The sequence below is a fragment of the Humulus lupulus genome, chromosome 2, assembly GCF_963169125.1.
Source record: "Humulus lupulus chromosome 2, drHumLupu1.1, whole genome shotgun sequence".
Taxonomy (NCBI): domain Eukaryota; kingdom Viridiplantae; phylum Streptophyta; class Magnoliopsida; order Rosales; family Cannabaceae; genus Humulus; species Humulus lupulus.
Window position 1 is genome coordinate 256432950 of NC_084794.1, and position 72089 is coordinate 256505038.

Sequence of the window (72089 nt, forward strand, 5' to 3'; positions counted from 1 at the left end):
CCATGGATCAATATGTCCTAATTTTTTGGAGATATGCCTTTTGTAGTTTCAAATTTGAAAGAATTATGGGAAGCTCTAGATAATGAGGATAACTTACCTGTAGCCATTAGATGTTATTTTCTTATACTTAGGTTTACCTATAGGTTTGAGATTCAATTCACCAATGAACAAAAGAATAATATCCTAATAAATATTCCCTGTAGTAGATTTGAGGCTTATGATATTGATGATTATGAGGAAATAACTAATGATATTCTAGATGAAGGGTCAGATGTAGAAGATCCCTATTTTTAGAAATTTTACCCTAGTTATTATTAGTATTATTTCTTTATTTATTTTGAATTATTATTGTAATAAGTGAAATTTTTTCCAAAGGACAAAGTTATTATTATTCTTGAATTGTATGTATGAAATTTGAATTATTTTTCATAATTAATTTACAATAATTCAATAAATAATGGTTGAGTTCAGTGAGGGTGGATACAAATCAATGGTTAACTTCGGTATAGTGACAAGTTTCGAGCCTAAGAATTAAGTCATATAAGGTGGTTAGAAACAAACTTAGAAAATAATAAAGATGGCCTAATAGTCTAAGTATAGAAACACACCCTATTTTATAAAGATGACTTACCTAAATTTTCATAAGAAATCATAACTAGTATGTTCGAGTTATGTTTGCTTAGGCTAAGTTTTTTCCTTAGAAACTATTAGGGTAAGATCTAACATGTTTCTCTAGACTGTTAGAACTCTACCGAAGATGTCGTACGAAGGTCTGCAAGGACTAACGACAATGCCCCCAATAACACCAACATGTCGCTCGATTGACAACAACGTTGAAGTTATCGGCTTACAATGCCACTATTGCACTACCGCTGCTAATAGAAATGCACTACTGCTGCCAAAGAAGGGGAAGACTTGCTGCCATTACTGCTGCTAATAGAAATGCACCACCTTCGATTGACAACAATGTTGAAGTTATCCGGTTACGATGACAAGTTAAAGTACTACAGCGACGGCAACAACAATCTCAGTCGCAGCCTCAGCCAGCGACTCAAGTACCCCAGCCAGAGCAGAAGGAAGGATATCCAAATGGAGGCTATCCGAATGGGGGATGGCCGATGGAAAATTTCGTACCCTATCCAATTCAGTACATGGAGCCAGTCTACAAGCGTTTCGGGAGCAACACACTCGTATATCTCGTTAGGAATGATGGAGAAACTAGACAAACATTGTGAAATATTTAGAAATAGGTTTGTTATGAAACTTCCTTCAATTGAAATTGTTCTATCATCACGGATAGTATGAGGAGTACCGATCAAAGTCGAGGGCACGGAGCTAAAAGAAGATTTGATAGAGCTAGAGATCAAGGATTTTGATGTAATACTGGGCATGGTCTAGCTAGCAAGACATGACGCAACCATCGACTGTCGACACAAGCAAGTGACATTCGAAATCCCCGAGGGTCAGAAACTGTGTCTTATTGGCAAGGTTTCAGGTCTACAGACACTGCTTATCTCATCTCTCAAGGCCCAAAGGATGATAGAGAAAGGATGTTACACACTTTTAGCAAGCGTTACAGATATTGCACAAGAAACACCATTAAAGGTTGGAGATATCCACATTATAAAGGAATTTCCAGAGATATTTAATGATGACTTACCAGGGTTACCCCCCAACATGGAAATTAACTTCACAATCGAACAAGTACTGGGAACTGAGCCTATCCCAAGGGAACCATACTAGATGGCACCTACCAAACTCAAGGAGTTATAAACACAGTTATAGGAGCTCTTAGACTTGGGATTTATCATACCAAGCCATTCGCCAAGGGGGACACTAGTTCTATTTGTGAAGAAGAAGGTGTTGGGAATTGTGCCCTAAAAGCAATTGTAGTTAACAATGGTTTTAATGAAATAAATGAATGAATTGAATTATTGTATATATGCAGCTTATGTACTATATTATTGTTAATAATATTAGGTAAATATCATAAAATTCCCAAGTTCATCTATGTGGTCTCATTCTCATATTGGTATGAGATGATCGAGATTGAGATAATGGACTTAAATAGTTCGCAGTAAAATAATGTTATGGAATCTTTAGATTAATTACTGCTAGTACGCTCCACTAGTATTATGAATACATGTGACCTAGATCCGGGTTACTAATGTAGTAGGACACTTAAGTGGAGGTACTTTGCATATTGAGAGTATGTAGAACTGGACCAGATGTGATTTAATAATACTTGTTTAAATATCCTTTCGTAGTATTATAAAACACATCAACTGATGATCATATACAAATTGATCTTAATCCTAAAGATACTATGAACTCCTATATATGTCATTTGATCCTTTAATTCATGCGTTACGGTTTGTCAGAATGATGAGGCTAAGAACTAATGTTTTGGGGACTCAATAATGTATATGACTAGAAACATAGCTTAACAAATATGGAATCTATACCTTCTTATAGATTGAATGATGGTTCCCTATTGGCTTTGCTTTTGGAATTGAAAAGGTTATTGACATCAAATTAATAATCAGATTATGAATTAACCTTCACTAGTAAAGTCAATGGTAAAGTAGGAATCAAGATATGATTAAAAGGGTAAAACAATAATTTTATTCCCTTTTAATTATGAATCATAAATAGAGGATTAATTTGTATGTAATGATTATAACAATGGACAATTTATGGTTGCAATAAAGTACTCAGTAAATATATGTCTTTAATTCTCAAGAGTGCAGTCTCATATTTATAGTGGAGTAATCATGAGATTAATAAATATGATTATTGAACCAAAGAGTTTTGGTTAATAACTTTTTATTTATTGGAGCTTGGAATTATTGGTCCAAAGGTGTCCAAGGCGGCTCTATCAACACTATTCAAGGTAAGAGTTGATACAATGGTCAAACTGTGAATGAGCCATTTCAGAGAATATTTATTCTTTGGAATAAATATGCAATTATGTGATAATTGAAGTTGCACAATTGATTATTGAAGTAATTTAATTTTTGAAATTGTGTAGAAATAAAAGAAATTTATTTTAATCAATTATTTTTATTTAAGTGAGAAAGGATAAATATGGATAGTTAAAATTGGTTTTGATTATTATATTTATTTAATTAATAATAAGATGATAATGGAAATTTAAATTTTGAATTTTGAAATTTAAGTTGGTATCTTTTCCTTAAAAAGATGATACCTTATTTGAATTTCTAATTATTAATTAATTAAAATAAAAATACATGAAAAGTCAAATCCCCTTATTTTAGGGAGGTGTTAAACGCATAGGGCTTCTTGGACTGCCCTATGTGTGTACCACTACTGATAGTGATCAGTGTTGACGGTGAGAACTCGCCAACGATGTTAGGTCGGAAAACTCAAAGCTTAGTAAGAAGATAACTAAGTAAGATCCTAGAATAGACTTCAAGAGAAATAAGTGCAGATTAACCATGGAGTAAACATTCGTATATTGTTTAATAGCTTGATTTTCCAACCACTTTCAATGATAAAATGAGGCTCTATTTATAGTGAGATCTAATGGCTACTGATACATTATGGTCCCAGGGGACAAAATTATACATAAGTACATTGTCAGGGCAGTGGCACCAGGCGTAGTGGTACAAAATGTTATGGTGTCGACTTTGATATATGGTCAGAAGCGTGCACGTCATGCTTCCACATCTCGTACTAATTCGTACCACCACTACTTGTGGGATATGGATGTCAGAGTCACGCCTCTGTTTTCCTCAGGGTCGTACATCATGAGGCAAGGCGCCTTTCACGAGTCTTCATCCTTGTAAGAAGTGGGGTTTCGCATGGACCTTTGAGCGCAAGGCATGGCGCCTCACATAGTGAGGCTTATGGGCCTTCGGCGTGGCATGCCTTTTGTAACGCCCTGGTTAACCCAGAACAGTTACGGTGAACCAGAAATTTGACCTGCTACCCGAGTCCTTTGGTTAAAAATGTGCTCTAGGTGTAATTAACAGGTTAAGGTATAAAACCAATAAAAAGGAAATGATATATTTTATTATAAACTGCTCATGAGATATTCAAAACATTTATAAGTTCTTTACAGTACAAAAAGGTCACTACTGTTTCAAATTTACCATCCCGCCGACCTAAGCGGCCAAAATAGGGTAAACCCCCTAATTCCTCTGAGAACTCCTTGGCCGTGGTGCTTAAGCGGTCGCATATGTACACATCACCACCTAAGCTCTCCACTCAAGGCTGGGTGAGCTTTTCTTTCCCTTTACCTGCACCACATAGCACTCATGAGCCAAGGCCCAGCAAGAAAACACAATAAAGCATGATATAATATTAACAACGATCATAATAATCATTCAGAACTTTCAGTCCAAAACAGATAGGTGACAGTCACAAAAGTCACTAAGATGGGAACAACTCCCTTTAGCCATGTGATAATAGGATCACCAGGGCTTAACAGATAAGTGAACCTTTCACTAGCTTAAACAGGATAGGTGCATGGTGATTAGTCACCAACAGAACCTCCCTCATGACCATAGAGTCATAACCTTGGAACAGCGTTCCCTAGCCATGTGACAACAGTCACCGGGGCCTCATGCCCTGGCTCTGAGTAACTAGTTTTAGACTAGCCAAGCGCTTATAAGTTCATCGACCTTAGGGTCGGTCCAGTATTAATGCTTTAGAGCCATTCAACACTGATATCGATTAGATCTAATCTTCATTTGGCCCTGCGTTCAGGATGCTTATGCCGGTTCTGACTCTTAGGTCAGTATCCCTGACTAGTCAGTGCCATCCATGTCCACAATATTCACTAGCATTTAATGTGCAATCCATGTCCACATTTCTCAACCAGCATGCCTCAACAACTTTCATACATATCATATACATAGGGTGCAGCTTTCTTACCTTAGGTTCGAGCGAGAAATATAATAAGGACGACCCTTGAGAACGATCGATCTTTTGGTTCCTTAGCGATGACCTAATCACAACCAATTATAACCTCCATTAATGAAAATCCACAATAAAAGGGTCTTAACCTAAGCACCCCTCTTGGGACCTCGAAACATGCCCACACAGTGAGTAGATTTGATCCCGGGCCTTATGGATTGAAACCCCAAGTAAAAAACCCTACAAAACACTCAAAACGGGACTTTGAAGGAACAGGGAAGCGCTACAGCGCTGACCCCTAGCGCCCTAGCGCTTTACTCAGAACCTCCAACATGCCCAAAAGCCTCCTGAGTAGCGTTGTAGCGCCCTAGGGGGGGCGCTATAGCGCTACCTCCAGACTAGAAATCCCCTGAAACCTCCTTCCTCATCTTCTTCGATTCCCACCTGATTCCAAAGCTTCCAAAACCTATTCTTGATGCCAAATGAACCCAAAAATCATCTCAACATACCCCAAACATCCCAACCAATAGAACCCTAGCCAAAACTCCCAACAAAACCAAGATCTCAAACTAGAAATCACAACTGCAATACAGAGTTAAAACAGGGCAAACCAAGGAATTCTATGGTTAGAAACTTACCCAAAGCTCAGCTTATGATGCTCTTCAATGGAGGAAGACTCTCCTAAACTCCCAAGGCTTGCTTCCCAAGCTTGAATCCTCAAGAATGATTCAAAAATCTCAAAGAAAGATGAAGGAAAGAAGGTATGGGAGAAACTTAGAAACTTGCTTTGTTTTTCTAACTCTTTCTCAGCCAACACTGGTTATATCTATCCTAGGGGTAAAATGACCATTATACCCCTAGGTCAATTTAAAGTTTCTAAAGGATCCCAAGGGAAAAATTGGTACTTTCCACTTATCTCGTTAATGATAATTAATGCTCTCCAATTCCCGTTATTCTCAATAATCTCAAACACCAATAATTCATATCCCGTTACCCTATAACTCCTGGTAACGTTCTAATCATTAAAATCACCCCGAGACTCATCCCGAGCCCCGAACTTAAACCTGTTGTGACCAAACCGCTAATCAATAATCTAAGATCGTCTCATGCCGAATAGCTCGAACAAACCCACATTATAATGTGGTCTCAACACATATCATCGACAATTATACAATTATACCCTTAACGGGCCAAATTGCCATCACACCCCTATAATTAAAATGTGGACTCACATGCATGCATTTAACATCATATTATAATATAATTCACATATACATGCATAATATCATTTAATGGCATAATTAAACAAGTATGGCCCTCTCGGCCCACTATTCCCGCCATTAAACCACATCGGAGAAATCGAGGAATTACACCTTTGGCTATGGACGCTTAGAAAATGGCATATGGCCGTATGCGTGAGCGACATCACGACACATAGGCAGGATGGGTGAGATGGGTAAGGCCGGTGTGCAAGGCGCCTCCCGAGTGGCTGATTCACGATGGCATCGCGAGGCACCTATGGAATGCGAGGTGCTATCGTGTGGTCGAGTGGGGTGCGAGGCACCGCTGCGCGACCGAGGTGGTGTCCATGAGACCCATGTGTGAGACACAAGGCACGGCCGAGGTGATGTCTGCGAGATCCATGCGCGAGACACAGGGTGCGGCCGAGGTGGTTTCTGTGAGACCCTTGCGCGAGACGCAGGGCGTGGCCGAGGTGGCCTCCATGAGCCACAAGGAGAGGTGCGACACAACTGGGTGTTGCGCGAGATGGAGGCGTCTCCCAAGGTTGGGGCCTTGACTCTACGCGAGGTGCGACGGAGCTGGGTGCTGGGTGAGATGGAGGTGTCTCACGAGAGGCTTGGCTAGGGGCCATGCACGCGAGACAGAGGCATCCTGTGAGGGGATGCAGCTTGGAGGCATGGAATGACCTCGTGAGGCCAAGGGCCTCGCAAATGTGTGACCTCTTTTGCCTCTTCACATAATTGACGCCTTCGGTGCCCCTTAGGCGTTTACTTCACTAAGGGGCCAGACCTTTCTTCCTTGGTGGATTTTTTTGTCATCCACAATCAGTTATTGGTTTTATATTTTATTTAATTAATTAATAAAACATTTTGAAAAGGGTTTTAAAATGGAATGTTAGAAGGTGTCTTTAATTATAATTTATTTATTACTATTAAGATGATCAATTTTGTTATTATTATTATTATAATGTCTATATATTCTATATAATAGAAAATAAGGATATAACAGTTTTATACGAGAAATCAGAAAAAACTTATCATCTTTTTCACACAAAAGATAAACATTTCTCTCTAGCCTATAATCAAGAGTCTCATGCATTGAGAATAATTTTGATTCACAAATTTGATTCTTGTTCTCTAAGTGCCCACCCACATCTTGAGATGTAGAGAACGTCTTGGAAGATCTTGGTTTGGGTACTCTAGCGAGGATAGGAAGATCGAAATATATATGAAAAGCTTTAAGGATTCTTGATAGGCTCCAAGAGGTAAATCATTTCGTATTATTTTTACATATACATATTATGTTTATTAACATATTGCATATTAAAGAATCCTCATATAAAGTTCTTGATATGATTTTTTTTTTTTTTTTTTTGTGTACGATACTACCATTACCGCAATTTCTGCTACGCACTAGGAACTGTTCCTAACAATTGGTACCGGAGCCAAGTTTAATCCCTACGTATGTTAATTACTATGTGGGTATCATATGCATTTTTTATATTATGTGTAATATATGAATGGATGGATGTTTACATATGAATTGTTTATGTTCTTAAGGGTTGGTTTTCATGGTGTTTTTTGGTTAGGAAAAGTTCTTAAATTTTCTAGATATACAATAATTGTAAGCCATTTTAGGGCATAGGAATTTTCTAATTTATTTTTTTAATTCTGAATAAAATTTTTTTATGGACCGAGCCCCGAGCTCAAACTCCAAGGCCCGAGCTCGCGCCCCCGTGCCGTGCCTGCCCTGTGCCCTACACCAACACCATGCCAGCGAGCCCCACGCCATCCCGTGCCCAGCTGCACCCCTGCCAGTCGCCGCCCACCATGACACACCCATTAGGGTTTGTGTCATGAAAACCCTAATGGATGTGTGATTGTCCATTTGGGATATTTTGAGCCCAATATAATTAAAAGTGTTTTAATTATAATTTTTGAATTAATTATGGTGAGTCCAAATTCCAATTGGGCCTCAATAACTTGTCGGGTATTAAAACCCAAAGTTTAATTGTTTTAAAGTTGTTTAAAATGATTAAAAGATTATTTAATTCATAATGGATAATTAAAATGGTAATGGCCCAAAGACTAAAAGACAAGGTCCAGGGTCAAAGGATTTGCTCTTCATTAGGCCTTAGTTAGTTTAATTATTTTTGTGTATTTTTGGCAAGTGTTGTAATTTTCTAGAAATACCCAAAGCACCTAACTCGCATTTATTTATTTATTTGCTTGAACATGATTAAATTGTTTAATATTTTATCATGCATTATAACATGCCATACATATTACCCACACAGTACATATTAAGCATGCATTTTTTAGAACACATGCTTATGACTAATTATATGTTTTTATTTGATAACTCATATAATTAATTTAGTCTTAATTAGTTAAGTTGGTGAAAAGAATTTAAAGTTGTTTATTTTCTTATTTCATAAAATTATTTTATTAAATTAAATGGTATTCTATTTAAAAAGGAAAAATAAAATCTAGGGCACGATAATTTATTTTGCATAATTGGATTAATATTTATTAGAATATTACTTGGTAAAATTAATTTAATTAGTTTTACAACCAAATTAAAAGAAAAATTGATTTTGAGACAAACACATTTTTTTTTTAAAATAGTGAGTGGGAGAGGGAATTATGACAATAAGTCTCGTGGTCTACATTATTGGTTGAACACCAAGTGGCATAGGGAGGGCCTCATGTCGCCTCCATTTCCGACCTCCCTATAAGAAGACTTCTGAATATGTTTATTTTATCTCAAGGTTGACTTCTCATAAGAGAATAAGATTAGTGATGTATTTCAAGTTTGACTGACCCTAAGGCACACTCTTGAGTTAAGTCATTGATAAAAAAAAATAATGGGTTACACTCCGAAGATGTAGCTAGGCTTTCGAGCACGACTAGTACATATTGACCAAACTAACGGTAATTCATAAGTCAAGAGATAAAAATGAGTTTTTAATTTTTCACTTATGGAGTTGAGATCTTGTCTCAAGATTAATTTATGATTAGTCTGACCTACCCCGAGGCTGGTCCATTAATTTTCAAATTAATCTATCGTGGACTAGTAACTATTTTGTGTGTGTTATTTTATGTGTTGCATTAATGTATCATGTTTACTATCCCAAATATAAACTGATATTTATTATATGCATTAATTCATTATATTTTATTTATTTAATTTTATGCAGTATGTCTAATCCAAACCATATAACTACTTTACTTGCTAATGAGAAATTGACTGGTGGTAACTACATGAAATGGAAATCAAACATGAACATTGTTTTGATATGTGAAAACCACAAGTTTTTCCTAAATGAGGAATGTCCTGAGATTCCTGCTCTCACTGCTGCCAAAACTGCTAGAGAAAAGTATGACAATTGGATCTTATCTAACAATAAGGCTAAATGTTATATACTTACTAGTATGAGCGATGTGCTCAGAAAGAAGTTTGAAACTATTGAAACAACTTATGAGATTTGGGAATCTCTACTAGGCATGTCTGGTCAGCAATCTTATAAGTGCAGACATGATGCTACTAGAAGCTTCATGAATATGAAAATGAAGAAAAAATATTTTGTTAGAGAACATGTCCTAAGCTTGATCAAGATATTGCATGATGCAGAAATCCATGTTCTGACCATTGATGAGAGAACTCAAGTAAGTGTGATACTTGAATCTCTCACACCAGCTTTTTCGGCATTCACTACCAACTATGTTATGAACAAGTTGGAGTACAACATGACCCAACTGTTGAATGAGTTGCAAACTTTTGAGTCTCTAAACAAAAGTTCCATTAAGGTTGAGGAGGCAAATGTGTTGAAACCAAGCCTTCCACTTCAAATGGTAATTCGAAGAAAAGGAAGGGTGGCCAAGGAAAGGACAAGAAAAAGGACAAAAAAAACTAGAGAAGACCAACAAGTCTTCCAAGAAGAATGATTCTGCAAAGAACTTCCAAAAGAAGGCACCGAAAGGATCATGCTTTCATTGTGGAGTTGATGGTCATTGGAAAAGGAATTGTCCTAAGTACTTGGTTGAATTGAAAGACAAAAAGAAGGGTAAATTTGATTTGCTTGTGTTTAGAATCTTGTTTAGTGGAAGGTAATTTTTCATCTTGGATAGTTGATTCCGGAGCCACTAATCATGTTTGTTTTTCTTCGCATAGTCTTCGTACTTTGAGGAAGCTGGCTCATGGAGAGGTGACCATGAGTGTTGGTAGTGGACAGGAGATCTCGGCAGCTGAAGTTGGAAAAGTTCGCCTAGATTTTGATAATAATAAATTTATTGTGTTGGACAATGTTTATTTTATTCATGGATTTTCTAAAAATTTAATTTCCTTATCAAAATTCCATGAACAAGGTTTTAATATTTCTAATAATAATAATTCGATTGTTATTTCGAAATATAGTTTTGACTAGGGGTGAGCATCTAAACCGACAAACCGCTGTGACCGACCGCACCGCACCATACTACACCGTAAACCGCGGTGTCAAAAGTATAATGGTTCGGTATGGTTTGTATTTTAGCTAAACCGCGCGGTGCGGTGCGCGGTTTGGCGGTGTAAAATTTTGGTTTACACCGCACCACACCGCACCGCATACTTACAAATATATTAAAAAAAATAAACTTTACATATATACCATTTTTTATAGTTACCCAATATGAGAGACTTGTATATTTTTTTTTTGTGTTTCACTGAACTTAATTGATAACTTGTGATGTTGTTTAGAACTTATTAAGGATTTGTTATGAACTAAGGATTTAATATTTTTTTAAATTTTAAATTTTGTTATGACATATTTTTTAACACAAACCGTGGAAAACCGCCCAAACCACACCGCATAAAATGGTTTGGTTTGGTCGGTTTGGTGCAACCAAATCACACCGCATGGTGTGTTCTAGTTACTAAACCGCACTTGTGGCGTGGTGTATTAAAAAGTGTTCAAACCGCCCAAACCACACCGTGCTCACCTCTAGTTTTGACATTTTTCCTGCAAAGTATGAAGATGGACTTTACAAGTTAGAGTCCAATATTGAGCATGTTTATAATTCTAAATTATTTAAAACTGCAAATTCCAGATCTATTAATAGACAAAAGACAGATTACAATAGTGAAACGTATCTATGGAATTTGAGATTGGGACATATTGGTCTAGAAAGAATTAACAGACTAACAAAGGATGGTCCTTTAAGAAAACTATCTATTGGTTCTCTCTTAGTTTGTGAATCCTGCCTAGAAGGTAAAATGACCAAGAGACATTTCTCTGCTAAAGGTTCAAGAGCCACAGAACTACTTCAACTTGTACATACGGACGTTTGTGGTCCACTAAATGTCTAAGATAGAGGAGGTTATGAATATTTTGTCACTTTCATTAACGATTATTCAAGATATGGTTACATATACTTAATGCAAAGGAAATTTGAAACTTTTGGTAAGTTTAAAGAATTCTGAGAAGAAGCTGGAAACTAATTAGGTAAATCACTAAAAGTACTTCGATCAGATCGAGGTGGAGAGTACTTAAATTATGAAATTGAGGACCATTTGCGTGAGCATGGAATTCAATCCCAACTCACTGCACCTGGAACATAACAACAAAATGGTGTTTCAGAAAGGAAAAACAAAACCTTATTGGACATGGTTAGATCGATGATTAGTTTCTCATCATTGCCTTTGACATTCTAGGGTTATGCAATAAAATGTGCTCTATACATACTCAATGTTGTTCCATCTAAGTCTATTAAGAAAGCACCATTGGAATTATGGAATGGTACTAAACCTAGTTTGCACGATTTCCGTATATTGGGTTGTCCTGCACACGTGCCTAAAGGAAAGACTGGGAAGCTGGAATCATGCATTGAAGTGTGCATGTTTGTAGGATAATCCAAAGAAACAAAAGGTGGTATATTTTATAGTTCTAAAGATAACAAAACGTTTGTATCTAAACATGCTAATTTTATGGAGCATGACTATATAAATAACCACAAACCTCAAAGTAAAGTCGTACTTGAAGAAATGGTCTCAAATAAACAAGTCCATTCACCATTAGTGGAAAATGAAAAACGGCCAGAGGATATCGCTAGTTCTAGTCAGAACAATGGAGAGCTTCGCCGGAGTGGGAGGGTTGGTAAACAACCAGTTCGCTATGAACATGAAGTTTAGATGCTTGTGTCTAACACAAACAAAGATGTTCCATTGACATATAGAGATGCAATGGAAAATCCTAACAAAGAAAAATGGCTAAGCGCCATGGACCTTGAAATGGAATCGATGTATTCCAATTCTTTCTGGACTCTTGAAGATCCACCTGAAAATGTTAAACCTATTAGTTGCAAATGGATATTCAAGAAAAAGAGAGGAGCAGATGGGAAAGTAGAGACTTTCAAAGCCAGGCTTGTGGAAAAAGGCTACACACAGAAAGAATGAGTTGGTTATGAAGAAACTTTTTCCCCTGTCCCTGTGGCCATGCTTAAATCTATCTACATACTCTTATCCATAGCTACTTGCATGGATTATGAGATTTGGCAAATGGACGTTAAAACAAATTTTCTGAATGGCTATCTTGACGAAACCATTTACATGTCTCAACCATAAGGGTTCGAAGTTAAAGGTCAGGAGAAAAATGTTTGCAAGCTTCTTAAGTCTATTTATGGACTTAAACAAGCTTCGAGATCTCAGAATCCTAGATTTGATGAAACAATCAAAACATTTGGTTTTGAACAAAACGTTAATGAACCCTGTGTTTACAAACAAATCAAAGATAAGATTGTGGTATTCCTCGTTCCTTACGTTGATGATATTCTACTCATTGGGAATGACATAGAAACATTATCAAAAGTAAAGAAATGGTTAGCTGAGCAATTCCAAATGAAGGATTTGGGAGAAGCTAAATATGTTATGGGAATTCAGATCTGTAGAGATTGAAAGAACAAAGTTTTAGCATTATCTCAAGCAACTTATATTGATAAAGTGTTAGAATGCTTTGGCATGCAAAGCTCCAAGAAAGGCATTATGCCTAGCCAGTCTGGAGTTAAATTGTCTAAAGAACAATGTCAACAAACACCTCAAGAAGAGGAGGAAATGAGACAGTATCCCTATGCCTCTGCGGTAGGTAGTCTAATGTATGCAATGTTATGCACTATACCTGACATCTGTTATGCAGTAGGGATAGTGAGCTGTTATCAATCCAATCCTGAATTGAGCCATTGGATAACAATACAGAATATTCTCAAGTATGTCAGACATACTAGAGATTACATGCTTATGTATTCAAGTGGAAACCTAAACCCCATTGGATATACTGATTATGATTTTCAATCAGATAAAGATAGTCGAAAGTCGACATCTGGATCAGTTTTCACACTTGGAGGAGGTGCTATAGTTTGGAGAAGTATTGAACAATCTAGTATTATAGACTCCACAATGGAAGCCGAATACATAGCAGCTTGTGAAGCAGCTAAAGAGGCTATGTGGCTCAAGAAGTTCTATATTGATCTGGAAGTTATTCCAGACATGGAACGACCACTTGTTCTGTATTGTGATAACAGTGGGGCAGTAGATAATTCAAAGGAACCGAGAAGTCACAAGAAGGGAAAGCACATCGAGAGGAAATATCATTTGATTCGAGAGATTGTCAACCGATGAGATGTTACTGTCTTGAAGATTGCCTATGAAGATAATCTTGCAGATTTGTTCACAAATACTTTATCTATTAAATCTTTTCAAGGTCATGTAAGAAGCATGGGGTTAAAGGAAATGCCTCATTTGCTTTAGGGCAAGTGGGAGATTGTTGGGAATTGTGCCCCTAAAGCAATTGTAGTTGAAAATGGTTTTAATGAAATGAATGAATGAATTGAATTATAGTATATATGTAGCTTATGTACTATATTATAGTTAATAGTATTAAGTAAATATCATAAAATTCCCAAGTTCATCTATGTGGTCTTAATCTCATATTGGTATGAGAGGATCGAGATTGAGATAATGGACTTAAATAGTTCGCAGTAAAATAAAGTTATAAAATCTTTAGATTAATTACTGCTAGTACGCTCCACTATTATTATGAATACATGTGACCTAGATTCGGGTTACTAGTGTGGTATGAAACTTTACTGGAGGTACTTGGCATACTGAGAGTATGTAGAACTATACCAGATGTGATTTTATAATACTTATTTAAATACCATTTCATAGTATTATAAAACACATCAACTGATGATCATATTCAAATTGATCTTAATCCTGAAGTTACTATGAACTCTTATATATGACATTTGATCCTTTGATTCATGCGTTACAGCTTGTCAGAATGACCAGGCTAAGAACTATTGTTTTGAGGACTCAATGATGTATATGGTTGGGGACATAGCTTAAAAGATATGAAATCTATAGCTTCTTATAGATTGAGTGATGGTTCCCTATTGGGTTGGATTTGGAACTGAAAAGGCTATTGACGGCAAATTCATAATCAGATTATGAATTAACCTTCACTAGAAAAGTCAATGGTACACTAGAAATCAAGATATAATTAAAAGGGTAAAACGATAATTTTATTCCCACTTAATTATGAATCATCAATATAGGATTAATTTGTATGTAATGATTATATCAATGGACACTTTATGGTTACAATAAAGTACTCAGTAGATGTATGTTTTTAATTCTCAAGAGTGCAATTATAACGCCATATTTCCTTAGAGTCGTTACCAAGTGAGTTTAAAATGTGCATATAACTCGCTAATCGAGGTTTTAAGACAAAAGTGTAAATAAACCATAAATAGAGTCATAAACTTCGAAAATAATTCAATTTACTGAAAATCATAAAGCGCTTAACATTTGGGATCCCGGAATACTGTTTAGAAATATTTACAACTCAAAAGTATAATTAAAGTCGGCTAAATGACAAAATCTAGGTTTAGTACAACCATCTCCCAAAAACACCCCAGGCCGTGGCAACTACGCAGGCCAAACATGTACGCGCCGCTTCACGCTCTCCGTACTCATGGTTGGTCTACTATCCCCTTGCCCTTACCTGCACCACAGAGCACCCGTGAGCCGAAGCCCAGCAAGAAAACCCTCAGAGGCAGATAACATATGCATACCAAAAACTTAACACATAAACAAGTCATCACCAGGCGAAACACATATGGCCATGCCGTCGTAGGTGCTTTACCAGGCCCTGGGTTCGCGGTCCACACCATGAGGATAACCCACGTATCCTTTAGGGTCTCGCCCTGTAAACTCGCACTCCGCGTGCTAAACGTTGCTCCCGGCCCCTTGCCGTTCTCGGCTTTGCCGCCCTCGGCCTTCCCCGTTCCCAGCCCTTGCCGTTCCCGGCTCTTCCCGTTCATTCACATATATCCACACGTAACATAATTAAACATATACTTAAACATGAATAAACTAAATCAAAGGGCTACGCCCTGCAACAAAATCAAATAGGGTCATGCCCTGCAACACAATATCTACGGGAACGACATTTTTCTTACCTGTGTCCCGAGCTTTCCAAGCACCGATGTTCCGAGCACAGTCCCCTAGTCTGAGCCTTGCTGAAACCCTAGTCACAACGCACCAACAATATCCATCCATCAAGTTCTAATCCATTAAATAACTTTGGGTCATAATTCTAGTCTTCGGGACCTTGAATTCTATCAATCCGGGTGATAAAATCCATCCCGAGCCTTAACCTTTGAATTCCCAAGCCTAAAACCTCTTAAAAGCCCAAAAATGCACTAAGAGTCGCGGCCCCAAGAAGCCATGCCACGGCTCGCCCCCAACCAGAGACCAACCCCAAAATAGGGTAGGCGTGCTGCGGCTCAAGCAAGGGCATGCTGCGGCCCGCCCTTCTTCCTGGCCACCAAAATGCTTCAAAGGGTCGCGACTTAGCAAGAACAATGCTGCGACCCGACCCTTCAAACCCAAAAAAATCCTCCATTTTTGCCAGGAATACCCATCCAATTAACCCCAAAATCAACCCAACAACTCAAGCTAACCATCGCAGAAGTTATACCATGAACTCAGCAACAAAACCTAACAAGAATTCTAGCTCAAAACCTCATCAAACTCAAAGATGATTCTTCATCCAACTCACATGCAATACTCTAAAATATCAGCAGAAAACCAATATAATTCATCAAAGTAAAGGCTTACTTTTGCTTAATTAAGTCTCTGAGCTAATCTTCTAAGTTCCAAGCTTTAATCCCTCCAAGCTCTAGTCTAGAATTCTGAGTTTCCTAGTTTAATATCCTCAAAGTTTCCCTTTGTATGGTTTAGAGAAAAAGAGAGAAAAAATAAGAAGTTTGGGTCGGTTTATCCAAATTTCTAAGTGTTTCTTGAATTCTGTTTTATTTAACTTAGGTCTTTAAGGTTACCTTAAGGGCTCGGGGTACCAAAAACGTCCCCGAGGGAAAAATTGTAAATTTCCCCCATATTCCCTCCTAAACATTGTAACCTCAAATATATATCCAAATATTTATTTCCATAACCCGATAACCCCATAAAACGTCTAATACCTGAAATACCCCTCGACTCGCCCCGAGTCAGATTTTCGACCCCGTTGTGATTTTCTAGCTCAGCGCTCCTTAGGACTGTGTCAGATTGTGCAACACAGATATATCACAAGTATATCACAATTATTACAATTATCACATTTATGCCCTCAACAGGCTAAAATTACAAACATGCCCTTAATAACCAAACGGGGCCCACATGCATATTTAATTCTCCTAAACATGCATTTCTAATCACATACTCAAAAGAATTCATATATCATAATAATAAATCACTTATTGCCCTCCAGGCATGCTAATCAAGGCCCTAAGCCTTATTAGAAAATTTGGGTCGTTACAACTATCATCTCCTTACCGAAATTTCATCCTCGAAATTACCTGAACAACTCGGGATACAGCTCCCGCATCACTGACTCAAGTTCCCATGTCGCCTCCTCAACTTTGTTGTTCCTCCACAACACCTTTACAAAGGCGATGGTCTTGCTCCGCAAGACTTTATCCTTCTAGTCAAGAATCTGAACTGGCTTCTCCTCATAGGAAAAATCCTGGTCTAGCTCCAAATTCTCATTACTCAGTACATGCGTCGAATCTGATACATACTTCCGGAGCATAGATACATGAAAAACATTATGAACCCATGATAAGGCTGGAGGCATCGCCAAACTGTAAGCTACTTCTCCAACCCGTTCCAGAATCTCAAAGGGGCCAACAAACCTAGAGCTCAGCTTGCCCTGAACACCAAACCGTTTCACTCCCCTCAAAGGTGAAGCCCTAAGGAACACATGGTCACCGACCTGAAACTCTATGCTTATGCGTCTCAAGTCCGAGTAACTCTTCTGGCGACTCTGGGAGGTGAGCATTCGAGCTCTAATCTTCTCAATCAATTCATTGGTCTTCTGAACCATCTCAGGCCCCAAATAACCCCTCTCACCCGTCTCATCCCAATGGATAGGTGATATGCACTTCCTCCCATAAAGCATCTCATACGGAGCCACTCCGATAGTCACCTGATAACTGTTATTATACGAGAACTCAATCAGAGGGAGATACTTACTCCAAGATCCACCAAAATCTAGTACACAAGCTCGTAGCATGTCCTCCATTATCTGAATCGTCCTCTCAGACTATCCATCTGTCTGAGGGTGATAAGCGATACTAAATTGTAATTGCGTGACCATAGCCTTCTGCAGACTCTCCCAAAACTTGGAGGTGAAGGTGGGGTCCATGTCGGATACTATCGACCATGGAGCCCCATGAAGTCGAAGAATATCCTTCACATATAATTTAGCATACTGCTCCATAGTATAAGTCATCCTGGCAGGTAAAAAGTGGGCGGACTTGGTATACCTATCCACAATCACCCACACCGAGTCATGCTGTCCCACGGTCCTTGGCAAACCAACCACGAAGTCCATGGTGATATCTTCCCACTTCCACTTTGGAATCCCCAGAGGCTACAGCAACCCTACTGGCCTCTAATGTTCAGCCTTGACCTGCTGACAAGTTAAGCACTTTGCCACATAATCCACCACATCCCTTTCCATGCTTTGACCACCAATACAAAGCTCTCAAATCTTGGTACATCTTCGTTGTACCTGGATGTAAAGAATAGGTAGTGGTATGCGATTCATCTAAGATCTCCCGCCGGGTATCAGAATCCATCGGAACACAGATCTGACCCTTGTACTTCAGTAACCCCATCTTCAAGATAGAAAAGTCCTTAGTTTCTCCGACTAAGACGTTCTCTCTGTGACCTCTCAACTGGGAATCTTTCCCCTGTGCCTCCTTGATTCTCTCAAGGAGTGTAGACTGAAGAGTGATGTTGGCTAGCCGACCAACAACCAACTCTATACCTGCTCTAATCATCTCCTCAGCTAGCTTATCAGATATCTGTCTCGAATTGAACAACTATCCTGAGCCTTTCCGACTCAATGCATGAGCCACTACATTAGCCTTCCCAGGATAGTATAGGATGTCACAATCATAATCCTTAACCAACTCCAGCCACCATCTCTGGCGCATATTTTGATCCTTCTGAGTAAAGAAGTACTTCAAACTCTTATGGTCGGTGTATATCTCGCACTTCTCACCATACAAATAATGTCTCCAAATCTTAAGTGTGAATACCACCGCTGCTAACTCCAGATCATGCGTGGGATATCTCTGTTCATACTCTTTTAACTGTCTCGATGCATAGGCTATCACCTTACCAGCTTTCATCAGCACACACCCTAAACCCTGTCTGGAAGCATCACAATAAACCACAAACTTCTCGTTATCTGTCGGCAAACTCAATACTGGCGCGGTGATCAATCGCCAGTTCAACTCCTTGAAACTATTCTCATATCTGTTTGTCCAAACATACTTTGTTTTCTTCTTTGTCAATTCTGTCAACGGTGTAGCTATCCTGGAGAACCCCTCAACAAACCGCCGATAATACCCTGCCAATCCCAAAAAACTCCTCACTTCAGGAACATTGCTCGGTCTAGGTCAATCCCTCACTGCCTCAATCTTACTTGGGTCAACCAGAATCCCCTCCTTACTAACGATATGTCCCAGAAATGTAACTTGCGGTAACCAGAACTCGCACTTGCTGAACTTAGAATATAACCTATGCTCCCTTAACCGCTGCAATACCAATCGCAGATGCTGCTCGTGCTCTGTCTCTGACTATGAATACACCAGAATGTCGTCGATGAACACAATCACAAATTTATCCAGATAATCCTTGAAAACCCTATTCATCATATCCATAAAAGTTGTTGGGGCATTGGTTAATCCAAAGGACATGACCAGGAATTCATAGTGTCCATACCTCATTCGGAAAGCAGTCTTTGGTATGTTTTCTTCTTTAATTCTTAACTGGTGGTTACCTGATCAGAGATCAATCTTGGAAAACATTGTTCTTCCCTATAGCTGATCAAATAAATCGTCGATTCTAGGTAGTGGATACTTGTTCTTAATGGTCAACTTGTTCAGCTCCTTGTAGTCAATACACATCCTAAGAGATCCATCCTTCTTCTTGACAAACAACACCGGAGCACCCCATGGCGGAAACTCGGTCTAATGAACCCCAAATCCAGTAACTCCTGCAACTAAATCTTCAACTCCTTCAACTCCACCAGAGCTATTCTGTAGGGTGTCCTAGATACTAGCTCCGCCCCTGGCACCAACTCTATAACAAAGTCAATCTCCCGCTATCACTACAAGAAAAAACAGTATTCATAACACTTAAAAACTGCTAACCGGGACTATTGATAGCACTTCTGAAAATGCTAACATAGCCCCTGTTATTAAAAGTCCAGTCTTTTCTATAACAGTTTTTGAATGTTATGTTCGGTGTTATCTTAAACTATTCAATAACATTTTTAGGTGCTATAATATTGAAATAATAACATTTAGATAGAGTTTTTGGTTATAAATTTGAAGTTTAATCTTGTACTTTTTTCATAACACTTTTCAACTGTTACATTTGATTATTTTGATAACATTTTTAGTTTGTTATATTAAATAAACCATAACGATTTTTTACGCTTATAATATGTTTTTAAATCATAACATATTAAGGTTTTTTATTGTGATAATGGTACTTATAATTTTTTTTTTAATTAAAAGATTTTCATTATTGTATTTTGATAAAAAAAAATCAAAATTAATCATAAAATATAATTCTCAATAGATTGATAAACCATAAGTATTACATTAAACAATAACTAATTCAAACTCTGAATGTGTCTATTTCATGAGATCTTAGTTCTAACTTAAGTTTGAAAGCATAACATAATAAATTTTTATAATCTTGAACATTTTTTACTTCAAAAATGAAAAACAAAAAATTACAAGATACACAAAAGTAAACCATGCATGAAACTTGCTCCATCCTTCAATTCATCATCCTTTGTGCACTTGTCTTTGTTGTGAGTCCATTTGTTGTGCACTTGTCATATACCTGTTTCCCTTTCTTCCACAGGTCCATGTGTAATCCTCTTTGCAATAAAGCCAGTTGTAGTCCACAAAAGGCCTATTGCTGTCAAGCTTATGTTAAGCTCCGTCTTTAGAGCACTGTAAGCTCCAGTCACATCTACACACCTGTAATATTCGAGTGTAATAATGGAATCACACCAGCAATTACTTAAAGTGGTAATGCTAGGGCTTTCATAAAAAAAAAAAAAAACAGAACCAAATTGCCTTGTATTAATTAAAAATGCATGAAAGTTGTAATTCTAGGTTTCTATGTTGGAAGTAATGAAATTATAAGATTTTATCAGTCAATCCAAGTATAGGTGTCAGTGTGTGCCTATGCATGTGTGTAATCGGTCACTTGATATATTATGTCACTGCACAATATAGTATCTGATAAAACTGGAAGATTAGAACTTATTAAAGTGGCAGCTATAGTCATCCATGTTGCATTAATGAAATTATTAGCTCTTATTAAATATATCTGTATTATACTTTCAAAAGCATCAATCAAGCAATCAAAGAATATGTACTATTATCTGATAGAAGTGTCAAACGTAAGCATGAAAAATCATAGACAACCTATGACTTCAATACAGTAATGTGTATAAAAAGGAAGAATGAAAAGGCTAATAAAAGCAGACATTACATTCTATGATACCCCTTTGGGTTTGGTTGACAAGTCCTGGAAGTGATCTGAACCTAAAACAACACATATGGATTGATCTAATGCATCTAGTGCCATCTAACACTTTCTTAAAGATCATAAATTTTCACCTAAAATATTATAGATATATATATATATAAAAACATATATCCTACTAAACAAACAGTAAGTTACATGATTTACCTGAGAATTTAAAGAGGAAAGAATACTGAAGTCGCTGTACTGGCCAGACGATTCCCTCAATAACTTTTTCACACCAGTAGAAACCTCCTGTCAAGATAAACTAAAGCTTAATATACTTAAACAATTAAACTCTATAAGAATGCTGCAAGAAATTCCCAAACAAAAATACTAGTTTCTAGTTACCAAATAGAGATTAACAATTTTCAAATAAATATGAATTACAATATAGAGAGCAAACCTTATTTACATTCAATCCTAATGCCTTGTTTCCTTCATCCAAGTCTTCCAACTTTTTTAATCTTTCACGCTCCAACTTTAGTGCAGCTTCTGCAGCTTTAGTAATGTCACCTACCACCAATAGCCCCTTTCACGCATCAGATAACAGAAAAATTCTTAAAAGAGTACAGAGAACATGAATAAACTGAAAAAAACAGAGGGGAATACAGTGGAGTGTCAAAAATGAACTATTGCCAAAACCTAGCTGATCTTTGTGAAAACTAGGGCTAAACTAGAGTTTTAGATAAAAGGGAAAATGATTATATTTATAGATCAGTACAAGGTTGCTATATTTGCCTGGTAGCCAAATTACCTACTGATGCTGAATTTATTGGTTTTTCAAATTCAGATTCCTTGGTTTTGGCTTTAGTTTGCAATCCTAAAGCTTCCTTCTGAACAGCAGCCTGGCTTGATGCTTCATTGGCCTCCCTTTCAGCAGCCTTTTTTGCTTCTCTTCTCTGAGCTTCCATTGCAGCCCGATTTGCTTCTTTAGCTCTGAGTTTTGCCTGCATCAGAAAATACTTTTATTACTAACAACAACATAAAACCAAGATAATATACCAAAGCGCATTAAGATTATATCAGAAGAATATGTGAGAATAATAGAGGACTGTGACAACCATCTTTAGACATATACCAAAAGAAATGAATAATCTGGGCAAAGTCAACAAACCTCAGCTTCTGCTTTGGCTTTTTCTTGGCGGAGTTTTTCTTCCAGAAGAGCTTTCTCTTTTCTTTTGGCCCCTTCATAAGCCGCATCACTTCTTATTTTCCTTTCTTCTATCTGGGACCTGAGTTCATGCTCCCTTTGGATAGCAGTCAAGTGATTATCAAGTGCTTCGACACTACAGATGATGACCCAAAAATTAGAAAACAGAAAGTCCAAATCTGACTTAAACAATAAAAAAGAAGAAGGAGATGAGAAATCATTAAAATTCCAGGGAAAAAAAATATCAAAAGCATGAGCACTTCAATAAGGGGAGGCAAAAAACACAATACAACATTATTAACAAAGGAATTGCAGTCTTACATTTTTCTTCCATCAAGTATGGCTGAATTTCAAGTGCCGACTCATTCTCAGAGTCGTCATCATCACTAAGAGATAAATCAAGAAAATACAAAGTATTAATAGAAACTAGCGAGATCTCTACCAATCAATGCGATATCACATACCATAGAAATATCATAGAAGTCTGTCATGAATACACAACAGCTGAATAAAGCTTTTGATGACAGAATAGGGATGCCAAACTTGAATTGATAAATGGAATATAAGTAAAGGAAAACAATCAAGGCCAGTTAAATGCATACCTAACAACCATATACTTCACACTAGTTAAAATAGAACATTTCACAAATGACAAATATGGAATAGAATATAGAAATAAGTTGAGACAACTGCAGTTATATAAATATATATAGAGAGAGAGAGAAAGAGACCTTTTCTAAACTATGAGGCCTTGAAAGTGAGTATCAAAATCTGAAATTCCAGAGCTTAACTGGTCAGAATCCAGAACTCCTCAAATTGTTTGACGATCTCTGGATGGTCAAACTCTGCTCCAAGTACTGCCAATGGAACCTTAACCTCTGAAAGTATTTGAATCATGGATTAATATTTTTGAGTTGAGAAAGAATGAGTCAAGTTTAACATAAAATGCAAAAATTGGAGTTTTGGTGAAGTGAAATACACAAGATTTTGAACTAAAAGTTATCTTATAATTTGTAGTTGTTTCAAAGTATCATATCACTATGTATATCACTATGTAGTACCTTTGATGTCATCCACAGTGACGTAAGATTGATGTAAGAGGACAGCAGCCTTAATAGAGTCGCACTTTGCGAGTTGAATTGCAGCCTTGGCTGAGAACAGAACAAATCTTGATCAGCTTAGCGTAAGTAACAACTAGATATATGGTTTGAAGACCAGAGAAAAATCAGTCTTTACAACACAAAAGCTACAGAAATTCAAGATCAGAAAAGTATTTGATTAAATTGCAATGTAATAAATCCAATTTGTTAATAATACTCCATAACTTAACTCTTTTATTTAGGAAAGAGAGCTAAGCAAAACATCCATGTTCATATTTTTTTTATAATCAAAGACCGAAACAGAGTGTAAGTGCCACCAGACAAACAAGACAACATATATACACAGAGGGCACTAGCACAATTTTGACTAATTATATATAAATGTATCTTGCATTATACCCAAAGCCATGTTTGTTGACAAAAAATCTTTTAGAAACATTAGTGTCATTGATCAAAGTTTTATCCACTACTAAATATGAGGTAATATATTTTTTTAACTTAAAATAAAAAAATAAAAATGCATATTGTTCTAACATAGCATATCTCAATATATGGAGCTAATCTAGACAACAAGGAAAATTACGAAAACATTAATGTGGATCCTATCTAGAGATTTGAAGGCCAAGTAGGTAGCACAGCAAGCATACAACAAACAAAGCTCGTTTGGCTACAAATATCAATCTATTGCTTATCAAAAGCACACAAAAACAGCAAATTCTATAAAAGAAAATATATCCATCCAATACACCATAATACAAAAGCATAAAAAGCTCAATTCAAAAGTCCTTTAAATCTTTAACCTCAATCTATGGAGCTAATCTATAGTTAATTGACAATAAAATATATACACATCAATAATCTTAGCTTAGAAAATTACAACCTCTTGAAATAAGAACAAGATTAGAACTTGAATACATAGAAAATAAAAAACAAAAAAGAAAAGTTAGGAACTTGAAAGTACCTGCAAAGAGATTTCATTTCTTCTTTCCTCCCAAATTTTATAAGCCTTTCTCTCTTAGAAGCTACAATAGTCTTTCTTATTCATAACTCCCAATCAACTGCCATAAAAAAACGCAACTTTAGATAGTCAAGAGCAATTTCTTATTAAAAGAGGGTACTCATTAATTATGAAAATAAAAAACCTTCCTTTGTGTTTAGAAGTTCTTGAAGTGTAGGAGGCACTTTTCTGTAAAGAACTGCAGCTTCGAGGCTCTATTCTGTAAAGAACTGTAGCTTCAACCTTGCAGAATTCTGCAATCCTTTCTATCAATATCTGCAGCTTTCACAAATTTTTTCAATTTCTGTCCCAATATATAGATTTCATCATATAGGAACCATCCAGAGAGGGAATTTTTTTTGGAGAAAATACTAAAATGGATACAAGATTACCCTAATTTTAAATGATAAAATTGATCCATCATTTGACATAAAATACATATTAATTTGGATATATAACATGTTTTACTGTGGAAAGTAAAATTATTCAGTTTTTTAATTCTTGAACTGTAAAGAATGACAGAATCCTACTGCAAAGTCCGGCATCCTTCAGCTGAAATCGTAACTATGACCTTGAATTAGTATTCATTCCAATCAATATAATGCTAACCAGATTGTACTTTATTTCCTTAGACTTTGTATATATGTTTTGCCCTTCTTTATGATCAATTAAAACAAAATTTAAACACTTCCACTTAGTGAGACAAATCCTTATCATTATGTCTAATTTTCATATGTTGGTGAAATGGTCTTACTAGCAAGAAAGTGACAACTGTTTTAGGTTTAACTTTCATAGAAGTAATTGAGCAATTGGGATTATCTGATATTAAATTGAAATTTGAATTAAAAAAGATACCTCACATAGACAAACGGAGATCAGAGTGCTCTTGCCTGGGGTCTTGCTTCCAGCAGGAGAGATGAGGGAATGGAGTACTTTCTTATTCAACATAAACAATAATCTAGACATATGGTTTTATGCCATTTTGGCTATAGATGAGGGAATGGAGTACTTACTTATTCAACATAGCCATTATTACTTAAGGTTCAGGCACTGAGCGAGGTTGAAGTCACTGAAGAGAGTTTGAACTTGCAGACTTTTGTAGAGTTCTGAGGCTGGAAGACAACCTCTGTACTCGACCTCACACATACCTCAAAAATAAGGACTTCATTAATGTTCAGACAACCAAAGCAACAATCTCTTATACCTTAAAAAGGAAATAAGTATTTATACTTTATAGTATAGATAAATGACAAACCTATCCCAAATTGGAGCAGTACTGAGAATAAAATTGAGGTTCTGCTGTATAGATTCTTGCATCTCTTTCTTTCCACCTCCAAATGCACCCTTAAGCCAACCAGAAAACATAGGCTTTGTTTCTGGTTTCTGTTGAGTCCACTGGTCATAGGGAATGACTTCTAGTGGAAAAGAGCCTGGCTGAATAGTACTGCAAGAAAAGAAGCTCGGCGAAATTAAAGGGAAGACAAACTAAATGTCACAAATGTTACTATCTACAACAACTACAATGTGAAACAAACCTACAAAATCACTGAGATAGGCATGTGCAGTGGTTTAGTGTCTAACTTAATGATCCCTGCAACTATGAAAAGTGCCAAAAATCAGAAGTCTAAAATCACTTGCCCAACAGTAAAAAAGTCAGAAATTCTTTTCATTTTCAACATGGTTCATAACCCATTTGAGTATACTATTTTCTAGTTTTATTTCCAAATATTCAAGCTTTAATTATCATGACAATCGACTAAAATTTAAACAATTTCATAATTTCCAAACCCAAATCTCATAATTTCATTTAGTTTCTTCCACATGTAGTAGTGACCCTTCACTACAAAACCCCCAAAAGAACTTAACTTTATTGTCAGGACCACATTACAATATGCAAACAAAAACAAATTATAAACACAAAAAAGGCACCAGCAATTATGTTATTAAAATAATAAGTTACCATCAATTAGAAGCTGCATGAACAAGACAAACAAAATTCAAGAAACATATCATGTATAGCTAGATGCATATTACCATATAACATGCACCCAAATGCATATTACCATACATAATACTTGGCTTTTATTGATTTTATTTTTCTCAGTAAAAGGAAAAGAAAACTGTGACTACACTTTGTTCATGGAAATTGTTACGTACATGGAAATTGAATAGAGTACTGCATAAAAATAATATATTACACTCAAAAAGCAACAAAACCAGAGATAAGAGAAAACTTCACTTCTTAATTAGCTAGCATATATGGAGTTAACAGTGTTCATAGAACAGCAAGTGGCCACAGTACTCTAAATTTCAAACATATGGTTCCAATTCTATGCGAAGCAAAGAATTCAAGATGAAAAAATAAATATAAAAAGTAACAATGAATTTATAATAGCTAATACAATGCCACTGGAATATAACCATATGGAAAACAACTAAATTACTAGAATAATGCTATTGAAAATAACCATGAGGTGTAAACAAACTATTACGTGATGGATTGCAGCTTCTAAAATTCATAGAAATCTTACATATACTAAGGAAAAATTTAGCAATGAAATTAAGGGTTTAAGTTATTTCTCATACTAGTTCATCTTAAGGGTACTAGTAGTGTCATATATATATATATGTATATATATTATATATACAGAGAGAAAGAGAGAGATTTACTTACAGTGGGAAATGGAGGGTTTTGAGATGCGTTGTGGGATAGCTGTGAGGTGAGAAGGAGAAGGAGAAGCCATGGTCTCTTTCTGCCTTTCTGCTTTAATGATTTACAACACATCAGTCTGAAACTGTGAGGATCTGCAAAGCCCCTTGAACAATGGACCATTCCTCCTCATTTAAAATCAATTCAACTTTTCGTGCAGTGTTGCCATCTCTCTTGTCTGATCCCATCTCTTTCTTTGAACCAACACCATCATGGTCTACCCCACAGACCACTCTTAATGATCTTAGTGTCTCTTGTAAAGCAGAGATATATTGTAACACTATGTCATCAAGAGCAAGAATTAGTTCATCTGCCTCAGAACCACCAGTAAAGTTGATACACCTTTCTACAGCTGCCTCAAGAAGTACAATGATATGGGGAATAGATTCCTCCATTCTGCGAACTTTTTCACTGAGTTCAATCCCCTGGGCACCCACACCACGAGTAACAGCTCCCCTAAGATCCACCCCAGCAATTTCAAAAGAAAGGATGGCCCACTCCATCTGTCCATACCTTATATACATATTCAATCATTAATCAAAAAATGAACATAGCATTTATAGAATCTAGTATATAACAAAGAAAAAATAATAGAAAAAAGTTTTCAAAAAAAAAAACCTAGATATTTTAGAAGAATGTGGAAGTGCAAAAAAGTTTATGATTGCTTACCTTTGTTTAAATGATTCAAAGGGAGAGTACACTGCCTTCAGTGTATCCATTAGAACTCGAAGATCAGAATCTGAAAAGGAATGCTGAATATTTCTAGCAAAAGTTTGTGTCACGTTGTGTAACTCAATCAATGCCTCCAAATGTTTCCTCTAAATCTTAATTCCCTTTGGCATGTCACCAGACATAATATCTAATAAACCTGAATAAAAAGAAACACATTGATAGGATAATTTATAAATTGCCAAAAGTAAAATTTCATGACTTAAAGCTTGTCCAATTGAAAGATATCATATAATATTAAATGCCTACAAAATTTAAAAGCACCATAAAAACAAGTCTGTACAAACCTTTTCCCAAAGCTCTTGTTTCAGGAACAACTTCTCCAATTGAAAGGTTGATACGTGAAATAAAGCTTGCTCCAATAGTTGCCATTGTCTCGATCAGTAGCTTTGGTACAAGAGTTTTATAATCCTCAGGAAAAGCAACCATACACCTGCAGATGATAGTCTAAGCTCAGTGCTTAAATTCAATGATAGCTTCTTTGTATCAATAAGATGTTCCTCGGTGCTTAAAAAAAATATAGTCAGAAGAATTTACCACTTCCACTCTTGCTCAAGATAAAGAATCAACTCATCATAGAAGCTTGGCAACCAACTTGCGAATGAAATTGTCGAAGAACTTGATTGAAACTCATGGCTTGACAACCTTTCAGCTTCATTCTTCTCATTTGCAAGCTTAATAGCACGTCGTTTTGAATCGAAATCTTCCCAGAGCTGCTTTATGGGCTTTAGGTGAACTTTTGTGTAATGTAGCTCCAGTGATTTGAATCTTCCAATTCGAATGAGAATACCCCGCAAATTTTGAGCAATGTCTATCTGCAGGATGATAATAGATGTAAGTTATTCAAGTTGCGTATGGTATGTACTAAAAGGAATTAATAAGAGATAAATTGAACAGAAAGCAAGCCATAGGCAAAACAAGTGCTGCAAGAAATTTGGTGACCTTCCGGCTGGATAATGCATCTATTAAACGTGGCTGCACCATTGCATCTAGCCTATCCTCTAGGACCTCGAGTTGCTTTCTCACATTAGCAAATTCAGCAACCTAAAATGAGCAAAACGAAAAATAAAATATCAAGTTAAAATCATCAAAATTTATAAATATCAAATGTAGAGTATAATGTTAAAACAATTTATAGAAAAATATTACCTCCCCAACAGAAGACAAGCAATGCCTCATGTTAGCTAAGGTTTCTGCAGCCCTTGGAAGATCACCACTGGCAAAAACATCTTCCACAGTTGAACTTAATTGAGTTAACCCAGCAGCACCCTGTTGATCCATCAACGAGTAAATCAAATGCAACATCAACATTTTCCAATATTGCACTGATTATAACTTCTATGATCAAATACCCACCTGCAATGTCTCATAAGCAACTTCCATTCTCTGCTTAACAGTATCAACTTTGGCCAGAGCAGCTATAGATTCAGCTGATGATCCTTCAGCCTGCATATTAAAACCAATTGTTTGAAGAGAAGAGTATTGTTATACATATGTATCAAGTGAGAAGCTAAAATCTCAAACCATATAAACAAAGCTAAGCCGGTAACAGTTGTCTACCCATGTAAATTATATAAACCAATTACATTAGTAAATGTACTGAAACGTGGGTATATCAATGTGAACCTGCTACTATAATTTATAGTAATGCTCTACAACATATTGCAAAGCAGAATATATATATATATTTAGGCAACTATTTCAGTTATGTGTGTGTATATCCATACATATAACTCAACGTAATTCCATTGTTCACATTAGCAATAATCTATTCATAATATCTACATTTATTTTTAAGCAGAAAAGGTAAAAACGATACGTTTTAACCAAAAGGGTGCCCTGCTTTCTTGTAATTTATTCCAAAAATCTATGAACTCATTGCCAAGAGATTGAGCTCAAAAGGTAGCACAAACTACACAATCGTAGTTCTCAAATATCCAAAAAAAAAAAAAAAAACTAATATCTACATTCACCTCGTTAAAATTTCCATATTAGAGCAATCACACACCAAAACAGAAAAGGAGCAACTCAAAACGCAAAGAAGAAAAATTACACATACGGAATTGAAATTAACAAACATGTCGTGCAATGCAAATCAATAACACAACGATTCGACGAGAAATTGGATAAGAATTCCATAATAGCTGAAAACCCAGATCAAAAAAATCACAAAAACATGAAGAACCCAGACACACAAAATGCAAAAAAAAAAAAGCAAACCCAGATCATAAAAATCAAAGAAAGACTCACCTCAACTACTGCGTGGAAGACATCAGCCCTGAAAAAAATCCCACCGACCCTCCAAGAATGGCGACCTGATTAGCTTGAACAAGTAAAAATCCCATAAAAATTGAAGCTTGGAAAAACCCCCAGAATCCTTAAATTGAATAAATAAATAATCCCAAATTCAAAGCTCAAATGCTAGGTCTTATCAACTACAATACACAAATTCTTAAAACTTGAGACTCACAGCAAGAAGAAGGCATTCTTCAGCGGTTAGCCTCTCCATTTCTTGGGCGTAAGAAGCTGGAGCTCCTCCCTGTACAGCCTGTTGGACCATTGCTCTGCAAGTCAATCTCCGTGGTAGACCCACGAGTCGAGCCACGCCGTAGACCCACCGCTGCAAGCACCATCACACCCACGAGCCAGCCACGCCGTAGACCCAAGAGTCGAGCCTCTCTGTCACACGACCGAAGCCGCAGGCCCCATCACCTTGTTACACACCTGCAACAAACAGAGAGAAAGAAAGAAAGATTGAACGAGTGAGAGAGAGAGTGTGTTACTGAGTGTGAGAGAGAAACAGAGGAGGCGTGTAGAGTAATTAGGGATTATTGCTTTTGTGTTTCATTTGGCGCCTGTGTATTTCATTTACCACCCATTTTCCGTGTCTTTTTCTATTACCATGCGACAATAACACTTATTAAAATATGCTATATTTTAATGTAATATATGGGCATAATTGTTGTAGTGTATGGCGGTAACCCTGACAGATCCGCTGGAAACAAATCTGGAAACTCACATACAAATCTGGTCTCACCTGGTCCAACCGACACAACCCTAGAGGTATCCACAACATTCGCTAGGAATCCTATGCAACCTTCCTGCATCAGGTCCCTAGCCTTCAGTGCTGAAATCATAGGTATTCACGGTCCACCAACTGTCCCCACAAATTCAAAGGGTACCTCCCTTTCTGGTTCAAAAGTCACCATCCTACGCTTGCAGTCAATCTTCGCCCTATACTTCGATAACCAATCCATCCCTAAGATCATATCGAAGTCATCCATATCAAGCTCAATCAGATCAACAGAAAACTCCCTACCATCTACCTCTACTGGTAAAGCTCTAATCAATTTGCTAGAGACTAAAAGTTCCCCAGTTGGCAACAAAGTCTGAAAACCCCTAGCATACAAAACACTAGGTCTACACAGCTGATCTATCACTCTAGCAGACACAGACGAATGAGTAGCTCCCGAATCAAACAATGCAGTATAAGAAGAACCAGCACTAGAAATCTGACCTGTTACAACCGAGGAGCTAGCCTCCGCCTCAGTCTGAGTCAAAGTAAACACTCTGACAGGAGCGAGACTATAACCCTGCTTCGGCTCCTCTTTCCTGGCTTACGGGCAGTCCTTCTTCAGATGATTGGCACTCCCACAGATAAAGCAGGCCCTAATCCTACACTCACCCTGGTGTCGTTGTCTGCACCGTGGACACACTGGAAAACTCCTTCAATTGTCACCTCTGCCCTGACGGCCACTAAAAGCACCCCGTGCCCTCCTATCCGAACTAGGAGGAACAAAAGAATCTGGGGCCTTTCTCTTCTTCTCACTAGAGCCACTACCCCGACTGAATCCAATAAAAGGAGGCACTGTCCTCCTAGCATCGCGCCTAACAGCGCTCTCTCTCCAAATCTGGTCCTCCGCCTCCTTAGCTGTAAGGGCCTTGTACACAACCTGAGCATAGGTAGTAGTCTCTGGATCCAAAGTTATATTTACATCACAGGCGATCATAACGTTCAATCCCTGCACAAATCTGTCTCTCCTTGCCGCATCATTTGGCACCAAATCCGGCGCGAACTTTGCTAATCGGTCAAATCTCAGAGCATACTCAGTAACTATCAATTGCTTTTGAGTCAGGTTGATGAACTCGTCAACCTTTGCAGCTCAGAATGCAACACTGTAATACTTCTCATTGAAGATGTTCTTGAATTCTTCCCAGGTCATAACTGCCACATTCCTCCTCTGAACTACTACATCCCACCAGATGCGGGCATCCTCTCTGAACATGTAGCTAGCATAAGCTACCCTCTCGTTCCCCTCAACCCTCATAAAATCTAGAATAGAGGAAATCATATTCATCCACTGCTCTGCCCACAGTGGGTTTGATCCACCCTCAAAGGTGGGAGGATGCTGCTTCCTGAACCTTTCATATAAAGGTTCCCACCCATTCTCCACAACAGGTTGAACCAGCACTGGCACCACAACCTGCTGAACTGGAAACCCAGTGACCTATGGAGGGGCATGCTGCCTCAACTGTCGAAGTTCCTCCTCTGTTCGTTGCAGTCTTGCTTCCATTTCGGCAAACATCTGTTGAAAATTTTGTGGGGCAGGTGGAGGGTCTTGACCCTGGTTGTCATCTTCGGCCCTACTGCCGCGGAGTCTAGATGATTATCGAGGCATCTAAACAAATATGCCTGTAATCAACGACGCCGCTCATTAGGCATGATACAACATCCAAAACCACCTCCCAAATCATACCAGTCAACCATAAACAACATACCACATTACATACAAATATCATATAACAAAATGGGCCTTGCCCTGGAATCATGCATATGTTAACTCATTCATCATGCTCTATATGAAATAAGCAGGCAAACAACGCATTTAAGCACATAGTCAAGCATATAAGTCAATCATTACCAACCAACCCTGAGTCGAGCTTGTCATTGACAGCGAGCGTACATGTTCGGTGAATCTCCAGAAACCATAAATCTTGGCTCGCTCTGATACCAATTTGTAACTCCCTACTTCCTTAGAGCCGTTACCAAGTGAGTTTAAAATGTGCATATAACTCGCTAATCGAAGTTTTAAGAAAAAAGTGTAAATAAACCATAAACAGAGTCATAAACTTCGAAAATAATTCCATTTAATGAAAATCATAAAGCGCTTAACATTTGGGATGCCAGAATACTGTTTAGAAATATTGACAACTCAAAAGTATAATTAAAGTTGGCTAAATGAAAAAATCTATGTTTAGTACAACCATCTCCCAAAAAAACCCCTAGCCGTGGCAGCTAGGCAGGCCACACATGTACGCGCCTCTTCACGCTCTCCGTACTCATGGTTGGTCGACTTTCCCCTTGCCCTTACCTGCACCACAAAGCACCCGTGAGCTGAAGCCCAGAGGGCAAACCCTCACAAGCAGATAACATATGCATACCAAACACTTAACACATAAACAAGCCATCACTAGGCTAAACACAGACGACCATGCCGTCCCAGGTGCTTTACCAGGCCCTGGGTTCGCAGTCCACACCGTGAGGATATCCCAGGTATCCTTTAGTGTCTCGCCCTGGAAAATCTCACTTCGCGTGCTAAACGCTGCTCCTGGCCCCTTGCCGTTCTCGGCCTTGCCGCCCTTGGCCTTCGCCGTTCCAGGCCCTCGCTGTTCCCGGCTCTTGCCTTTCATTCACATATATGCACATGTAGCATAATTAAACATATTCTTAAACATGAATAAACTCAATCAAAGGGCTACGCCCTGCAACACAATCATCTAGGGTCGTGCCCAGCAACACAAGCTCTACGGGTACAACAGTTTTCTTACCTGTGTCTTGAGCTTTCCAAGCACCGATGTTCTGAGCACAGTCCCCTAGTCCGAGCCTCGCTGAAACCCTAGTCACAATGGACCAACAATATCCATCCATGAAGTTCTAATCCATTAAATTACTTTGGGTCATAATTCAAATCTTTGGGACTTTGAATTCTATCAATCCGGGTGATAAAATCTATCCCGAGCCTTAACCTTTGAATTCCCAAGCCTAAAACCACTTAAAAGCCCAAAAATGCACTAAGAGTTGCGGCCCCATAAGGCCAGGCTGCGGCCCACCCCCAACTAGAGACCAGCCCCAAAACAGGGCAGGCGCGCCGCGACTCAAGCAAGGGCATGCCACAGCTCGCCCTTCTTCCTGGCCACCAAAATGCTTCAGAGGGTCGCGGCTCAGCAAAAACAATGTTGTGGCCCGACCCTTCAAACCCAGAAAAATCCTCCATTTTTGCCACGAAAACCCATCCAATTAACCCCAAAATCAACCCAACAACTCAAGCTAACCATCGCAGAAGTTATACCATGAACTCAGCAACAAAACCTAACAAGAATTCTAGCTCAAAACCTCATCAAACTCAAAGATGATTCTTCATCCAACTCACATGCAATACTCTAAAATATCAGCAGAGAACCAATATAATTCATCAAGTCAAAGGCTTACTTCAATCCCTCCAAGTTGCAGCCCTGATTTATGAGTTTCCTAGCTTAATCTCCTCAAAGTTTCTCTTAGTATGGTTTAGAGAAAAAGAGAGAAAAAAGAAGAAGTTTGGGTCGGTTTCTCCAAGTTTCTAAGTGTTTCTTGAATTCTGTTTCATTTAACTTAGATCTTTAAGGTTTCCTCAAGGCTCGGGGTACCATACACGTCCCCGAGGGCAAAATGGTAAATTTCCCCCATATTCCCTCCTAAACATTCTAACCTCAAATATATCTCTAAATATTTATTTCCATAACTCGATAACCCCATAAAACATCTAATACCCGAAATACCCCTCGACTCACCCCGAGTCAGATTTTTGACCCCGTTGTGACTTTCTAGCTCATCGCTCCTTAGGACTGTCTCGGATCGTGCAACACAAATATATCACAAGTATATCACAATTATTACAATTATCACATTTATGCCCTCAACGGGCTAAAATTACAAACATGCCCCTAATAACCAAACGAGGCCCACATGCATATTTAATTCACCTAAACATGCATTTCTAATCACATACTCACCCAAATTCATATATCACAATAATAAATCACTTATTGCCCTCCAGACACGCTAATCAAGTCCCTAAGCCTTATTAGCAAATTTGGGTCGTTACAACAATCTTATATTTATAGTGGATTATTCATGAGATTAATAAATATGGTTATTGAATCAAAGAGTTTTGGTTAATAATCTTTTATTTATTAGAGCTCGGAGTTATTGGTCCATAGGTCCCCAGGGCGGCTCTATCAACACTATTCAAGGTAAGAGTTGATACAAGGGTCATACCGTGAATAAGCTATTTGAGAGAATATTTATTATTCAGATCAAATATGAATTATGTGATAATTGAAGTTGAAAAATTTATTATTGCAGTAATGCAAATTTTGAAATTGTGTAGAAATAAAAGAAATTGATTTTAATCAATTATTTTATTTAAGTGAAAAGTGATAAATATCGATAATCAAAATTGGTTTTGATTATTATATTTATTTAATTAATAATAAGATGATAACGAAAATTTAAATTTTTAATTTTTAATTTTGAAATTTAAGTTGTTATCTTTTCCTTAAAATGATGATACCTTATTTGAATTTCTAATTTCATGAAAAATCAAATCTCCTTATTTTAGGGAGGTGTTACACGCATAGGGCTTCTTAGATTTCCCTATGCGTGTACCACTACTGATAGTACTAGTTATTGGTTTTTTGTTTTATTTAATTAATTAATAAAACATTTTGAAAAGGGTTTTAAAATGGAAAGTAAGACTCTATCTTTAATTATAATTTATTTATTATTATTAAGATGATAAATTTTATTATTATTATTATTATTATTATGATTATTATAATGTCTATATATTCTATATGATGGAAAATAGGGATATAATAGTTTTACAAGAGAAATAAGAAAAAACTGATCATCTTTTTCACACAAAAGATAAACCTTTCTCTCTAGCTTATAATCAAGAGTCTCATGCATCTTGAATAATTTTGATTGAACAATTTGATTCTTGCTCTCTATGTGCCCACCCACATCTTGAGGTGTAGTGAACGTCTTAGAAGATCTTGGTGTGAGTACTCTGGCAAGGATATGAAGATCGAAATATATATGAAAAGATTCAAGGATTATTGATAGGCTACAAGTGATAAATCATTTCGTATTATTTTCACATATACATATTACATTTATTAACATATTGCATATTAAAGAATCCTCATATAAAGTTGTTTATATGATTTTGTTTTGTTGTATACGATACTACCATTGCCACAATTTCTGCTGCGCACTAGGAACTGTTCCTAACATAAGGATGGAAGCATGTGGATGTGTATCGACTACCGCGAGATGAACAAGGTGACAATTAAGAACAAGTACCCGCTACCCCGGATCGATGACTTATTTGATCAACTCCGAGGAGCGACTGTATTTTCAAAAATTGATCTACGGTCTGGTTTTCACCAGCTCAAGGTAAAGGAAGAAGATATACCAAAGATGACTTTTAGGACTCTATACGGACATTACGAGTTTCTATTTATGTCTTTTGGTCTTACCAGCGCTCCAGCCACATTTATGGACTTAATGAACCCATTCTTCAAGGATTACTTAGACAAAGTCGTTGTGGTATTCATTGACGATATATTGGTGTACTCTAAGGATGAATTCGAGCACGAGGAACACTTAAGATTGACCATCCTACGACTGAAAGAGCACCAACTTAATTTTAAGTTCAAGAAATGTGAATTTTGGCTATCACAAGTGGTGTTCCTCGGGCACATAGTATCCAAGGACAGAGTCGCGGTATCCCCAACTAAGGTAGAGGCTGTGAAGGATTCGCCAAGACCTAAGAATGCTTCAGAGGTTAGAAGTTTTCTCGAGTTGGCAGGCTATTATCGAAGGTTTGTGGAATGCTTTTCTAAGATAGCCACTCCATTTACCAACCTTACCTAGAAACATTAGAAATTCAACTAGACAAATAAATGTCAGGAAATCTTCCAGTTTCTCAAAGACAAATTGTGTTCAACACTAGTGCTTTGCGTACCGACACCACACGACAAGTTTATAATATTCTGTGATGCATCCAAGCAAGGGTTGGGCTGTGTGCTGATGCAAAATGACAAGGTGATAGCCTATGCCTCAATACAGTTGAAGGAATACGATTAACGCTATCCAACACACGATATGGAGTTGGCAGCGGTGGTCTTCGCACTGAAAATCTGACGCCACTATCTATATGGAGAACGATGTGAGATTTATACAGACCACAAAAGCTTAAAATATTTCTTCACGCAAAAGAAGCCTAACATGAGGCATCATAGGTTGTTGGAACTAGTAAAAGACTATGACTGCAAAATCCTATACCACCCAGAAAAGGAAAATGTCATTGCATGTCCATTAAGTCGAAAGAATTAAGGAAGTCTGACATCATTATCCGGACTTCAGAAGTCGCTATGGCAAGAGTTGATTAATGTTCGGATAGAAATATTCATGGGTCAATTGGCTAACTTGTCAATCTAGTCAAGTTTACTAGAGGATGTAAAGATTGGGCAAGGGCATGACAACACGCTATTACCGCATATAGTTGCAGTCCAAGAACGCAAGACTACGGAGTTCTCTATATCATGTCGTGGGTTCTTGAAATATAAAGGTCAGGTATGCGTGCCAAATGACCATGGGATTAAGATGAAGATATTGGAGGAGGCACACACTACCCCATACTCAGTTCACCCGGGGTTTACCAAGATGACTCACGACCTTAAGGCATTATATTGGTGGACAGGAATGAAGAAAGACGTTGCAATGTATGTGTCCAAATGCCTAACATGCTAGCAAGTAAAGGCAGAACATCAGCAACCCCTATGCTTATTTCAACTGCTTAGTATTCTGTAATAGAAGTGGGAAGACATAGCCATGGACTATGTGAAAGGACCACCACAGATAAGCAAACAACACAACTCGTCTTGGGTTGTGGTGGATAGACTCACAAAGTCAGCCCACTTCCTTCCTGTCAAGACTACGTAAACTACAGACTAGTATGCAGACATCTATGTTCAAGAAATTGTACGACTAAATGGAATCCTGAAGACCATAGTATCTGACAGAGGTTCGGTGCTCACATCGAGATTTTGGAGAAGCTTGCAGCAAGCCATGGGTACCAGGCTAAGTCTCAGTTCGAAATTTCATCCTTAGACCGATGGACAGTCTGAGCGTATCATACATATTTGAGAAGATATGTTGTGGGCTTGTGTACTAGACTTCGAAGGATCATGGAGTAAGTATTTTCCACTTATAGAATTCTCCTACAATAGCAGCTACCAAGCAATGATCGGTATGGTGCCATATGAACTATTTTATGGAAGGAAATGTCGATTGTCGTTACATTGGGAATATATATGAAGAAAGACAACTGATTGGACGCGAGGTTGTTAGAGAAGCTCAAGATGCAGTGGGGCTAATAAGAAAGTGTATGCTAGCTACTCAGAGTCGACAAAAGAGTTATGCGGATGCCAAGCGATGAGATGTGGAATTCAAGGTCAGAGATCAAGTCTTCTTAAGGATATCTCCAATGAAAGGAGTGAAGCAGTTTGGGAAGAAAGGAAAACTTAGTCCCCGGTACATAGGTCCTTTTGAGATATTGGACAAGGTGGGACTAGTGGCGTATAGATTAGCCCTATTTCTAGCTCTAGTAGACAACCACAATGTGTTTCACATCTCGATGTTGTGTAGATATGTGTCAGACCCATCCCACATTCTTAAGTATGATACGTTAGCACTCCAGAAAGACCTAAGTTATGAGGAACGAATGGTTTGCATCCTGGATAGGAGGTGAAGGAATTATGGTCGAAGAATATCCCGATTGTCAAGGTCTCATGGAGTAATAGCATAGAGCGGGAGGAATCGTGGGAATTGGAGGAAGACATCCTAGCACGGTATTTGAAATTTTATGGTAAGTAAATTTTGAGGACGAAATTCTTTTAAGTAAGGGCAAAATGTAGTGCCTCGAAATTTTACTTTGTTAGATAGTAGTATCTTATGATGTAGTATTTTAATTTTTCGTGATATTGGTCCATGCCGAGAATTATTTGGAAACTCGTAGAGCTAGTTATGAATTTTATAAGTTTAGCCTATAGTTTAGAAATATTAATTTTATCATAAGATTTGATTAATGTAGTCGGTCCTAGGAATATTATTTATTATAACCTAAGATTTAAATAGAATAACTAAGAATGTAACATTTGTCACATGTATGTTTATTAAGAATTTCAGGATTTTGGATGAATAAAATAATCAATGATAAGCCTAGGAAGTCTAGAACCTTCCCTCAGAAGCTAGGATCTCGTATTACTCAGTAAAATTGGTTTAAATAGCTTAAAATGTGCTTAAAATGTGCAAAAACGTTGTTTGGTACATAAGCGTAAGCTGATATATCACACCTATAGGGAGTGATATATCGTCTATGCTAATACGGAAAAACACAACGACTTTGCATGAACGAAACCACAGACCCTTGGGAAAACAGGGCGGGCGATATATCGACTCCATGAGCCATTTTTAAAATTCTGTGAAATCCGAAGCTAGAATCAATCCTCAACAACTTGTACTTGTTCTTGAACAATTTTGACCGAGTTCGGGGCATTCGTTAAGAAAAAAATGTCATTTTTATTCATTTTAATGGGAGTAGTTTAACTCCTTGAACTCTATAAATAGGACCCTTCACTAAGTCATTTGCATCATTTTTCAAACACTTCTCAGAGCCTCCAAGCTGCCAATTTTGTTCTAGAGAGAAACACTAGGGTTTTGGGGTTAAAGATTTTAAGTCTAAGCTTTTCTAATCGCTTAGGAAGTAAGCTATAGTGTGATTTCAGTGTTTTAGGTATAGATTCAAGCTTTAAGCTATCTAAGGTACTCTTAATCCTTACGTCTAGTCTATTTCTATTCTTCTTATTCTTTTTTTTTTAATTCAAATCCTAACCTGTCATAATAGCTTTTGGTTAAGAACTTTATTTCTTTGAACTTAAGGTTTTCGGTAAGTCTTTATTCCAATGGTTTAGATCTTCTTTTCATTTTCTTTTCTCTAGGAAACTTATGGTTTTAATGTTTGGTTTTAGGAGTTTCTGTTCCCGCACTTGTCTACAATATTCCAATTTTGGTAAGGAAAATAAGTTTGATTTTATGTGCTATGTGTTCTTATGTATTTTTATGCCTTATGTCTTTAGTCACTTGGGAAATATGGTTTCTTAGATAGCAAATCACGAGATTTTTTTTTATTGTTATCGTAGACTATAGTTGTGTGTAAACCTACTTCTTAAATAATAGTTAAAACAAGACAACTATAGCGGTTTTTATCACATACTACGATAATGAGTTAATGACCATTAATATTGTAGTCCATTTTATGTTTTATGTTTTATCTTTAAGTAGTTTTTCCTTACTAGGCATTAGACAAAGTCCTTTTTATTTAGATTGTGCAAGAAAATGAACATGGAAGGCAGGATGTATCCGAGGTGGCTTTGGCATGTGTATTGGGCGAGGAACTAAAGAAATGAACCGATGAGATCGATCGAGGATGACGTTGATATTTTGAGTCTTTTAATTATGTCTTTATGATTTCTGTACTTAGTACTTAAAATATCTTAAAGATTTTGTTCTCTTTATTATTTTTATACATGAACAATGGGATCCCTTACTTTTGGATTTTCTATCATAAAGTTTTAATATTTTATGCATGTATCCAAAAGATAGTAGTATGTCTTAGTAGTTTTAAAGGTCCGATGTCTTTAAATTAGTCGGGTCTTTACATGTTTTTATGAAAAAACCGCAGAGAAAAGTTTCACTACTTTTCTCAGCAGTTTTTATGAAAAAACCATTGAGAAAATTAAACTTTTCTCTACGGTTTTTTCAAAATAACCACTAAGAAAAGTCCCCTTCACCATATACTCGACCCCCACACTTCACCCTCCTCATTTCCCTCAGTCCTTCATTCCAGTCGCGCGCGAGAATGAAAAACTCATCTTCTCTAGCCACGGCAATCACCATCTTCACCCTTTTAAAGTGTGTGTTTTTTTTATAATTTTCTTCCACATTAATACTTCAAATCATGTATATATTCATAAAATTGATTTATTTTGATGTTTTATGGCAAAAAAGAATAAATTTTGAGTGAGTTTAATGGGGTTTTAATATATGTTTGTAGGTTGGTTTTTTTTATAATTTTTGAACGTTTTTTAACGTTTGTGGAGGATTATAAGACATTTTCATGCTTCAAAACAAGTATTGATCACTTAAACTTGACTTTGTTTTTTTTAATTAATATTTCAGATATTGAGAAATTTTTATATTATTTACCTAATGTATTTTTTTTTTTAATAATGTTAATTATTTACAATATATTATTTTTTTACATAATTTTTTTTATATATTTACATAATGATTTTGTATGGTTAATTTTTGTTAATTATTTTAGGTACCTAAATTTATTATTAATTTACCACTCATTTTATAATTATAGTTTAGTAAATTAAATTTTAGTGGTTTAACTTATTTATTAGGACGTTACTAGTTAAAATTTAAGTTTACTTATTTTAATTTAAGAAGTAGTTTGAATACTCTAAATCATACCAATTACCATATTTGCTAATCATTGTTTAAACTTTTATTGTAGGAAATAATTGTTTGAATTTGAAGTGTGTTGAAATTGTTGAAGATTAATTTTGAAGGTGATTAATAATTACTTCTTAATGTTTTATTTTTCTTTTTGATATTATACAAACTATTGTTAGAGGAGTTTGAATATATTAGATATTCATCCGTAGTGAAGTAGGTTCTGAGATGAAATTGTGTGTTGCGGAGATAGCAGAAGGTTAAGAACATGTGTGTCTTGATGAAGTATGTTCTGCAAATTACGTGTGCTGCGGTGGTTTATGGACGAAATTGTGCATGATGATTGTTGTGTTTTGTTTGAATTGAATTGAAATTGTTGAAGATTAATTTTGAAGGTGATTAATAATTACTTCTTAATGTTTTATTTTTCTTTTTGATATTATACAAACTATTGTTAGAGGAGTTTGAATATATTAGATATTCATCCGTAGTGAAGTAGGTTCTGAGATGAAATTGTGTGTTGCGGAGATAGCAGAAGGTTAAGAACATGTGTGTCTTGATGAAGTATGTTCTGCAAATTACGTGTGCTGCGGTGGTTTATGGACGAAATTGTGCATGATGATTGTTGTGTTTTGTTTGAATTGAATTGAAATTGTTGAAGATTAATTTTGAAGGTGATTAATAATTACTTCTTAATGTTTTATTTTTCTTTTTGATATTATACAAACTATTGTTAGAGGAGTTTGAATATATTAGATATTCATCCGTAGTGAAGTAGGTTCTGAGATGAAATTGTGTGTTGCGGAGATAGCAGAAGGTTAAGAACATGTGTGTCTTGATGAAGTATGTTCTGCAAATTACGTGTGCTGTGGTGGTTTATGGACGAAATTGTGCATGATGATTGTTGTGTTTTGTTTGAATTGAATATTTAGGTACTAATTGTAGGAAATTGCATATTACAGGATCTTTGTATATTTTCATGTAATTTACATATTATCAAACAAACATGTAAATTCCTAGAACATGTGTAACGTCCCAAATTACCTAATAAGGTTTAAGGCTTTGGTTAGGGGGGCCAGGATGGCAATATATGGAATTATATGCTTATATGAGTTATATTTGTGTGTAATTATGTGATTATGTGAGATATATGATAATATAACTAGATATGAATGTTTAGGAGTATTAAACATGCATGAGGGCCTATTTCTTATTATAATGGCAATTTTCGTAATTTGGCCCGTTATGGACATAATTGTATATATGTGCATATATGTGAGGGACCACATTATCATGTGGGTTTATTTGGGTTACTCGGCACGAGACAACCCTAGGGAGAAAGTTAGCGGGAAATTCGCAACGGGACCCAATACCCGACTCAGGGCGAGTCAAGGGGTATTGTGGGTAACTGATACATTATCTGGTTATCGGGTAATGGGACTAAGTATTCGAGGATATATTTGGAGACACTGAGATTAGGAGGGAATACCAGGGATTTTGACCATTTAACCCTTGGGGACGTTTTTGGTACCCCGAGCCTTGGGATTAGCTTAAGTTACTTAAGCCTTAAGAAACAAAAACAAACACTCAAACATTCTCTTAGACACTCACCCAACCAACTCTCTCTCCCTCTCTCTTTCTCATTCTCTCTTAACTTTTCTAAGTGAATTCTTTTAGAATTAAGGCGATCTTTGGGCTGAAAGCTTGGGAATTGAAGGCCTAAACTTGGGATTGGATTAGCTACAGCTAGGGGAAATTGTTTGCTAGTTGAGGTAAGCTTTAGACCTTGATTTCCATTGAATTTCTGTTTAAGTTTGGGTTGTTCTTGAGATTTGAGGTTCATGGTTATGAATTTAAGTTTTGGGTGGAGTTTTGAGTGTGTAGAGCTGGGGTTTTGTTGCTGGTATTATGTTGATATTGTTTTGAGGATTTAATTGTTGTTCTAGGATATATTTGGGTAGATTTTGGTAGGTTTGTGGTGGGAGAAAAACAGAGGAATTTTGGGTTCGCAGGGTTATGTCGCGGCCTTGTTCTTGGGGTGTTGCGACCCAAGCGAACCAAGGGCCAAATGGGATCTTCTACTTTGGAGGTGCGTCACGACCCTCTAGGGCAGGTCGTAGCCCGTGTCCTGGTTCCAGGCAGGAGGGGGCCTTTGACCTGGTAGGCGCACCACGGCCCTTAGGGGCAAGTCGCGACTCGCTTGGGCTGTTTTGGCCACCATAGGTCTTGAGCAACATGAACTCAAACCTAAGGGCTCAGGATCGATTCTACTACTCGGTTTAATGGAACTCGATGTCTCGAAGGCTAGGAATCGGTCCAAAAGCATTTATTTACTTGTTATTGATGAGATCCTATATTATGGTTGTGACTAGGTTATCGCTAGGGGCTCGAAACCGGGATCGTGCTCGAGGGTCATCTTATTTTACTGTGCAATCGGACCTGAGGTAAGAAAACTGCACCCAATACGTTATATATGTGATTAGGGATTTACCTGATTATTGATTATAATTATGAGTAGGGCTCGGGCCCCTGAGAATGTACGTGATTGAGTTATCATTTCGCTCATTGATTAAACATAGTTGAATATTTTGTTCCTGACTAAGTGTTATATGACTGTTTGCATAGTTTGCATAGATAGGGCTTGGCCCCATTAAGGAACATGGTTATTACTATGTTTGCATTTAACTGATGGTTTTATATGATTAATATGTATGCATACTTCTATTTTCTGAAGTATGATTATTTGCATCTGTATCTGAATACTTGGTACAGGGCTTGACTTATTAGGCAAGGGTGGCAATAGCACGCTGCGTACTGGTTGAAAGGCTTAGGCCCAAATCAACAATGCACTAATACATTGGCCGACCCTATGGTCATAGGAAAACAAAGTGTTTGGCTAGCTCTACGACTATTTACTTAGAGCTAAGGGCGAGGGCCCCAGGTGACTCTATGGTCACATAGCTAGGGCATAGGTCCCCAGGGTTGACTTTATGGTCAACTAATTAGGACAGCTACCCCAGAATGATCGAATGATCGTTTATTTGTTATTGTCTGGATACATAAGTAGGTTACCACTGTTGGGCATGCTAGACATGTATTTAGAATCTTTATTTATTGTTTATGCACATGTTTAAGTTTTCTTGCTGAGCCTTGACTCACGGGGGCTATGTGGTGCAGGTAAGGGAAAAGGAAAGCTTGACCAGCCATGCGTTGGAGAGCTTCGGTTGCAGTGTGTACATATACGACTGCTCGTCCACCACGACTGAGGAAACTATGGTTGTATTCCTTATTTTGCTTCTTAGGTCGGTCGGTTGTAACTTTTTATGTATATACACCCTCTTAAACGTTGTTTATAATATTTTGGGATGCCATGGATGTATTAAACTGTTTAATGAAATGTCAATGGTTCCTTGACCAAAATTTTTAACCCTAACGCTTGACATAAACCCTAGTTACATGTATATGAAAAAATGACTTGATTAGCAAGTCTGACACTATTTAAAGTACATAGTGTAATGGTCCTGGATTAGGAGGACGTTAGAACTTGGTATCAGGGTTGCCAAGGTTTAAGGGTTTCAGAAGACTGGCCGAGCATGTACACTCGACACTAAAGACATGTTCGACTCAGGGTTCGGTAACTATTTATGAGGTTATGTGTTTAACTGCTTAAATATGATATAAATGCCTTTTCTGTGTGCCTGTTTAGGAAGCATGAGATAATCTGATAGGGCATGGCCCTTGACTATTACATGAATGATAAAGAACATGCTTATTAGCATTGTTATTGCTTGTGAATACAAGGAAACTGCTTATTAGCATTATTATATGGACATGTAGGTCAATATATGCTTATTAGCATTAGAGTTTGCATATAGGCCAGGAAATGCTTATTAGCACTGTTAACACTGGCAGGGATTAAAGAACATGCTTAATAGCATTGTTATATTTGTATAAATGTTGGAACATGCTTATTTGCATCGATAATTGCTTATTAATGCCAGAAATGCTTATTAGCATTGTTATTTGATGATGAATACCAGGAAGTGCTTATTAGCACTGTTAACACTGGCAGGGATTAAAGAACATGCTTAATAGCATTGTTATATTTGTATAAATGTTGGAAAATGCTTATTTGCATCGATTATTGCTTATTAATGCCAGAAATGCTTATTAGCATTGTTATTTGATGATGAATACCAGGAAGTGCTTATTAGCACCATGATTGAGTATATTACATGTTGGCATGCTTATTAGCATTGCATCTGTTTGTTTGTCTGTTTGATCTTCGACCGTCAGACAGAAAGAGGTATAGTTATTACTTACCTAACGACTGATTAGATCACTACATAGTGGGCTAGATATCAGTATGATTCCTCGAACGTCAGAGAGTGTAATGACCCAACTACTCTAGACTTTTGGACCATTAATGAAACTATACCTACAACCCTTAATAAAGCTTACATTGCGAAAATACCATAATTTTATTAGGTAACTTGTAAAAATAAGAGTTAAAACTTACATAATTCAAAGTAGGATATGGGATCCAATTGTTTTAAAAAGAAGACACAACATGATTTATAAAATAAAGAGATTACATAGTAAGTGCGAAAAATACATATAAAGACCATAAGGAAAATGACTACTCCTTGACTCCATTCATCATCGATACACAATCTCCAAGCCTCCACGAATCCTACCGCCACTACATCTATTTTCCTGCACATATAAACAAAAAGGAATGAGCCTAATGCCGAGCAAGGAAAAATCTAACACATAATCATAAACATAAATTTCATAAAAAACATAAAGACATAACATAACACTTTTTACATACACATACTATAATGGCCATTATTACTTGGGGTCGCATAGACTAAACAAATCATATGCCCATGAGATTAGTGGGGTCCTACTAGCTAAGCAGGTCATATGCCCATAATCTATTTGGGGTCTTGTTAGTCATATGGGTCATATGCCCAAGCCTACAAACATACATATCATAACACTTATCATAACATATGAAACATAAGATAACATATAAAACATATAACATACGAATTTCTATCCTATTTTCCTTACCAAAGTTACCGGGATATGTGCACAGTGCTGGGACTTTGGAACACTCCTAATAATCATTTATGAAAAAGAGTGAGTCTAATGAAGAAAAAGAGATGAAAAGAGATGGGAAGACTAAACCATTGAGAAACATACTTACCAAAACTTATGTGCTCAAGAACTTAGATTTCCTAACCAAAAAAAAGACTAAGGTTAGAGGCTGAGTAGAAGACTATGAGAACTTAAAAGAACAAATACAGAATTGAACTAGAGTTTTGGGTTACCTTAAAGATTTGTAAGACCAATCTATACCACAAACCGAAATACTATAGAACCTTACTTCCCAAAGTGTTTGATAAGCTTATGAGGATCAAGCTTATGATTCCCCAACCCAGGTGTTTGCACTCTCACACTCACTTAGCACTTGCAGCCTTTGAACTTAGAGCAAAAGATGAATAATGGCTGGGTACTAGGTCCTATTTATAGAGTTTAGGAATGAAAGGATCTTGATTTTACTTGAATAAAAATAATAGCTTTTTAGGTGAAAATAATTTGAATAATCATTCAGCAGAGGCTGAAGACTCGTTCAAAAAGATGCTGGACTTATCAAGAGGTTGAATGGCTGAATGGAAAATGAATTCAAAACATTTCAAAATACACTGAAGGGGGCGATATATCGCCTCCAGTAGACGATATATCGCCTGGGCCAGTATGCCCGAGGCAGTCGTGCATCGTCTCGTGTTTTCCGTATCTACGTGCTGCGATATATCGCCCCCTATAGCTGCGATATATCGGCACACGCTGATTAATTAAACACGAAATTACACATTTTTAGCTAAGTTTGAATGGAGTAAACAGCCTTGACTAAGCCCTCAACGTATTCAAAGCTGCTGACTGACCTTATAGCATTCAAACTTTTACCCTTTTTAAATTTAATCCTCAAAATACTTAATCCTTAATCATCCATACATAACATGTGCTTAAAATCCTATTGGTTCTTATCTAAACCTTATAGTATAATAAATATTATCCTTAATATCAGTCATATTAATCAAACCTTAGGATACATCAATATTCTTAAACTATAGGTTAAACTTAGAAAATCTACAAGTACTACTATGAGTGTCCAAATAATTCCCGGTCTGAACCAAAAATCCACAGTCATAAAGATAATACTATAAATACTATAATACTACTATCTAGCTAGCTAAGTAAAGTTCTTGGACTCTACAGAGAGGTTGGTCGGCCAAGACATACAGACCTGGGAAGGGAATGACCAGGGCCAGGCCCCACACTACAAGAATTTTTAGTATATATTACATTAAAGAATAACATATATTTAGAAGTGCTATTATTGGTGGGGGATTAAAAACACACGAAACATATTTTGGCGCATTATGAATAAACCTCAGGCGCCAAAATGAATTTTTTTTTTAGTCTCATCTGCCAAATTCCCTAAATCTAAGTTACCCGAAAGATTTCTCTCAGCCTCCATCTCTCACTCTCGTCTCGTCTCTCCGCCCTCTCCGCCTCACGAAGTCTCTCTCTCGTCTCGTCTCTCCGCCTCACGAAGTCTTCTCAACTCTTCTCTGCCTCACGAAGTCAACTTTTCGGCCAGCCATCTGCCTTGTTGGTGCCGAGCGATTCTGACTCTAACGATTCACAGAAAAAGTTGAAAATTGGTGTCGTTTTGTCGGGAGGCCAGGCACCTGGAGGACACAATGTCATTTCTGGAATTTTTGGTGAGAATTTTTTGTTATCATAATTCGTTTTCTTGTAGTTAATAATGTCCATCCAGTATGGTTGAGTTCATTCATTCTATGCTTCCTGGTAGATTACTTGCAGGAGCGTGCTAAAGGCAGCGTATTGTACGGTTTCAGGGGAGGTCCAGCTGGAATCATGAAGGGCAAGTATGTGGAACTTACACCAGAATATATTTACCCGTACAGAAACCAGGATAGAGTTTGGACTATGGTTTGGTTTTGTCTCCTCCATTTTCCTTTTCAATTTAGATTTCAAATCATAAAAGAAAAATAATGGCTATTTTTCGGTGCAGGGTTGTTTCTGCTCCTGGCAAGGTTTTGATGACTGGTGGATATCTTATTTTGGAGAGACCGAATCCAGGGCTTGTTCTCAGTACAAGCGCTCGTTTCTACGCCATTGTTAAACCTCTTCTCGAAGAAATTAAGCCCGATAGTTGGGCCTGGGTGAGTCTAATATTGATTAGCTGTGGCAATGGATCCACAATCTACTTCTTAATTTTTTGCTATGAGTGATACTAAATAATCAAAGCCCTATGATGAATTTTACATCTATTGCGATTTTTGACTCACTGGTTGCCTGAGTTCTACAAAGTTTTAGGACTAGCCTTGGTATCGGTTTGTACTGTGTATGGCTTCCCTTTGTTCAAGAGTGTTAAATTGTTTCCAGGCATGGACAGATGTGAAAGTGACATCTCCTCAACTTAATAGAGAAAGCATGTATAAGTTGTCAATGAAAAATCTGACGCTTCAGAGTGTTTCAAGGCAAGTTTATACTGGGTAATGTTAAGTTGTATTTTATTTGCTTATTTAAATCTAGACATGGCTATATATCTCATTGCCGTCTCACTGGTTATACGATCACAGAGAAAACTGGCTCTGGTTCAAAGATGTCAACTTTGAATGATCATCCCCCACTCTGCTTTGTTACTAAGTGCCGCTAATAGAATTATCGTTCAACAAATTGTTAATTAAATCATGAAGATCTCACTCACTATATCATGATTAAAAATTCAGGGAGTCGGGGAACCCTTTTGTGGAGCAAGCAGTGCAGTACTCTGTGGCAGCTGCATATGCTACAGCTGACAAGGACATGAAGGAAGTGTTACAAAAACTACTACTGCAAGGTAATTTTTACTTTCTTCCCCCCCCCCCCCCCCCATAGCTTACCTTTTTACCAACTAGAAGGTTATGAGAACACCAAGATTATGATATTTCATCTTGATTTTTCATGAAGGTCTTGATATCACCATTTTAGGTAGCAATGACTTTTATTCATATCGGAATCAGGTAATTACCTTTTCAGTGTTCTATATATTACACGGTTTCTTTCTGTCAGTGCTTGGTATGGTTAATGAACACGTTTTCTTGATATTGTCAAATCCATAATTTACAAAATCATCGGATATAACCTTTGAGCACATTTCAACATGCTGCTAAAATTTATTAGGGTGCTTTTTCTCTAAATTATTTTATGAATCTAATTGAAGATGTTAATGAGGCTTGTTGGTTGTAGATTGAAGCACGTGGACTCCCTTTGTTGCCTGAATCATTGGCTGCTCTTCCTCCTTTTGCATCAATTACTTTCAATTCTGGGGAATCGAGCGGAGAAAATAGCAAGCCAGAAGTTGCAAAATCTGGATTGGGTTCATCTGCTGCTATGACATCTTCGGTGGTTGCTGCTTTGCTTCATTACCTGGGAGTTGTTGATCTTGCTCACGTGAAGGGCACTGCAGATCTGGATGTGGTGCATATTATAGCTCAAACTGTTCATTGCATTGCATAGGGGAAAGTTGGCAGTGGATTTGATGTTAGCTCTGCAGTTTATGGTAGCCATCGTTATGTCCATTTTTCACCAGAAGTAATCTCTTCTGCTCAGGTCTTTATCTTGTCTCCTCTTTCCACAAACAAACCTGTTGCTGCTCGTTAATTTCATAAGGGAATATGTCATTGTTACAAATTTTTTGTTCTAACAAACATTTATATGAAAAGATACAGAATTTAAAATGCAATTTCATCCTTTGAAAGCTTTTTGCTAAAAAGAGATGCAGCTCTTGTGAGTCTTGTCCCTTAAGTGATTGGTGCTTTTACAGTTACTTGGAGAACCAGGAACTGGAGGATCATGTACACCATCAATGGTAGGTGCTGTTAAAATTTGGCAGAAGTCTAACCCCGAAAAATCACAGGAAACATGGACAAAGTAGTCAGAGGCTAATTCTGCACTTGAAACACAGTTAAATACATTATGTAAATTAGCAGAAGAACACTGGGATGAATATAAGAAACTAATTAACAGCTGCGGCTCACTTAAACCTGAAAAGGTATGAATCGAGCTGCTCTTTTTTCTTTTCTTTTCTTTTCTTGTCCTTTTTTTTTTTTGAAACAGAACTGAAAATATTGATAGAAATCAATTTTATAGCTGAAATTCCCACTGGCTGAAACTTTTCTGGGGAAATTATATTTGAGCAAAAAAATTTACATTTTCATCTTTGTTGGTTCCATTAACCTGAAAAAAGAATTAAAAAACAGACAAACTTTGTCTTCAATGGTAACCAAGTATAGCTTTTATGAAATATATAGCACTTCTTGTTTATTCACATTTGGAAACAAATCTGTCCTGAGAATGCTTGGACGCAATTTTTGACAATTTAAAGGTAGTTAAAAAGTAAACATATATGAGTCAGAATGTTTTAATTCTGAAGTTCAACACCTTGAGTTTTAAAAAGAAATATTGCTGCTAGTACCTCCACCAATTTTCTTTTGTTTCACTTATTGCAGTTATTTTCTAACCTAATGAGAAACAGTTTATCTCCACAATCATGATTTTTGGTTTATAAGGCTCGAAAAGAAAATTTGTAGATTTCTTTTTCATTTTTTGTATTTTTTTTTCTTTTCAAATAGAGATGCTACTTTCAAGTATCGGTAACCATATGTTGGGGTGAGGAGTACTGAATTCTCAAATATTGATTGGTTTTTGTGGTGGGCGTCACTTAAAATTTTGCCGTGAAAATATAGTAACATTAACTCTAATGTAAATTACATACTTAAAAGCTCTCTGATATATACAATTTCAGTGTATATACATATATTTTGCATTTAGGTTTCATTAATAAAATGCAAATCATGTTTGTGAAGAGATAATATTGTGCCCACCGGGTATGTTAAAATGGTCATCTGAATGCAACATTCTGCATTTGTTTTTTTTTTAAAAGAAAAAGAAAAGAAAATTAACAACATTATGATTTAAGTAGTGTTATACAGTGCTACATTTGTATTTTGCCAGTTCATTTGGATGTGTGTTTTAGTTTTGATTTTAGGGGTGACAGAAAGGTATACCCCTTTGTGCTGGTTTGTGCTTTATCTGCACTTCATTTAGTTATATTTTCATCAGAACCATTTTCATTGTTGTATCAAAGTTGTTTCCTGATAATTGAAGTACACCAGAGATATTCTTAAGAATGAAAAATGAGATGAAAGATCGTCACATTAATTGTTTATACTGTTGAATAAGAGGTTACAAAAACTTTTGGGGCAGCATTCAGACTAAAGTTATTTACTTGATGATTTTAGACATCCAAAACTGCTTTATGATGATTTATAAGTCTTGTTTGAATTTCATGAAGCAAACTATATAATGTTATTTTCAGGGAGATTTTTTTCATCGTCCTCTATTTGAATGTTAGAAAGTTTTTTTGTTGATTATGTCAATATCATATTGCATGTTGCATGCTGTTTGTATGTCAGTTCATTCTTACTGAAACTTAGTCGTCTTTAAAAAAATTTACACGTGTGATAGTGGATGGAGCAAGCCACTCAACAAAGTCAAGAGGTCATTGCCAAAGCTTTATTAGGCGCCAGAGTTGCTATGCTTGGGATCCGGTATCATATGCGTCTGATGGGCGAGGCTGCAGGCATTCCGGTATATTGATCTGTCTTTGATTGGATTCTAGTCAGTTCAATTGTTACAGTTAGGGTTTCAGTATAACTTTTATATTTATTATTCCACTTTTAACTGTTTTAGTAAGAAATCACCAAACAAAAGTGTACAACTTTATTCATGTTAAACTTTCAAGTCAGCAAACAACACATATACAAATGGATACACCGTTACACACAAATGTCATATATGTCTTGGTCCATAGAACATATATGGATGGTGCTTGATATTTTTTTTTCCACAGAAGATGGTATTTAAGTACTTAATTGCATAATACTATAATGATGTTGAAAAGTTTTTGGAACTTAGTGTGTTCGTGATAATGGGGCTGAGGCAGAGGTATCAAAGTTTACTTACTTTTGCTGCTAAACCATCTAAGGGCTTCTCTTTTCTTCACTCCATCCCACTCTTGTTGAATTTGATTGCTGGTCTGTTTAATCAAAGAGGTGTTCTCTGCATTTTCTTTTCTACTTGGCTATTATTAGTATTCATTGAAAGGCTTATATGGGAATAAAATTGGTCTCAAGAGTCAAGACAGTCCATGGTGGTAAAGCAACTGTATATGAACCTATCATTTTTAATATCTATTTCCATTGAACCATTGATAATGAACCAATATCACTCTTCTTCATTGGCTGTAATAGCTTTTGGGGAATGTGGGTCCTTGTGTGTTTTCTTGACCCTGTTTTTATTTTTGTTACCTTTTGGGGAACTGAGGCATTTATAAAGGGATCTCATATTTTCATCTCAGCTAGGTTTGGTTCATTTGGCTATTTTTTCACTTTCAAGGTATTCATTATTGTAGAGAAAATGCTCAAGATAGAACAAACTTTCATGTATTTATCATTTCCCTTATTTGTATTGATAATAAATCTGATTTTTTTCATCCTTTTAAATTGGAATACAAACTGTTTTTGGTTTTTTGTTCTTTCTATGTGTGTTGTGTCTGCTTTTCTTTTTATTGTTGGTTTCATTTCAAACTGTTGCATTATTGTTGGCCTTTGCTATTAGTTTTTCTGCTGCTTTTGCTGCCTCTTGTCGTTGTATTTAAGATTTTTGTTGTTCTTTTTATTTTGTGAGCTCTAGTTTCCAAGGACTCTATAGTGGGTTTGGATAGTTTCTTGGTTGTAAGAGTTGTAATTTTTTTTAATGATGACTCCTAATTAAAGGTCGAATGATGTTGATAGTTTATTAATTGGTATGTAATTTTGCTTTCATTTTAGTGGCTTCATTGGATTTCAAATTGGAGGGAACTTTATTTGCAGCAGTTTGCAAGAGGTATGTTTTCTTTTATTTTTGTTAAAATACTTTGCAAATGTTAGAGGAGTTTGAATATCTTAGATATTCATCCATAGTGAAGTAGGTTCTGAGATTATTATTATTGTGTGCTGCGGTGATAATGGAAGGTTGAGAACTTGTGTGTATTAGTGAAGTAGGTTTTGAGAAATTTGTGTGCTGTGACGAGATAAGGAAGAAAACTTGTGTGTTGTTTGAATATTTTGAATTGATAATGATTGATGGTTGATTAATAAATATGGCTGGAATGTTTTATGATTTTCTGTTAGTTATTTGATGTATATCTAATAAACTTCAAAAGATTAGTATCCCTTTTGTATACACCTATAAAAGATTAGAGGATCAATATTATTACCCTATATTAATTATCCATTTTCTTAAACCTCTGTAAACATGAAAGATTTAATTTAATATGCTTCATAAGATGTAATGTAATAACCAATATTCACGAGTTCATGAGTAGGTGACAAGCCAAAAACATCAAACAGTACAAAGAAATCTTCTAAAGTACCTGTATACGTAGTTTATCAACTTCAATCATTAACAGAGATCCTAAATTCCCAGTGAGAATTTCCAAAGCATCCACATACTTTGCTTGTTGCTCCAATATAGAAATGTATACCATCATAGTTGCACTAATTCAAGGTTTTAGCATATAATCAATTGACAATAGAACAAGAAAAATATATTTGGTGATATATTAATAAAGAGAATATTAAAGCATGTATGTATGGGAGAAGATGATATATAAAATTGTTTTAGTACAATATCGTTGTATGAATATACACAGATCAAGCTAGCTAGCTAGCTCTAGTCTTCCCGTTCACACATAAAAATGGGAATTTGTTTTTTGTCTGTTCTAGTAGCTAGTGCCTTTTGTGTTTAATTAAAGAACAATTGTTAATTTATTAAAAAAAAAAAGAGAACAAGAATTCATGCCTATAATGTCTGAAGTGATTAGGGCACCCCCTAGAGGTTTTTATGACATGGAAAATTATGATGAGCAAGAATTCATGCCTGTATTGTCTGAAGTTACTGAATCTAGGTTATATAATGTAGTGGAAGATGAACAATATGTTAGAGATGATTGTGAGGGTATATTAGTTTGATTATTGTTGTGTTTTTTGTAAATTGTAGAAGATGTTGCACTTGACATTTAAAGTTGTAATCAATGGAAATTTCAGTTTATACTTCAGCTCATTAATTGGTTGTTTCTTATTTGTGTATTTTTAGCGAAGAACTCTTGAAAACATATGTCTTTTATTTATTTACTTAGTTTTTGCTGGCAGTGGCTAGACTGTACTACGGATGATTTCCCATCATCTCTTTGTAATACAATCTGGTTTCTTATAATAAAAAATAAATCTTAATAAATACCTAACAACATACACTCAACATCATAGCAGCCAAATAACAGAAAAAAGAATAGTACCATAAATCAACAAAAACGATTGAATTTAATTCAGTGATAAATTCTAGATCAGTTCTCAACACAAACACCTAAACTTGCAAGAATTAGCTGACCAATTAGCAGTAGACATCAAAACTGCCAAAGCCCTCAAGCTTAAACTCCTGGTACATATTCTTCTCTATTTTTTCGTAAAAGCAATGTATGATCTCCCTCATTCTACAACTATTTCGTTGATCAATAAATGCTGTGTTTGTGTCCTAGGTAGGCATGTTCATTCCTCAAATACATATTGCTGGATACATGCATATATGGACTTTGTGTTGAAAACATATACCCACAAATACAAATACTTTACATTTATAGCACATTCCTAAAGGTGTTTGATATAACATTTATTACTGTTTCTCTCTGTCTTTCGGGAAGTTGAAAACAATATCTTTTATCCATAGCAATGGAGTTTTGTTTTTCTTATTTTTGGAAGGCTCCCAAACATAGTTTTTGCCTTTCTTATAAGCTGCAATTTATAGTATCCACGCATGATACTATTTTTTTAAACCAAAATCATGTCTGTTCCAGACTTTCAGGGTGCAAAAAAATAATTATGTTACCAAGTAAGAAGGCCTAAAAAGTGCAGTCATTTGAAAACAGTTTAAGCTGGAATGTGTATGAAAACAAACATTCAAAAACAAAAAAAAATTATACATGCATGATAGCAACCAAATAAAGAAATGATACGCTTCTATAAAACATTGAACAGTTAACAGAAAAGTTGCCAAAATATGCAAATATTGTACAGTGAAGAATCATGTTGCTTCTAGGTTCTCCAAGCAAGAGTTTTCTATGACAGCTATTGTGATGTAATACTAGTGATCTACTTATGGGTTCAAATCAAACCATTACACTAAAGAAACTGAGAAATGCCAGGGTCCGCCAAAAGTATAAAGAAACTCTTCAAGAGGAGTATAGCAATTTGGCATTCTATACTTATCAGATATACACTTATAGGAACCAAAAATTCTACAAAGAAGTACATAGGATATGTAAAGCTACCTCACATATATATATTCTCTTAGTCACTAAGTAGACTAAGTGCTGGCACTAAGAATATTCTCTTAGTCAACATATGTCTTTTATTTATTTATTTTTTGCTGGCAGTGGCTACTAAAACAGTCGTCTGTAATGTAAAAATTCTACATTTTTATGGAGTGGAAAAAGTAAATATAAAATAATATGAGGATAAAAGTGGCAAAAATGGACCAAGAGATGTTTGCTCTTTTACTATTAGTATGACACTTTGAATTTTTATTTCTTTGATGCCAAGAATGACTGTTTATTTCTTTCTTTCTGACTTTTATTATAAGTTTTTTTTTGTGATAATTGATAATATGTTGTTATATATGATTTTTGTAACTCATCAAAATTCGTACTAATTATAGAAACGGTTGATCAGAAACTAGTCAAAGAGTTTGCCAAGTACAAGATATGTCACCTCCATCTACAAAAGGAAAGAGGCCAAAACACATACCTACAGGAAAATTAGTTAAACTCCTCAATGAAAAGAGGAAGAGCTTTAGACTGAATTTGGAAATGGATAAGGTTGTTGAAGAGAGATGGAGCAAGTGCACAAAGGATGATGAATTGAAGGATGGAGCAAGTTTCACGCATGGTTTACTTTTGTGTATCTTGTAATGTTTCTATTTTTCATTTTTGAAGTAAAAATTGTTCAAGATTATAAAACTTTATTGTGTTATGCTTTCAAACTTAAGTTAGAACTAAGTTCTCATGAAGTAGACACATTCATGGTTTGAATTAGTTATTGTTTAATGTAATACTTATGGTTTATCAATCTATTGAGAATTACATTTTATGATTAATTAATTTTTTTTTTATCAAAATACAATAATGAAAATCTTTTAATTAAAAAAAAAACCATATGAGTATACTTATCAAAATAAATTTTAAAATTTTATTACTATATGTTATGATTTAAAAACATATTATAAGCGTAAAAAATCGTTATGGTTTATATAATATAACAAACTAAAAATGTTATCAAAATAATCAAATGTAACAGTTGAAAAGTGTTATGAAAAAAGTACAAGATTAAACTTCAAATTTATAACCAAAAACTCTATCTAAATGTTATTATTTGAATATTATAGCACCTAAAAATGTGTTATTGAATAGTTTAAGATAACACCGAACATAACATTCAAAAACTGTTATAGAAAAGAGTGGACTTTTAATAACAGGGGCTATGTTAGCATTTTATAGAAGTGTTATCAATAGTCCCGGTTAGCAGGTTTTAAGTGTTATGAATACTGTTTTTTCTTGTAGTGCCACCAGAAGCTCCAGAAATTTGGCAGGAGGTGCTTACTGCTATGCAAGCCAGATTAGAGAGGTAGGATGATGAGATTTGCCTCTTGAGACAGCAACAAATTCCAGCAGGGAACCCACAGTCCGAAGAACCAACAGTGACATAGCCAGAGGTATTAGCGGTAGTACAGCCCTAGGCAGAGGGAGATAGATGGGAATCTCTGTATGAGAGGTTCAGGAAACTGCACCCTCTAGTTTTTTAGGGCATCTTAGATCCACTGAAGGCTGAGCAGTGGATGACCATGATAACCACTATCCTAGATTTATGAGGATATGTGGTCTTGATAGAGTGGCCTGCGCCACTTACATGTTTCAGGAGGATGCTCGAATATGGTGGGAGGTGGTATCCCAAACCAGAGAAGTAAACATTTTGGAATGGGAAGAGGTCAGAACTCTGTTTAATGAGAAGTACTACAACGACACAGTTAAAGTTGTGAAGGCTGAAGAGTTCAACAAATTACTTCAGGGTAACATGACAATGACTGATTACGCCCTAAAGTTCAACAAATTGGCAAAGTTTTCTGGGGATCAAGTGCCCACTTATGGGACCAGAAGAGAGAGGTTTCTCCAGGGGCTATAGCCTATGATAGCCCGGGATGTTCGTATTACTAATGTGTCAGGATTGACCACCTATGCACAGGCTGTGGAGAGAACACTTATAGCTGAGAGCGCAGAGAACAAGATCTGGCGTGAGAATGCGTCCAGAAAAAATTCTAGGAGGTCGAGACCTCCATTTACAGGCTTTGGTAGGGGCAGAGGCCCCAATGACCAAAAGAGAAATGGTCCATACACATTTTCAGCTCCAAGGCCAGATAGGAGGCCACGGGGCATACAGTTAGGTCACCCGGGTGGCGGTGAGACCTGGAAAGCATTGCCATAATGTGTTCGGTGCAAGAGTTTCCATATTGGGGAATGTTGGGCAAAGGCCTGCTTTGTTTGTGGATGTGTGGGGCACTTGAAGAAAGACTGCCTGAGATTCAGAAAGGAAGAGCCCAAGAAGGTGGACAACCTTACGCCAATTCGGGTGTTCACCTTGACCCAGGCAGAGGTGAGGATAGTCCCACGGTGGTTATAGGTTAACTTTCTAGCACTGGAACCCTTTATACTGTTTTGATTAACTCAAGTTCTATGCATTCTTTTGTTGCTAGCAGGGTTATAGATGGATTGTGTAGACCATGTGACTTTTATACTGTGGGGTCTGGTACTATGTTGCCTACTGGGGAGTTAGTGGTTTCCAGGAGATGGATTATATCCCTACCAGTTACAGTGGAAGGTAGGGAATTTTCAATTGACTTAGGTGAGTTGGTGATGAATGACTTTGACATAATTATGGGTATGGATTGGCTAGAGAAGTATAGAGCAACGATAGATTGCAAGTAGAAGATGGTAACCTTTGAGCTTGAGGGTGAGAACCCTTTTGTATTCGTTGGCATTGTGCATGGACCCCGTATACCTATGATATCTGTACTTAGAGCTAGAGACCTATTGCAGGGGGGATGCATAGGGTTCTTAGCCAGTGTGGTGGATACCACTCAGGTCATGCCAATGGGACCATGACAGACACGATTAGTCTGTGAGTTCTTGATGTGTTTCCAGAGGATCTGCCAGGGTTACCTCCACACAAGGAGATAGAGTTTGTGATTGAATTGGTGCCAAGAATAGAGCCAGTGTCTAGGGCACCTTATAGGATGGCTCCAACTGAGCTGAATGAACAAAAGGTTCAACAACAGGAATTACCAGACTTGGGTTTTATCAGGCCCAGTTTCTCGCCATAGGGCGCACCAGTTCTCTTCGTGAAGAAGAAAGATGGTTCTCTAAGGATATGTATTGATTATAGAGAACTGAACAAGTTGACTATCAAGAACAGGTATCCTCTACCAAGGATTGATGATCTATTTGATCAGTTGTAGGGTAGGAAGGTATTCTCCAAGATGATCTTCGATCTGATTATCACCAGTTGAGGATCAGGGAGTAGGACATACCAAAGACAGCTTTTTGAACCAGGTACGGGCATTATGAGTATTTGGTGATGTCATTTGGACTGACTTATGCCCCAGCAACATTTATGGATCTGATGAACATGGTGTTCAAAGATTACCTAGATCGGTTTGTGATCGTCTTTATCGATGATATATTGATATACTCTCTGTCAGAAATAGAACACGAGCAACACCTCATATTGGTACTACAGAGGTTGAGAGAGAACAAGTTGTATGCGAAATTCAAGAAGTGGGAGTTCTGGTTGCCACAGGTGACTTTCTTAGGTCACATAGTCAGTAAGGATGGAATTATGGTGGATCCAGCAAAGATTGAGGCGGTCAGAGATTGACCAAGACCAAAGAATGCTTCAGAGATAAGAAGTTTCTTGGGATTGGCAGGTTATTACAGACACTTTCGGGAGGGTTTTTCCAATATTGCGTCATCACTGACATAGTTGACACGCAAGAATCAGAGGTTCATATGGTCAGACAAGTGTGAAGATAACTTCCAGAAGTTGAAGAAGTGTTTGATCACCGCTGCGGTTATGAGTCTTCCTATAGATCAAGATAAGTTTATGGTTTATTGTGATGCCTCGAGGCAAGGCCTAGGTTGTGTCCTTATGTAGACAGGGAAGGTGATTGCCTATGCATCACGTCAGTTGAAGGAGTATGAGCAGAGGTATCCTACACATGATTTAGAACCTGCAACAGTTGTTTTGCACTGAAGGTGCGGCAACACTACTTATATGGTGAGAAGTGTGAGATATACACTAACAACAAGAGTTTATAATACTTCTTCACATAGAAGGATCTGAACATGAGGCAAAGACATTGGTTAAAGTTGGTAAAGGATTATGATTGTTAAATCCCCTATCACCCTGGAAAGCCAATGTGGTAGCAGATGCCTTAAGCCGGAAGGGTCCGGGACAGTTGTATATTGCCATGTAGATATCTAGGAAGTTGGCTGATGATATGACTAAAGCAGGAATTGAGTTATTGGTGGACCAGCTAGCAAACATCACTCTGTAGTCTACTCTCTTGGAGAGGACTAAGGAGAAGCAGTTAGATGACCCACAGTTGGGACAAATTAGAGGGGATGTCCTATTTGGAGTAACTAAGGACTATACAGTGTTAAGCATGGGCTTGTTGAGATATAAGGATCATATCTGCATTCCGATGGATAATGGGATCAGACGGGAGATTCTGGACGAATCACATACTACCCGTTATTCTCTACATCTGGGAACCATGAAGATATACCAGGGTTTGAAAGTTTTATATTGGTGGCCTGGGATGAAGAAGGACGTGATTGAGTACGTGGCAAGGTTCCTGTCCTATCAGCAGGTCAAGTCAGAGCATCAGAGGTCAGCAGAGCTGTTGCATCCTCTTGATATCCCAGAGTGGAAATGGGAGGACATCACGATGGATTTCGTGGTGGGATTGCCCAGGACAGTGGGCCAACATAATTCAATTTAGGTCGTCGTGGATCGGTAAACGAAATAAGTTCACTTTCTACCAGTGAGGATGAATTACACTGTTGACCAATACACAGATCTCTATGTGAGAGAGATGGTTCACCTTCATGGGTCTCCGAGGTCTATCATGTCTAATAGGGACCTTCTCTTTACTTCCATGTTTTAGGGAAGTTTACAGAGGGCAATGGGTACACAATTGAAGTTCTGAAGAAATTATCATCCTTAGACCGATGGTCAGTCTGAGAGGACTATCTAGATATCGGAGGACATGCTGAGAGCATGTGTATTGTACATTGAAGGGTCCTGGAGTAAATATTTTCCTCTGATAGAGTTTTCCTATAACAATAGCTACCAGTCGACTATTGGAGTTTCACCTTATGAGATGTTGTATGGTAGGAAGTGTAGAGCGCCCATTCACTAGGATGAGATGGGTGAGCAGAAATATTTGGGTCCTGAGACAGTTCAGAGGTTGAAAAGATTAGAGCTCGGATGCTCGCGTCTCAGAGTAGACAGAAGAGTTATTCAGACCCAAAGTGGTGGAACGTGGAGTTCCAAGTGGGAGACTCTGTCTTCCTTAGGGTTTCACCACTGAGAGGGGTGAAGAGATTCGGGAAAATGGGCAAGTTGAGCCCTAGATTTGTGGGACCATTTGAGATCCTGGAGAGGATTGGTCAGGTGGCCTATAGGTTGTCCTTACCCCTTGCACTGTCTAGTGTCACTAGTACAAAATACACTTTACGAGACATCTTTTCAGGACACACACCTAAATGTAAGTCCTAAAAAATGTCTCAGGAGTTTTTAGGACTCTCATCGAGAGTCCTTAAAAATCACATTTTAGGACTCACAATGAGAGTCCTAAAAACATATGTGAGTCCTAAAAAACCTGAATAAAAAATTTAAGAGTGGTGACTTTTAAGGACTCACTTTGGATGTCCTAAAAGAGTATTAAGGACTCCCAAAGTGAGTCCTAAAAACTTTTAAGTAAAATTTTAAGAATACAGTTAAGATTTTTGAAATTGAGGATTTTTATAGTTAGGGTTCCACATAGAAAATTTTCAGCACATACAAATAAGAAGATATAAGAGGGTCGGCTGCTGGAGAGAAGAGCGGTCTCCTCGGCTCCAACACCTCAGCTCGCGACGATGGCGTGGGGTTTTCGGACGTGGCGTGCGTCTCAGCGGCGACGTGAATCTCGGAGGCACGGGTTCTGGGTTCACGCTGAGAGGTTTGTGGGAATAGCATGTTTATTTTTTCATTTCTTTCATAAATAAATACTTTTCCTTATATAAATATTGTAACGACCCAACTTATTCGAGACTTTGGACAATTAATAACTACTACTCATAGCTACTAATCTTAAGAAAATTTACATAAAAAAAAGTCGTAACTTTATTAAAACTGTAAAACCAGGGTTAAAATACATAAAATTCAGTTAGGATATGGGATCCCAATGTTGAAAATAAAATAGAACATAACTTAAATAAATTGGTTACAAAAATTATGTGCGGAAAATACATGTAAAGCATAATTTTAAATGACTAGAAACAACTTCATCCTCGAATCGTTCACGCAGTCCACCGAATCCATTCTTCCTAAGTTTACATTCTCAAGCTGCCAAGAACCTTCCTGCCGCCATAACTATTTTCCTGCACATATAAAACATAAAGGAATGAGCCTAATGCCGAGCAAGAAAAATCTACTACAAGCATGAAACATAATCATACATAAACTATGAACATATATCATATACTACAACACATATAATTCTAACCCATCTACATGGTGGCTATTGGGGTTTGCTAACTAAGCAACTATAAGCCTCGTACTGTGATGAGGTTTGCTAGTTAAGCAACTATAAGCCCCAAAAACATAAAAGTGTTGGGGTTTGCTATATAGCAACTATAAGCCCCAAAACATAAAAGTGGCAGGGTTTGCTATATAAAAACTATAAGCCCTAAACATACATATATCATAACACATAAAGTCATACTATAGCATAACACCTTTATATAGACATAGCACATATCACATAAGAACTACCCTATTTTCCTTACCAAAATACCGGGATGATGAGAACAAGGTCAGGATTTTGGAACACTCCTAAAAACCATTAATAGAGAGGTGAGTATTCTAAAAGAAAAGAAATGAAAAGAATGAACTAAACCATCGGGAAGATACTTACCAACAAGAACCTCAAGTTCAAAGAACTTAGATGCCTAACCAAGAATAAAGAATACTGAATTAGAAATTGAGTAGAGAAAAACTATAAGAACTAATGAAACAATACAGAAAGGAACTAAGAATAGGAATACCTTTGAAATTGCTATGACCGAACTACACCTCGAAACTAAAATACACTATAAATCTTACTTCCCAAGTGTTTGATAAGCTTATAATGATAAATCTTATAACCCCAACCCAAGTGTTTAACACTCTGAAGTAATCCTAGCAGCTTGTAGGTTCTAAACTCAGCTTGAAAAATGAAGAAATGGCTGGGTACTAGTTCCTATTTATAGAGTTCAAGAATGAAAAGATCTTCATTTAGCTTGAATAAAATAATGGCTTTTTAATTGAAAAACATTTGAATAATCGTTCAGCAGAGGCTGAAGACTCGGTCAAAAAGATTCTGACTTATCAAGAGGTTTATGAAATAAAATGAGCTTGGTTTCAAAATCATTTGAAAATGCAGCCCTAGAGTCGATATATCGCCTACCATAGGCGATATATTGCCTCGGCTCATATTCCCGAGGCTCGTCGAAGTGGTCGTGCAAAGTTACGTGTTTTTTGTATCCCCGTGTGGCGATATATCGCCCCCTAGAGCTGCGATATATCGGCATACGCTGAAATATTATACACGTAATTACAATTTTTCAACCTAATTTGAATTGAGTAAACAGCCTTGACTAAGTCCTTTAACGATTTCAAAGCTACTGGAAGACTCTAGGATTTTCAAATATTACTCTTAATAAACTATTCCACAAAAATACTTAATTTCTCATAAACATACATATGACAAGTGTTATTATCTTATTGGGTCTATCTAAACCTTATAGTATAATAAATATCATCTCCATAAATCAGTCATATTAATCAAACCTTAGGTTATAATTAATATTCTTAAACAATAGGTTAAACTTATAAAATCTACAAGTGTTACTTTAAGTGTCCAACTAAGTCCTGGCTTTAACCAAAATCCACAGTAATAAACATACTGCTAGCTATTACTATTACCACTACTATCTAACTAGCTAAGTAAAGTTCTTGGACTCTATAATTCTCCCGACTAAAAATAATTTCGTCCTCGAAATTTACTGACCAAATAATTCCGGATACCGGCCTCGCATGTCTTCCTCCAACTCCCACATTGCCTCCTGTTCAGAACTATTACTCCATAGGACTTTGACTATTGGAATACTCTTGGACCGTAACTACTTCATCGCTCTATCTAGGATGCTAACCAGTCGTTCCTCATAACTCAAGTCTTTATGGAGTGCTATCGTATCGTACTTGAGGACGTGAGATGGGTCTGACACATACTTGTGTAGCATTGAGAAGTGGAACATGTTGTGACTATCTGCTAGGGCTAGCGGTAAGGCTAATCTATACGCAACTGCTCCCACTTTGTCCAATATCTCAAAAGGACCTATAAATTGGGGACTAAGCTTGCCTTTCTTCCCAAACTGCTTCACACCTTTCATAGGAGATATCTTCAGGAAGACTTGATCTCCGGCTTTGAATTCCACATCACGTCGCTTTGCATCTGCATAGCTTTTCTGATGGCTTTGAGCAGCGAGCATATGCTTTCTAATCAACGCTACTGTTTCTTGAGCTTTTCTAACAGCTTCGGGACCGAGAAGCTTCCTTTCTCCTACTTCGTCCCAATGCAACGGTGATCGACACCTTCTTCCATAAAGCAACTCATAAGGTGCCATGCCGATCGTTGACTGGTAGCTATTGTTGTAAGAGAACTCTATCAGCGGCAGGTGTTTATTCCATGATCCTCTGAAATCAAGTACACATGCGCGCAACATATCTTCTAAAATTTGAATCGTACGCTTGGACTGACCGTCTGTTTAAGGATGAAAAGATGTACTAAGACTTAACTTAGTACCCATGGCTTGCTGTAAACTTCCCCAAAATCTCGATGTAAACACCGATCCTCTATCAGACACTATTGTCTTGGGGATTCCATGCAACCTTACTATCTCTTGGGCATAGATGTCTGCATATTGGTTCGCCATGTATGAAGTCTTAACAGGCAGGAAATGAGCGGACTTGGTTAGTCTATCTATTACCACCCAAGTCGAATCATGCTGCTTACTTGTTCATGGCAAACCAATCACGAAATACATAGCTATATCGTCCCACTTCCATTCTGGTATGCTAAGCAGTTGCAATAAGCCTGCAGGCCGCTGATATTCTGCTTTCACTTGTTGCCATACTAGACACTTAGACACAAATTCCGCTATATTCTTCTTCATCCCTGGGCACCAATAGATTGCCTTGATATCGTGAGTCATCTTGGTCGACTCTGGGTGAATTGAGTATGGGGTACTGTGTGCTTCTTCTAGAATCATCATCTTAATCCTTTGATCATTTGGCACGCATACCCGATCCTTATATCTCAATAATCCTTGACCTGATATTGAGAAATATGTGGCCTTGCCTTCTCTGACTGCATCTATATGTGCCGCTAGTGTGTCGTCATGCCCTTGCCCAATCCGTATATCTTCTAGCAGATTTGACTGGATAGACAAATTAGCCAGCTTGCAGATAACTACCTCTATTCTGGCATTGATCAGCTCCTGCTGCAGCGGTTTTTCTATTCCCACTAGTGCTGCTAAACTTCCATAACTCTTCCTACTTATCGCATCGGCAACTACATTTTCCTTTCCCAGATGGTATAGGATTTCGCAGTCGTAATCCTTTACTAACTCTAACCACCTGCGCTGCCTCATGTTGAGCTCCTTCTAAGTAAAGAAGTGCTTTAAACTATTGTGGTTCGTATAAATCTCGCACCGTTCTCCGTAAAGATAATAGAGCCATATTTTCAACGCAAAGACCACCACTGCCAACTCCATATTGTGAGTTGGGTAGCGTTGCTTGTACTCCTTCAGTTGCCGTGAGCTATGGTAAGATAAAGTTTTATGAAAAGTACGAATTATTAAGTTATGATATGAGTTGTGTATGTTTGCTTGTATGTTGTATGAAAATGAGTAGGTTGTTAGCGTGCTGGACGCGATACAACAAAGGAGTTACTAAGGATATGACTTAACTCATAGGGCGAACGTGTTAAGGTTGTTTGAGGACTTGAGATCTTGTTTACCTCATAGAGGAGGTCTTACCAGTTTATGCTTTTATTGGTTACCTCATTAAGTGACATGGACCATGATCACATGATGTATGAATATTATTATGATTATGAACATGAATTATTATGATTATGATATATGAGTATGAATATTATATAGTTACGATATGATTTTCCATGAGTTTACGATACGAATTTAGTCTTTTGTATTTTCTTGAATATTGTTGCATTTGTTTGTACTTCCTTACTGGGGTTTTAATTCACCCCCTTACTTTCCCCCTCTCAGATAGACAATATGGTTTCTCCTTGGCACGCACAATGATGTGGGTGGTTCCGACGTCTAGGCATGTGTGATGCGGGGTGTCCTAAGAACGAATAACGATTAAGATGAGCGCCAAGAATAATTAAGAACTTATTTTTATGGTTTATGTTTCAAACTACATTAGTGGGACTTATTGTTTTATTTCATTTCCAAATACTGCATAAAGACAACATTTTTATTTCAAACTATTAGGCCCAAATATCATGTTTAACAAGGCCTTGGTGAACTTTTCCTTAAATATGGTATTTTTCTTAAACATGTGAGTTGAGCGACGTTTTTATAAAGTAATAGATTAGGGCGCTCTTTACAAATGGTATAAGAGACAAGTTGTTCATATTTCCAAGGACCCTATGCATACATGCTAAAGACTAGAAAATCTCTCCTCACCGTGTCGTCAGTATTTTCTTTAATAGTTATTTGTATTATTTTCTAATAAGTAATTAGTTTTGTGACTGCAGTGTAGAAAGTATGCCTCTAGTAATTAGGATTTCTAGAAAGAAATTATCAAAGAGATCAGTGGGATCTCAAGGGTTCATATAGACGACGTAAGCGACGGAGATGAGTGGATATCAGCTCCCTGAAAGATGTTTGTTGTGAATGAACGTATTTAATGGATGAGATGCATCATAGGAAATCGCAAGTATGACACTATCAAGTTTCAAGTAAAGTGAAGAATTGAATAGGACGATGATAATATAACTGGAAACTATCAAGATCAAAGGACACATAAGCTTTATGACGTGGTTGTTAATAAAGACATAGGTTAGGAGTTTACTCCAAGACATTATCTTGCTAGGTGGTGTTGTTAACTAGATAGATACGCACAGTCGCTAGGGAGTTTTCAGCAGAAGAGCATACAAAGTGGACACGCCACAACATTTGGTAGCAAACAATATCAAAACCTTGATGGAATGAATGGAGACTAAGAAGGCAGAGAGGTGAGTAAATCCATGACAACGTAGTTCAACATAGAGGACAATGACAAGCTACGAACCGATGCAACAATGAGGATAAGTAATGAGTTATGACATGACAAAATAAGACAAAGGCTACAAGTAGCTAAGAATTTCCAGGGACAACAAGATAATTAGCAATCCTAAAGATGGATGCTAGAATTTGGTGGGACGTGGTTAAGTAGACACAAACTTTAGACACAATGACCTAGGCTGACTTTGTACAAGTTTTTAGCAAAAAGTACTACAACGCTACTGTACTAGAAACCAGAGTTTGTGACACCGACACAAGTTAGTGTTTTAGTCACAGAGTATGCCCAGAAGTTTGACAGGCTGGCAAGTTTTGCATCTACGATAGTCCCAACAAAGGACATGAGAGTTCAGAGATTCATAAGGGGACCGAAGCCTGTGATTTTCAGGGATGACAAAATGACAAGTACAAAGCTATTTAGCTATGCTTAGATTCTGGACAAACCTATAGACGTTGAGTACTTGAAGAATTGTATATGGAAGGATGATGGTGCAAGGAGAGATGCTAAAAGGAGTAAAACCTTTCAAGAGAGTAACAAGAGGAGGCCCAATAGGGTCAAAATAGTGGCATTGACAAAAGGCCCAATGTCACAGCTCCCAATGGTAATCACAACAACCACATTAACAATCATAATCGTAGAAACCACTAGAACGGGAAGACCAAGTTCCCCAATTTCCCCAAGTGTTCACGCTGGCATTTAGGAGAATGTAAGGCAGGCTCAAACAGATGCTACGAGTGCGATCAAGCAGGCCACTTGAAGGACGGTTGCCCACAACGGGGGGCAAGAGCTGGACAAGGAAACAATGGCAATCTAGTTCTAGCTAGAGTATTTGCTTTGACCCAGAGAGAGGCAGCCAACGAAAACACGGTTGTCACATGAGACATTAAGTCGACAACTAGGTGGTTCCAGTTAGCTACTATGGTAGTTAAAGGCAGAGAGTGCCTAGCAGACCTCATAGAGCTAGATATACAAGATTATGATATTATACTTGGCATGGACTGCTTAGCCAAAGATGGAGCAACGATAGACTATCGGAGAAAGACAGTGGAGTTCAGACTTGAGGAAGGATAACTTTTTTCTTTTAAGGGAGAAGTGACTGGATTTCACACACCTATCATATTGACATTAGAAGCTTGGAACATGATGCAGCATGGGTGTTCAACATTTTTGGCAAACATTATGGATAAGGCTAGAGAGACTGAGCTAAAACCTGAGAATGTTCACATTGTTTGTGAGTTCCCGGAGGTGTTTCCCGAGCACTTACCAGGTTTACCCTCGGACAGAGAAATCGAATTTGTGATTGAACTTACACTAGAAACAATGCCAATATCCAAAGCACCATACCGAATGGCACCCGTAGAGTTGAAGCAACTCGAAACCCAGCTATAGGAATTATTAGACAAAGGGTTCATACGACCTAGCATTCACCATGGAGAGCATCAATTCTGTTTGTGAAAAAGAAAGACGAAAGTATGAGAATGTGCATCGATTATTGAGAACTCAATAAGGTCACGATTAAGAACAAATATCATTTTCCTAGGATAGATGACCTATTTGATCAAATGCAAGGGGAAGCAGTGTTTTCTAATATTGATCTGTGATTCGAGTACCATCAGTTAAAGGTAAAATAGGGAGATATTCCCACGACGGGATTCAGAACCCCTTATGGGCACTATGAATTTATAGTGATATCTTTTGGAATCACCAATGCCCCAACAATATTAAAGGATATGATGAACAGAGTATTCAAGGACTTTTTGGATAAGTTCATAATGGTGTTCATAGATGACATCTTAATCTACTCTAAGAGTAAGGAAGATCATGAGAAGAATTTGAGACTGACGCTCAACATACTTTGAGAACATCAGCTCTGTACTAAGTTTTCCAAGTGTGAATTCTAGTTAGAACAAGTAAATTTCCTAGGGCATATAGTGTCCAAAGATGGAATAGCAGTGGACGAAGCTAAGATTGAGGCCATTAGAGACTGACACCAACCCAAGAATGCCTCCAAGGTCTGAAGTTTCTTAGGTCTAGCGGGTTACTATCGAAAGTTTTCTGAGGGCTTCTCCCAGATTGCCACACCCTAACCAACCTGACCCGCAAGCACCAAAAGTTCACATGGACTGAGATGTGTGAAAAAAGCTTTCAGACTATGAAGGATAAGTTGATCTCTGCACCTATCCTTTGTGTTCCCGCGGAGGACAGGAAGTTCGTGGTGTATTCTGATGCATCTAAAAATGATTTAGGTTGCATATTGATGTAGAATGGGAAGGTGGTAGTCTATGCCTCAAGGGAGCTCAAGGACTATGAGCAGAGATACCCCACTCATGATCTTGAGTTAGCAACAATGGTGTTCGCACTGAAGATATGGAGGCATCACCTTTATGGGGAAGTGTGAAATATTGTAGAGTCCCAGAATGTTTACTTAGCTAGCTAGATAGTAGTTTGTAGTATTTTGGATTTCGTGGATTTTGGTTCAAGCTGGGACTTAGTAGGACACTCGTAGCAATAGTTATGGATTTTGTAAGTTTAACCTATAGTTTAGAAATATTAATTATAACATAAGGTTTTATTAATATTTTTGGTCATAGATATATTATTTATTATAACCTAAGGTTTAGATAGAGCCATTAAGAGCATGACACTTGTCACAATCTTGTTTATTTGAAGATTTAGGCATTTTAAATGGATAATTCTATTTTAGAAGTCTCTAGAAGCTGTAAAACCTTCTAGAACCTGCTGGAATCATTTATTACTTAGTCAAAACTGATTAATCAACTCTAATTATTCTAAATTTGTGCAAAAACGCGTTTAAAATATCTACGTATGCCGACATATCGCAGCCTTAGAGACGATATATCGCCACACGGGAGATACGGAAAACACGTTGACGTCGTACGAACGAAATCACGAACCTCGGGAATACTGGGGAGGCGATATATCACCTAGGGTGGGCGATATATCATCTCCATGAGGGTAGTTTTGGAAGTTTGACTTTTTGAGTTTTAAAAATACCTTAACCACTTAGACCTGAATTGAACGTTTTTGACCGAGTCTTAAGCATCTGTTGACCGTATATTCAACTATTTTTTATTTAATATTCATTATTTTATTCAAGATAAAATGAGATATTTTTATTCCTAGAACTCTATAAATAGGACTTAGTACTCATCCATTTTTCTTCATTCTTCAAGCTGTGTTCAGAGTCTTCAAGCTGCTAGTAGTTCCATATGTTTATGTTATGATATGCTTATGTTATGATATGTATATGTATGATATGTTTATAGTCGCTTGGGCATATAACTTGTTTATATAGCAAGCCCAAGATTATTTATCATTTCATGGGTTAGAGTTATGATTTATCGTACCTCGATTAGTAGACAGAGGAATCAGATGGGTTATCATATACTACCATGTAATTTACCTACCTCAATAAGTAGACAGAGGACTCAAATGGTGTATCACATGCCATGTTAATGAGTTAATGGTCATTAATATTGTAGTCCTATATGATATATGTTTTATAGTATACGTTTATGGTATAGCCTTATAATTATGATTTATGGTATATGTTCTTAGTAGATTTTCCTTGCTGGCCATTAGGCTCACTCATTTATTTTTAGTGTAATGCAGGAAAATAGATACGGAGGCGAAAGGATTTTTGGAAGCTTGTCATTTGTGTTGAGGATGAATGGAATGGATGGGCTGCGTGTTGATTGAGGATGAAGTTATTTATTTTTAGTCTTTTAAATCATGTTTTTCTTAATGTAATTCTGCACTTAGTATCTAAAATTATGTTTTATGATTTGTAAACAATGGGATCCCATACCCTATTCTATTTTATTTTACACTTTTATGTTATTGATACAATATTTATTTTGGAGTTTTAATAAAGTTATGAATATTTCTTATGTATGTTTTCTTCAAAGTAGTAGCTATGTCTAGTAGTTTTAATGGTCCAAGGTCTTAGAAATAGTTGGGTCATTACAGTTGGTATCAAAGCAACGGTCCATTTGCATGAAGTTCTCCTTGATACACATTCTCAAGCTCCGAATCTAACCGCCATTGTAAGTATTTATGTTATAGTTATTATGTTTATGTGTTTAGCTAACGTTTTAGCCTTATATTTTCAGTTAAGAATGAATGGAGCCTTAACCTATGAGGATATACGAGCCATTAAAGCCTTGAAAAGAATTAGAGAGCCTATAAATACAGTAGTAGTGCTAGAAATAATTACTCAGAGATTTCTCTTATTCCACAATGAGATAGGTCACCTCCAAACAACTAAACAAATCATTATGAGAGCAACAGAGCAATATGTTTTAGTGATTAAACTTTTTACAGATTATCTTGTTGTAATTGTAGCTTTAGAAGAAATATGGGAGACCGTAGATGAGGAAGATGAATTACCAGTAGCTATGAGATATTATTTTCTCATAATTAGGTTCACCTCTAAGATGGAATTCCAATTCACAAAAAGAGCAAAAAAATAGAATCTTTACGAATCTCCTAGAGGAAATTTTGAGGCTCATGAAAATGATGATTATGAGGAGATAGATGATGATATGTTAGATGAAGGGTCGGATG

General features: G+C 36.9%; 2 protein-coding genes and 2 pseudogenes across 3 annotated transcripts; 2 read left to right on the top strand and 2 right to left on the bottom strand.

The window, feature by feature from the left end:
• Positions 1 to 20289: 20289 nt before the first annotated feature.
• Positions 20290 to 22195, bottom strand: LOC133819253 (mRNA export factor GLE1-like). Of its 2 annotated transcripts, none has more exons than XR_009886291.1 (4): positions 22037 to 22190; positions 21686 to 21811; positions 21448 to 21534; positions 20290 to 20726 (listed from the first exon to the last, which is right to left on the bottom strand). XR_009886291.1 is itself a non-coding variant. In XM_062252455.1 (4 exons), exons 1-4 carry the CDS (start codon positions 22191 to 22193, stop codon positions 20679 to 20681), a joined length of 402 nt encoding a protein of 133 aa, XP_062108439.1. In that variant the 5' UTR covers positions 22194 to 22195; the 3' UTR covers positions 20290 to 20678. The 2 variants fall into 2 exon arrangements, 1 of the variants encoding a protein (XP_062108439.1); XM_062252455.1 differs by having other exon boundaries at positions 21686 to 21795; positions 22037 to 22195.
• Positions 22196 to 27173: 4978 nt separating this feature from the next.
• LOC133815397 (conserved oligomeric Golgi complex subunit 7-like) lies at positions 27174 to 30528 on the bottom strand (annotated as a pseudogene).
• Positions 30529 to 48686: 18158 nt separating this feature from the next.
• Positions 48687 to 50375, top strand: LOC133819254 (phosphomevalonate kinase, peroxisomal-like; annotated as a pseudogene).
• A 199-nt stretch (positions 50376 to 50574) lies between these two features.
• LOC133819255 (uncharacterized) lies at positions 50575 to 56766 on the top strand. Its single transcript, XM_062252456.1, has 4 exons — positions 50575 to 50731; positions 52207 to 52329; positions 53571 to 53625; positions 56505 to 56766. Exons 2-4 carry the CDS (start codon positions 52210 to 52212, stop codon positions 56741 to 56743), a joined length of 414 nt encoding a protein of 137 aa, XP_062108440.1. The 5' UTR covers positions 50575 to 50731; positions 52207 to 52209; the 3' UTR covers positions 56744 to 56766.
• The last annotated feature ends 15323 nt before the right edge of the window (positions 56767 to 72089 follow it).

Coding starts and splice junctions, on each gene's coding strand:
- LOC133819255 (XM_062252456.1), top strand. CDS start 52,210: ATGGAGCAAGCCACTCAACAAAGTCAAGAGGTCATTGCCAAAGCTTTA. Junction 52,330..53,570: donor GCGAGGCTGCAGGCATTCCG/GTATATTGATCT, acceptor CTTTCATTTTAG/TGGCTTCATTGGATTTCAAA. Junction 53,626..56,504: donor TTTGCAGCAGTTTGCAAGAG/GTATGTTTTCTT, acceptor ACGGTTGATCAG/AAACTAGTCAAAGAGTTTGC.
- LOC133819253 (XM_062252455.1), bottom strand. CDS start 22,193: ATGGAAGCTCAGAGAAGAGAAGCAAAAAAGGCTGCTGAAAGGGAGGCC. Junction 21,796..22,036: donor AATAAATTCAGCATCAGTAG/GTAATTTGGCTA, acceptor TATTGGTGGTAG/GTGACATTACTAAAGCTGCA. Junction 21,535..21,685: donor TAGGATTGAATGTAAATAAG/GTTTGCTCTCTA, acceptor TTATCTTGACAG/GAGGTTTCTACTGGTGTGAA.